At 34.5% G+C, this 71,573-nt stretch overlaps 7 protein-coding genes and 1 non-coding gene across 10 annotated transcripts in view; 4 read left to right on the top strand and 4 right to left on the bottom strand.

Annotated features, from left to right (window-relative positions):
* The window catches only part of LOC120272172 (transmembrane 9 superfamily member 2-like), a 3,960-nt gene extending 2,907 nt beyond the window's left edge, over window positions 1-1,053 (top strand). For both annotated transcript variants that reach the window (XM_039278936.1, XM_039278935.1), the window contains exons 7-8: window positions 66-550; window positions 636-1,053. In XM_039278936.1, coding sequence (XP_039134870.1) covers window positions 66-550; window positions 636-855 — 705 coding nt within the window. In that variant the 3' untranslated portion in view covers window positions 856-1,053. The remainder of the gene's footprint in view (window positions 1-65; window positions 551-635) is intronic.
* A 46-nt stretch (window positions 1,054-1,099) lies between these two features.
* On the bottom strand, window positions 1,100-2,994 carry LOC120272173. Its single transcript, XM_039278937.1, has 2 exons — window positions 2,458-2,994; window positions 1,100-2,385 (listed from the first exon to the last, which is right to left on the bottom strand). Exons 1-2 carry the CDS (start codon window positions 2,958-2,960, stop codon window positions 1,134-1,136), a joined length of 1,755 nt encoding a protein of 584 aa, XP_039134871.1. The 5' UTR covers window positions 2,961-2,994; the 3' UTR covers window positions 1,100-1,133.
* Window positions 2,995-3,033: 39 nt separating this feature from the next.
* On the bottom strand, window positions 3,034-7,775 carry LOC120272171 (ruBisCO large subunit-binding protein subunit beta, chloroplastic-like). Its single transcript, XM_039278934.1, has 15 exons — window positions 7,635-7,775; window positions 6,656-6,901; window positions 6,427-6,552; window positions 6,080-6,217; window positions 5,906-6,001; window positions 5,440-5,682; window positions 5,098-5,332; window positions 4,846-5,015; window positions 4,672-4,749; window positions 4,487-4,558; window positions 4,284-4,388; window positions 4,013-4,105; window positions 3,820-3,912; window positions 3,354-3,477; window positions 3,034-3,274 (listed from the first exon to the last, which is right to left on the bottom strand). The coding sequence occupies exons 2-15, from the start codon at window positions 6,896-6,898 to the stop codon at window positions 3,261-3,263; spliced, it is 1,830 nt and encodes a 609-aa protein (XP_039134868.1). The 5' UTR covers window positions 6,899-6,901; window positions 7,635-7,775; the 3' UTR covers window positions 3,034-3,260.
* A 39,623-nt stretch (window positions 7,776-47,398) lies between these two features.
* On the bottom strand, window positions 47,399-49,955 carry LOC120271825. The gene is made up of 4 exons (XM_039278503.1): window positions 49,733-49,955; window positions 49,466-49,563; window positions 49,265-49,349; window positions 47,399-47,692 (listed from the first exon to the last, which is right to left on the bottom strand). Exons 1-4 carry the CDS (start codon window positions 49,919-49,921, stop codon window positions 47,603-47,605), a joined length of 462 nt encoding a protein of 153 aa, XP_039134437.1. The 5' UTR covers window positions 49,922-49,955; the 3' UTR covers window positions 47,399-47,602.
* Window positions 49,956-50,052: 97 nt separating this feature from the next.
* Window positions 50,053-50,123, top strand: TRNAG-GCC. Its single transcript has one exon. It is a non-coding gene; the product is annotated as a tRNA-Gly (tRNA).
* Window positions 50,124-55,687: 5,564 nt separating this feature from the next.
* Window positions 55,688-65,184, top strand: LOC120272002 (protein TOPLESS-RELATED PROTEIN 2-like). 2 transcript variants are annotated; one of them, XM_039278702.1, is made up of 26 exons: window positions 55,688-55,796; window positions 56,238-56,503; window positions 56,616-56,795; window positions 56,884-56,997; window positions 57,065-57,223; window positions 57,664-57,841; window positions 57,925-58,051; window positions 58,146-58,255; window positions 58,377-58,515; window positions 58,651-58,760; window positions 58,871-58,940; window positions 59,074-59,147; window positions 59,210-59,305; window positions 59,388-59,483; window positions 59,715-59,842; window positions 60,000-60,234; window positions 60,324-60,482; window positions 61,251-61,349; window positions 61,444-61,593; window positions 62,055-62,165; window positions 62,254-62,436; window positions 62,890-63,018; window positions 63,421-63,516; window positions 64,181-64,366; window positions 64,454-64,623; window positions 64,722-65,184. In XM_039278702.1, the coding sequence occupies exons 2-26, from the start codon at window positions 56,424-56,426 to the stop codon at window positions 64,930-64,932; spliced, it is 3,390 nt and encodes a 1,129-aa protein (XP_039134636.1). In that variant the 5' UTR covers window positions 55,688-55,796; window positions 56,238-56,423; the 3' UTR covers window positions 64,933-65,184. The 2 variants fall into 2 exon arrangements, with proteins under 2 accessions (XP_039134636.1, XP_039134635.1); XM_039278701.1 differs by having other exon boundaries at window positions 58,146-58,291.
* Window positions 65,185-65,528: 344 nt separating this feature from the next.
* On the top strand, window positions 65,529-67,043 carry LOC120271539 (pentatricopeptide repeat-containing protein At1g08070, chloroplastic-like). The gene has a single exon (XM_039278230.1). The coding sequence runs from the start codon at window positions 65,529-65,531 to the stop codon at window positions 67,041-67,043; it is 1,515 nt and encodes a 504-aa protein (XP_039134164.1).
* Window positions 67,006-67,723, bottom strand: LOC120271910 (late embryogenesis abundant protein At5g17165-like). The gene is made up of 2 exons (XM_039278594.1): window positions 67,542-67,723; window positions 67,006-67,414 (listed from the first exon to the last, which is right to left on the bottom strand). Exons 1-2 carry the CDS (start codon window positions 67,619-67,621, stop codon window positions 67,165-67,167), a joined length of 330 nt encoding a protein of 109 aa, XP_039134528.1. The 5' UTR covers window positions 67,622-67,723; the 3' UTR covers window positions 67,006-67,164.
* Between the last annotated feature and the right edge of the window lie 3,850 nt (window positions 67,724-71,573).

Below are 71,573 nucleotides of genomic sequence, written 5' to 3'. Positions count from 1 at the left end.
GTTCCTTGTTCATTAGAAGTTTTTCCATTAAATGAATTCGCCCTCTACTTTGCATTATGTTTCAGGTGAGAAATTTGTTGTTGACCGGGTTCCTTTTCTGCGGACCTCTGTTCCTGACTTTTTGCTTTCTTAACACTGTCGCAATATCATACAGCGCCACTGCTGCCTTGCCTTTTGGTACTATTCTTGTGATCATTCTGATATGGGCTTTAGTGACTGCCCCTTTACTTGTATTGGGAGGTGTTGCTGGGAAAAACGGCAAGACTGAATTCCAAGCTCCATGCCGCACAACAAAATATCCCCGGGAAATCCCTCAGTTGCCATGGTATAGAGGCACAATTCCTCAAATGGCAATGGCCGGCTTCCTTCCCTTCAGTGCTATCTACATTGAGCTTTATTACATTTTTGCAAGTGTGTGGGGCCACAAGATTTACACCATATACAGCATCCTCTTCATTGTTTTCATCATCCTCATCATAGTCACTGCATTCATCACCGTCGCCCTGACATACTTCCAGCTTGCGGTAGAGGACCATGAATGGTGGTGGAGGTAAACTGGCATCCTCAATTGTGAAATATATTTACCAAATCTGTTTATTTTTCATTTCATTAATTCGAATATCACTACCATGCAGGTCGGTCCTTTGTGGAGGCTCCACCGGCATATTCATACTTTGTTACTGTGTGTATTACTATCATGCAAGATCAGATATGTCAGGTTTCATGCAGACATCATTCTTCTTTGGTTACATGGCTTGCATCTGTTATGGGTTCTTCCTCATGTTGGGCACTGTCGGTTTCCGGGCATCTCTGCTGTTTGTGAGGCACATATATCACTCCATAAAGTGCGAGTAACTTCCGTATGCTTAAACATGATATATACCTGTTGTAGTTATAGCTATAGCAGTGGCCAATTGCCTGAGTTTTCAATCCCGTATGCCATATATTTGCAATTGCGAATCCATTATGTCCTTTGTCATCAAAGCTTGTTGTTTTTGTCATGTTCGAACCATAAAATAACTGGTAGTAATCAAAGATCCATGTTGTGGAAAATGTTTGCTGTGTTATGGGGATTTCATTTATTCATTTTTCAAGCAGTGAACAATTCATGAAAACAAACAAGGTACACAAAATCAGGGAAAAATACTCGATCCATTTACTGGTGATTCTGTTTCTTGTATTTCTTTAACATGACCAGCAGATACAGCTCCTCGCCAATGGCTTGTGTTTCCAAAGACAAGCACAAGAGCTCCCAAGACGATGGACAAGAATGACAACCCGAACGTGGTTCCAACATTGCCTGGGAACGCCACAGCAACAGTGAATCCTATGCATGCTCCGGCAGCCCTCAGCCATGCGTACCAAGCAGAGAAAGCTCCTTCTTTTCCTCTAGGTGAGCAATCTGTGACTAAGACCTGCCCAAATGCATGCAAGAGTCCAACTGCACCACCCTGGAGAAGAGCCACCATTAAGATGTGTGCTTCATGCCAGTTATCATCTCTGAAGTAAAATCCTATCCCTGAAGACAGTGCAGACATGAAGAGTCCAAGCAGTTGCATTCTCACAGCATCAGTTTTGATCAATGACTGCAAAACAGGGTGGAACAATGGCAGAGTGAACGCAGGGATAGTGAAGTAAATAAGCCACATTGCTAGCACGATGAGTGGCTTGATGCAGAGGCTACCGACAACGAAGAGAACAGTGGCGGCGAAGATGCATGATGATGAGAAGGACGAGAAGAAAGTGCTTGCAAGACCTCCAATGGCGTGGGGGTACTTGGAGATAGATAGAGGACAAAGCCAAGGGGAAGAGGATTGCAATGAGACTCCCGGGCGTTTTGTGAGGAATGCGTGGCTGACACCGAGGACCCATAGCAAGCCGCTGAAGATGGAAACCACCCATAAACTTGTGAGAGCGTCGTCTCGCCGGAGCATATGGTATGTAAAGGCGGCAATGATCATTGCACCAATGCAGCCTAAGGCAGTCGAGGCTGATGATAGCCAGCTTGTCTTTGATTTTCTCCATCGAAAAGGTTGCTTGTTGATATAGCTGTGACTCACAAGGCCATGAACAATTAGGCTGAGGTTGCGGCCATGGACAGCGGCACCGATGGTGCTGGCTAGTACAACAAGTATAATGTAGATTGGAAATAGCCATGTTGTTTGGAAGAAACCAGTGAGGATGCAGGAGAGAGGGCCGACAATGGCAGTGCACGAGAGGATGATGGTGTGGCTCCAGCCTTCATTGCTGTCGAGTTGGTGTGCAGTATGGACAATGAGTGGAAAGGTGATGAGTATTGCCACGGACCATGAAACTGCAACCCAGCGTAACGGAGAGAACTTGGAGGCATGAACTCTGATTGTATCATCTACAAGCACTTGATACCTGCAAAACAATCACAAAGCGATCAGTCTCTGTATGCAGGCAAGAATACAAAGTTTTGCAATTCAAACTCACAGTAGCATCTCTTGTTTCGCACACTGAATGTGTCTTGATGTGTGAGTGATTGAAGGGGGGATGCCGTCGGTTGGTGATGCAACCTGTGCAACAATCAATGGGAAGAGGACAGGGACAAGGACTGTCTGAATAAAGTATGTGGAGAGACCATAGAGGTACCATCCAATGAGCTCTGCCATTGTAGGAGGATCCTCTACCTTTGCATGTTCTTTGTAAGCGTCTCTAACTTTCTCGAGTTGCTCCGGGTTTCCAAGTATTTCTGGTGTTGTCATCTCCTGTTCTTTGAAGACAACATCCTCAATCACCATCTCTTGTTCTTTGGAGACGGCATCCCCGGGCACCTTTTCTGGTGTTTGGCTGATGCTCTGAAGCTCTGTCATGACTTTGCGCAGATGAGCACAACGAGCAAGACCTTTGCTTTGTATGAAAATATTGATGAGGTTGGTGCATGGTGATGATCTGTCATGTGGAATTACCAAGGGATGTTGGAGGCATCGGAACATGGATATCTCCGCCTCATTTTAAGAATTAAACAAAGAATTGCCAAGAAAAGAGCCACCTATTGAAACAATGTGCTTTGTCTTCAATGCCTAAACATCATCATTCATAAAAAGCTAACTCCATCAAGGAAGTCAGTTCTAGTAACAATGTTCAGTAATAAATTAACCTGCGAAAATTGCGCATAAATTTCACTACCACTTTGTGGTTTTCCATCATATAAAATCAACTATACAAAAAGAGAGACTGGTTCCACCGTCTTTCACCATTGTCATGGAGGATCAGGTTGATGCCACAGCTTTTCTTCAGTACCCATACCCTGTTTATGAGAAGAATTAGACTGAAAGCAGAGATAGATAAAGAAAATATCGATCATTAGGATGGAATTGGAATTGAACCTGAATTATCCATAGGATTGCCAGCGGGTACCGGCTCGGGCTCCTTAATGTCAACTACCACAACATCAGAAGTGAGGAAGGTTTTCGCAACTGAAGCTGCATGTTCCAAGCAACATCTAACCACCTACAGAAGAAATTAGTAGACAAATCAATAAATGCAGAGTTTTATTTATTTATTTTAATAAACTTTCATATACAAAATAAAACAAGAGCCAATAACAAATATAGCAGACCTGATCATAGGATGAGAGATGAAAGCATACTTATTCATACTAAACCAATATAGGACTGTTAGTTAATCTCATACATACCACATACTAGTGTCAGGCATTACTCATTTCAACTAAAATAAGAATTGGAGGCCCTTTATGGAGGCAATTTTGTTCTCGAAGGGAATGAAATAGTAAAAAATCTTAGATTTATATCAGGGCTGATTCGCAAAATTAAAGAGTTAAAGTCAACACACCTTGGTAGGGTCAATTATTCCTGCAGCCATCAAATCCTCATATTTTCCAGTTGCAGCATTATAACCAAACTTCAAGTTATCATTGGACAATATCTGACAGAATTGACACAATTCATCACAAATATTTCTGACTGCCAAAATAGAAAATGTTCACACTTCAATACAAGAAATGCAAGGAGAAGAAAATAGCTACCTTCTCAGTAACCACACTTCCATTAACTCCAGCATTCTTAGCAATCAGTTTCAGTGGATAGGTTAATGCCCTTTTGACTATATCAGCCCCAACCTATCGGTCCAGCAAAACATCACATGGCGCATTGAGAAAACAATCTTAACTATCCATTCAAGCAAATTTTAATTCCCACTCCCTCATTAGAGTGGAATTAAGTTGGTAAAATAACAAAACTAGAATAAGTTTATAGTGTCAAAAACTCAAAGACGTCTTATTTGGTATTGTTACGAACCTTTTGCTCGTCATTCTCAAGTGTATCCTTGATGGCATCAACTTTTGAGGCCAACCTAAGAAGAGCACAACCGCCACCAACAACTATACCTTCCTCAACAGCTGCCTGGTACCAAGCACAAAAAGACGATTACCTCACCATCAATAAATGCATTCTGCGAAAAGTGACAGCTTGAATTCCCTGCTTGAACAGATGGTATTTACCTTTGTAGCATTCAGAGCATCTTCCACTCGCAATTTTTTCTCTTTCAGTTCTGTTTCTGTTTGTGCTCCAACCTGCCCAGGGTAGAGCACGTCACAACAATCACCAGACCACGCGTATCAAAACATACTAAATTAATGAATCTCCAATATCAAGCAAACAGTACAAAAAATGCCTTTTGGGCTACCTGTATAACTGCAACACCACCAGAGAGTTTCGCTATCCTCTCATTGAGCTTCTCCTTTTCATACTCTTGATCAGCAACCTGAAAGACGCAATATGCAGATTCAGTGAGCTATTCATATGATATGCATTCTAAATGAGAATACCAATGGAGAAATGTTAATAATAGAAATCAAACCTCGATCAGATTCTGAATTTGCGCAACTCTTTTAGTAACTTCTTCCTGAGTGCTTCCATCACCAACAATGGTGGTTGCATCCTTGGTCAGCACAACCTTAGCTGCCAGGCCCAAGACATCCTTGTCGGCCTTATCAAGAGTAATTCCAACTTCATCTCTAACTACAGTTGCTGGAAACAGTAACAATCTCTAGTTAATATCTCAGAAGAAAGAAAGAATATGCATCAAATTATATAAGAAAAAAATGTCAACCTCCGGTCAATATTGCAATGTCATCCAAGTATTGGCTCTTACGCTCTCCAAATCCAGGGGCTTTGAGTGCAGCTATCTTCAAAGCTCCCCTGAGCCTGTTAACAACAAGAGTAGCAAGAGCCTCTTGTTCAATGTCTTCAGCAATTATCAATATGGGATATCCCCCTCTAATTGCATCTTCCAAAACATTGATTAAATCTCTTGCATTTGTAATCTTTTTATCAACAAGCAGCAGCTGGGAAAAAAGGTATAATAACTCATAATAATCAGTATAAACACATCAGCATAAGGAAACCTAAAGCAATAAAGCAAACTAAAGCGTCATGTGTCTACAATACAAACCTTGCAGTTCTCATATTCAACTGACATTTTCTCACTGTCAGTAACAAAATAGGGTGATATATAGCCACGGTCAAATTGCATTCCCTCCACGACATATAGGCTGTTCTCAGCACTTTTTCCTTCCTCAAGAGTCACAACCCCTTTCCTACCAACCTTGCTCATGGCCTCAGCAATCATGTTTCCTATTTCATCATTGTTTCCAGCACTGACTGCAGCCACATCTGCAAGTTCACTGTCCTCCACCTGCATGATCAGATTATCCACATTAGCTAAACCAACAAAAAGTAAATTTCCATGTTTCGGAGACAGATAGTCAAATGCACATATGCACGTATAAGTGACACAAAACTACCACCGCATGATAAAATTGGGAGGTTAGGTGAAACTAAAACAACCAAAATGTGAATGATATCAACTCCAATCAGCATAATTGGCTCCCACATTCATGTAGAAGCACCTAGCTTACCTCTTTGGATATTGACTTGAGCTCAGCCACCAGAGCTTTGGCAGTTCTTTCGATGCCCCTGGTAATCTGCACAGGGTTAGCACCTGCTGCAACCACCTGTGAAATCAGAAGAAAATGAAAATCAATAAAACATCCCAGACACTGAGTAAAGACTTTAAGAAGAAGTGCACATACCTTCACCCCTTCAGCAATTAAACCTTGAGCAAGAACAACAGATGTAGTAGTCCCATCCCCAGCCAAATCATTGGTTTTTGAAGCAGCTTGTCTTACCAGCTTAGCTCCAATATTCTCAACAGGGTCCTCTAACTCAACCTGAAAATAACAAAAGATTGACAAGCATCTGATCAAACAAAAAGCAGGAACAACAATGAAGCTTAGCACAAAAACACAAGCTATCATCTAAAAAATACTTAAGCCAACAGCAGACAGATGGCTTTTCACTCATGTGGTCTGAGTTTCTCAAAATTAAACAAGAAGATAAAAAGAAGAGATCATATAAAGTGCAAGGACTATTAATGTACCTCTCTGGCTACAGTAACCCCATCATTAACAATTTTAGGAGATCCATACTTGCTCTCCAAGACAACATTTCTTCCTTTTGGACCAAGTGTTACACCAACAAGGTCTGCAAGCTTGTTGACACCAGTCTGTTATCATGAGAGGAAAAAAAAACAGAAACACACATCAGAACTATATTATGAAGAATTCTGCAGCACGGTCCGTTAAAATTCAATCATCCAAGGCGCTTACTTGCAGCTTCTTAATTGCTGACCCATCCTTGTTAAAATACAACTCCTTGGCCATGGACCTAATCTTTGAGTTGTATGTTTTCTGTAGACACAAGCTCCGCCTCCTACCACTCAATGGCCCAGATGATAATGAAGCAAAAGAAGAGAGCTGAGAGGCTGAAAGAGATGACTTCTTATGCATTCCAGAACCACTGGAAGCAGCCAACATACCAGTTGCAGACATTATGCTCAAAGTTGAAGCCATTTCCTGCACCAGAAAATCACACCTTAAAGACTAATTTGAACCATCAAAAGGACAAGTTTACAAGCACTACATTAAGTTACCAATACACAAGGACCAATTTTTTTGGAGGACAACTTGATGCTTTAAACAAGTTGACAGCAATAATATGAAAATGAAAAATGAAAGACATTGAGATCAAGCATTTTTCAGTAAAACTGTAAAGACCAAAAATCTGCAGCAAAAACATGCCAATAACTTCAAGTTGATTAAAATTGATAATAATCAAGATAAAATAAAAAAAAAGGAAGCCGAAATAGTATTCTAAAAACATGTCTTCAATACTACAGTCCTGATAAAAAATCATTACAACAAACAGTAACAAAAAGTGAATTCAACCACTCATTTTTACACTATAAACATTAAAGACAATCAAATATAGCATCAACAACCTCAGCATGCTTTCTCTCTAATAAATCACACCAAAGATGCAATCTTTATTTAGTGTTCATTAAAAAAAAAAGCTATTACCAGGTTAATCCATTAAAAAAACCAACTTCACCACATTAATCCATTTCTAACAGTATAAAAAAATAAAATCCAAACAAATACATGAAAAAAAAAGTAAACTTTCCAGCAATTAAAACAAATTAAACTAAAACCCTAAAACCGAAATCCACAGTAACGCTCAGTTAAAAACTAAATTACCAACATTGAGCTAAAATTTGAAGAAATGGATCAAATAGGAGCGGGATAATACCTGGAGAGCTAGGGTTTGGGGAGGGATTAGCGTCCGGGACTCGATGGATTTTGAGGTCGACGAAGATGGGAAATGGAGGCGGATGAGGTTTTGAAGGCTAAAATATGGGTTTGATCTGAGCCGTTGGATTCGATGGAACAATCTAGAACCTTCCAGTCTTTTGAGATCTCCTTGCCTTAAAATAAGCATCATTTTTACGTCTATACCCTTCTAAAATACTAAAATTACACATACTGTTGTGTTTGTGGATTAAAAAAATTAGTTAAAATTAACTAGTAATCTAAAATTTATAAAAATTTATATTTATTTTTTAAAATTATTTTTATTTAAAATACGATTTAAAAAACTATATAATTAAATATAATTTTTTAAAAATTATAAAAAATAAATGATAAATTTAGAAAAATATACTTAACGCTTCATAAATTTTTAAATAAATAAATAAAAATGACTCAAACAAACTAAAATGAAATAAATAAATAAAAATACAGGATGAAATAATTTACTATAGTTATTGTAAATTATTAATAGATTAAGAAATAAATATTTATAATTATTTTTAAATAAATGTTATTTTTAATTTCTTAAGTATATATAAATAATTATTTTTGTTTCCGAACATAACGAATCACTTTCTGAGCAAGCTCCCAGTTTATTATTTTTTTATTTTATTATTATTTTTTAGTTGAGATGTAATCACCTTTCGGAACAACTAACATTTGTAAAAATTTAAAATTAAAAAAATTAAAATAATAATTTTGCCACATTAAATTTTTTTTTTATTATTATGAAAACTACAAACACTATATAGATTAGGGGAATGCACACGAATTGAAAATTAATCGTTCACTCGGTACACTCTCAGTCAGAGATGAGAGGTACTAAACGCTTACACCCACAACCGTTGACCCGTTATTATTATTGTTTTTAATAAATCTTGAACTCAAGACCTTGTGATTGTCTCACTCTCGCAATAAGACTAAATACCGCTAACTATTATTACCAACGACCAAGTGATCTATTGGTAGTCAGATTCCTATAAAACCCTTCACAAGTGGTAAGAGTTCGAATTTTGGGTGAGGGCACATTTATGGGAGTGTAAGTAATGGTTGTGTGCGGGTGATCCCAGCGCCCATGTGTATGCGAGCCCCACCCCCACTTCCTCCATCGAGGCTTGTGCAAAGTCTGTCTTTCTTAGCGGCTTAGCCGCTCATCTTGGGAAAAAAAAATACCACTAAGCTATTAGCTCTTTGGTTACATTAGAATTTTAAAACATGAGATAAATGTACATAACTCAGTATTGTTTAATTCACAAAATTGTCAAAATAAAAATAAAAGACTTAAAATTGAGCTTTCACATCTTTTTAAAATATTTTAAAAATTATATAAAAACGAATTAGGGTTTTTTTAGCCCACCGTTTTTCTAAAACTTATTTGTGTTTTAATTGGCTGAAATCCCTATTTATTTTTTAAAATTATTATAATATTTGACAAAGAATAGATTAGGTCATTATATATATATACATAGATATACATATATACATACTATAAAGTTTATCCCTTAAGAGCCTTAACATGCCATTTGGAGTTATTTGATTGGGTTTGGGAATTTTTTTTTTATTAAATATATTTGGAAGGGATGTTAAAGTTTAGAAAATTTTAACGATTGGAGTTATTTGATTGGGTTTGGGAAAAAAATTTTAAAAAGATATTTGGAAAGGATGTTAAAGTATAGAAAATTTTAAAAATTTAAATTATTGATGAATCCATGGAAGTTTAAATTATTGATGAATCTATGGATATGCACCGTGATTATCCCTTAAAAGCCTTGCCATGCCATGTGGAAGCATTTGAGTGGGTTTGGAAATAATTTGTTTCGCAATAAGGAATTTTAAAGAAAATAATAATAATAATAATAAACAAATGTTGTAATAGGGATAAAAAGCTTCTCGAAGCCCTTCAATGGCATTTGGAAAATGTCCATTGCTGTTTTTTCCTTTTTTTTTTTTCTTTTTTTTTAAAAAAATTATTGTGATGATGTGCAAAGTAGATTGATGAGCCAACATTATTGTTTAGCAATAAGGAATTGACAAAAACAACAATTTATATCATAATAATTCACAGCTCTTCTTATTCCCTTAAAATAATCATTATTGTCACTAGCATGGGCCAACAATAGGGAATTGACAAAAACAACAATTTATATCATAATAATATATCCCCCTTCACAACTCTTCTTCTTCCCTTAAAATAATCATTATTGTCACCAGCCTGGGCCATGGTCCGTAGCCCACGACACGTCTCGAAGGCAAATATCCCAATTAGCCCATGCCGGACTATTAGACAATGGTGGAGGAGGTGGTCTACTTCTCCAGAGAATGACCGCTACTCCTACATCGAAACCCGAGAAAACCTTATCTCATCCCTCATTCTTCTCCATCAATGCCAATGGTCTCCGATCCCAACAGGCCCGATCTCCCCTCCAATGTGTCGAAAACGATCCAGAACCTTAGCATGACTAAGATGCAACGTCCCCCTTTGATTTTTTTCGATTTTTTATTGTTTTAATTTTTTTTTTTTGTTCTAAGTAGTTGTTTGTTAGGTTTTTGGCTAAACGGTGAACAAAAGTAACTAAGCTTACCTTTTTAGAGAGATTTGAGGCAAGCTTTAGGTAATTCCACCCTTTTTTTCGTTAGACAATACTTGCACCTTACTTTTCTCAAAGATACGCTGCCGGGGGTTTTGGAGTTCTTTGAATCTAGGTTTTTTCAAATTAAATGATTGCTATATAGTTTGGATTTTTCTACAATAACTCCATTGTTATGCAATGCTATTTCATAATAGGCTCAAACAACAACATGATAAAGAGATTATTGTTATTTCTAGAAGGTTTTTTAGAAAATTTTTGCAATGATAATTAACTCCTATAGGCCACATATACCTAGAAGCTAATGACTATCTACGATAATGAATGAAAAAAAAAACACAAGCATATCTATTCATAAGGCCTTATTCGTAACAATCAATTATTGGTCAGTCATGAAGCTAATCAATAATTCACTAAAAAAAAATATATTAAAAAACTTGGAAATATTCTTCTACAAATAGTCACTCTCATGATGTTAGAAGTGGTTATCATCGAATGCTCCTAATTACAAGTTTGGTCTTAGTATTGCTTTCAGGTTTGCAGTTATTTATTTTCGACCTTTAGCTTTAATCGTTTGATGTCCGCTGATGTTTTCATAAAGTTTCAATTGTTGTATGTATACACAAATATGAATGGAAATCATCTCTCTGACTTTTGTTTCAATTATATAATATAAAATAACTAAAAAATATTATACCTCACCATAGTACGAATTAGATTTTCCAATTTCTTTTTTTAACAAATCAAGTATGCTACTTTTATATGATTTGATACAACAACAGACAGAGAAAAGAATCCATGATTTCTTAACAAATAGAGTATGCTACTTTTATATAATTTAATACAAAAACAATACGGCAGTATGTGTATATATATAACAAAGAACATTAGGTAGATAAAACAACCCATGAACATCATTACACAGATTATAGCCATGAAAATTACTGTCGGATGTGAAATTTCCTATTACTTGGCCCAGCAAAAAATTTTTTTTAACAAAGAACATTATGTAGATAAAACAAACCATGAACATCATTATATAGATTATAGCCATGAAAATCACTGTTGGATGTGAAACTTCCTATTACTTTGCCCAATCGAAAAAAAATTTCCCCTAAAAATATTCAGAAAAAAAACAAGTATATACACATAATGAAATATTGAAAGGAAAGAAATACTTATGATGGATAACATAGATTATGATGAGTGTTATATAATGGTCGGGCATGATTAATGCTTAATATTTGTAAAGCTTAATAAAGCGATATCACAAGACATGTCTTTGTTGTGGAAACAATAATATGCAACTGATCATCTATATTTAAATCCACATATATATAATAATATTTAAACATAATAACATACATTAATAATGGCCTATAGACCAATAAGAAAACTCTATCAAATTGTCACTCATTGTGATATTTGTTTCTTTTAATCATAGTGTCATTCAAGTAGCCATAACTGTGACTTGAATCTCTGTATATTAAAACTTTGGATGCTTGCATGTGAATAGTAATCACAAAAAAAACTGTTATGTCCAAATATGGGCAAATTAATGAATAATTGAAGTGGACACTACAAAGACCAATAGGAGAAGATTAAGGACAATGTTCTTCTTAGAATTATAAAATCATTTATGTACAAAGACATGGTATGTTCTCATGTCATTATAAAGAAAAATCTTTCATGCAATGACATTGTGCCTCATCTAAGATGTTTGTTCTTTGTGGTTATTTAAATGCAATTACTAAATTAATTGTAGAGGGGAAAATTTTTACATCCTATCCCGAAAACTTTTCTTTCTTCACTAATTCATAAAATGATATTTTGCATACATAATATATCAATTAATCATGTTTTTTTTTTTACTTTACACAAATCCCGTAATGAGCTTCAAATATATTTTCCAACTTAAAACCCCTGGCCAAAACTAGTTAGTCAAGATCAGAGTAACAAGGATATGGGATTGTTATGTCCCAACTTCAAACAAATTTCTTGGTATTGCATTCTTGGCAACTGATAATCAGGTACTTAGAGATAATTTTACAGATATACATATTTAATAGCTTTAATTGATATAACACAAATCATTGTGCATTTACACTATACACTATAATTTACAATGGACACATCATTTCTAGAGAGATGCAATTCATTTCCAAATTTGAGATTTTGATTGCCCAAACTTTCAAGAAAAACGTATTGAAGGTTCAATCTACAAAATTGCTAAATTCCAAGTAGTTCGACTGAATGTTCAATATTTATCAACCACAAGAGAATTTGCTATCCTTTTTAGCTCCATTACCCAACTGGCATTAATATCTGATGATCCTACTCCCTATGCTCAATATCACTTTCAATTTCTAGATCGAGAAAAAAATGGCACCGCAAGAAAATTCAGACAAATATTTGATAGGTAAAATTATTCCTACAAAGTTTAAATATATTATTTTTTACCTAGAAACTAATGTATGAATTTATTATGCAGATGCAATTGGAACTCTAATATCCATTGGCCCAATACTGAGTGTTCAATTGACCAAATATGAAAAAATTGTGGAGAAAAGAGATGTTTTACTAAAAGAAGCAGGGTAAGAAAAAGAAAAAAAACCGCATTAATTGTACCATCTCATCAAATTTATGCTTATTTACATGTTCTAATAAATATTCAAAATAAGTTTGCACTAATTTAGCAAGTTTGTTTTGTCATATATGGACATTAAAAAAAAAACCATCGAGTAGTGGTGCTAAATTAAAGATAACAGTATGGGAATCAACTTTTCCTCAATAAAATGCTAACAAACTCCTTTAGATCTAACCAAATCCTGTGCTTCTGTTTGTTGGAACAATTATAAAGACATTCCAAGGTAAGCCAAAGAATAATAATTAAATAAATTGATATAAATATTGAAAAATAGTAACATCCTCTAATTGTTGATTAGGAATAATCTATCTAGCTTCAACTTCAGCCACAAAGATCTATATCATTTGGATATTCCTGAGACAAAAGCAATACAACAACAATAAGTAAATCATTTACAATAGAAACTATTCGAAATTAATATTATTATTACTGTAACATGTTAAATAATATTTATCTTTTAATGATAATGCAGACAAAAGCATGGAGAACAACCAGTGCAATTACTAGCTTTACCAAATCAAATTCCAAATATGCAACAAAGAATTCAAGAAGCTAAATATGCTACAGTTGCTTAACTATTGCAATTTTCACCTGCTACAATTGGTGTAAGTAAACCAAATTCTATCAAATTAAAAAAACCACAAAACATAAGACATTATAGGAAATTAATACAATTGAACTAAAACTATCAATACGCCTATTCCACACATAGCGCACTATTTACATGTGATGCTTAGGTAGAGGAAATCGATACTTCAAATGATTGGTTCTTTTATTCTTGCAATATATGCAAAAAAGTTATGATTGAAACAAATAATGGTGAGTTTGCTTGCTACGACCATGGGCAAGGAATTCCAAAGTTGACGTAAGTGTTGCAAACACTAATATATATAATTCTTATGTTATTAATTAACATAGATATATATTTCCTTATCCTTTTATAGGTTAAGATTGCGAATGATAATTAAAGATGATACTGCTGATATGAAAATTACAGCTTTTGACAAACAAGCTGAATTAATAACAAATCTTAATGTGGATTTTTTGCAAGCTATTGAAGAAATATCACAGACAATAATTCCAGAGAAAATAACTGCTATAGTGAAGAAAAGATTTACTTTTACTATTGGACTACCACCAAAAGCGATTAAAGATGATATCTTGACAGCAGATTTACAGAACAAAGGCAATTCAACTACAAGGCCAAAGTTCTACCCAAACACGAAAACTACAACTAGCATTTAGAGAATCCCCCATGGAAAATAAATTGGAGAATACAAAAAAAACCCCCAAAATGACAAAATGACACACTTGAATCTTTTATACAAATTGGCCTTCCACGAGATCTAGCTTTAGTAGAATCTCCAGCTAAAAAACAAAGAAGGTAAGAGCCTAAGAACCCAAAAAAAAAACTAACTAAACTTTGTCATAAATGATGGCAAAACTAATGCAAATTATGACAGGGGAAAGGAGAAGATTGAATGAAAAAACTTTGAAGCCATGAACAACAAGAAACTCCGTTGGAAAATTTCCAAAGCACAAGAAGCATATGCATCTTCTATGAAAAGAAGTTGTTAATTACTTTGACTACTTACTTTGAAGTTTGCAAATTATATGAGTGTTTAAATAATGTGCATGTTGATGTAGCCCCTAATGTTTAATTGTTCTTTAATGTTCATGTTGTTGTAAAGCTTTACTACGTTCTTATAATTACAAAGATTGTATTAATGGTTAAATAATGTATTCTATTGATCATGCTATTTTGTTATAATATGTAGTTTTAGTAAATTAGATTTAAATATTCAATTAGTGATAAACCTTTTGTACCTCTTTTCAGTTGTGTGTTCTTTGGTTTTTACTCCTCTTTCCCAACCTAATGACCGATGATCATCTTCCTTTAATCCTGTTTCTGTTTTTTTTTACTTTGTTTTGTCATTATTTATTCATGTGTTTTTTCATTCTAATGTTAATTACAGGACTTTGTTCTAAGAGTGCTTCTTGATTAATTGGTTAATAGTATGCTCATTGGGATTTTTTGTGGGGAAAAAAGGAAACATATCTTCTTGATAAGGAGAAGTTAGTGGTGATAAAGGCATATTTTTTAGTGATGATCTAATATATCTTCTACCAAATGGTAAAGAACTGTGCGTTAGTAAATATTTTCGATAGCTATGCTCTCTTATTCCTCTTTTGCTTTTTCATAGTTCTATTTTTAAAATTATTATGTTTGAAATATTTTAAATTCTGAATATGTTCCTATTTTTTGGCGGACTATGGTACTAGAGACATTGTATATGGTAGAAAGTATTGCCTTTCTCCTTAGAATGTTTGGGTTGTTTTTTTTTTATGTTCTCATTACTAGTTTGCAATAGAATTTATTAGCAGTTATTTAGAATCAAACTTATCTTTTCTTTTCTGCACTATGGACTAAGGATCTGGCTAGATTTGTTGTGTTTTAATATTTTTAAAGATTATATGGAAGAAAAATATGTAGCCAATTTTTTTTTTAAATATGTTCTCCCAACTTTGTGATCATAACGATCTGCAAAATGAAGGTAATTTTATATGGCATTCGTAAATTGAACCATGATTTATTGGTCATGAGCAACTCCGATAATATGGAAGATGCATTCAAATGCAATCAAGTATTTTTAGTTCCATTTCTCATTTTATTACTGTTTTTCTTAGTTTTGCCAAATTCCCGAATCAGATCTATTTATCACCATATTTTTTTTTCAATACCTTGACCAAAACATTCATATGTTATCTATTCTGCTATTTGATAAATTAGAGTAGTGTTGTTTAGTATTCAAATATCTATCATATTAGGATCTGCTGATCGTGGTTGTTATATTATCATCGCTCTATAATTTTGACTTCCATTATTGTCATTAGTTTAGCTATTTTGGTGTCAGACTCTACTATTTGATTACTAAGCCATGTCAGTCTGCTTTGCTTTCCGGTTCTTCAGCTATGAAAAGTTTATGGCGTTTTGTATTGAAGCATAACGACTATATTGAATTTTAGCTATGAACAGTTGGTAAGATCATTTGAATAATTTAACTGGATTTCTTTTCTTCAAACATGCTCGGTGCTTCATGCTATGGTATGAAAATAGTTGAGAGGAAATTTTGGTAGTCTTGAAGATCGAAAATTCTTCTTATAGACTAGGAAGATTTAAATATAGTTATGCTTATTAACTCATTTCAACGAGTATTCAGAGAAGTGTTATGCTGATGTATCTGTTGATCTCTTTAAAAATACAAGGTTTTTGAAGTCCATGAAGTCAGACCTCGATCACATCTTTATGAAGCTGAGGTAAATAACACAACTCCTTTGCTGCTATTCCTCAATATCTCTGTATCAGCTTGATCTCATCACTTGCGACACCTAACACATGAAACCAATTCTTATTCAACTGTTTTCACTCTTTTTGCCTTTCCAAGTAGCTGCTTTTCAAATAACTAATGCATATTTTTGTTTTAGTCTCTTACTTTTATTTATTTTGAGTTTTAGAAGCATGAAGGCGAAACTTATGGCAACATATCCAAATGCATTTCCGAATGATTCAGCATCAAAGATTCTCGATGAAAGGCATGATCTTGAAAGCCCTCTGCAATAGCTTTTGATAGTCGAACTCCATGGAAATCTGGTGGACATGTATAGCTACACTATGCTTTGTATTTATCTTGCAACTGTTTGTCATGGTTCTTTTCTACCATTTGTTTTCTTTGGTATTTATTTAAAATACTGCCATAAGATCAATATCTGCCACTTCCTAGATTTTTTAAAAAACTCATTTAATGGCATTGCTCCTTTGAGAGAAAATTGAACCATTTTTCCTATAATTATATGATTTTTTTTTATGCTTTCATGACAATAACCTTATAAATTGTGAAGAAGAAACTTACCTCAGCAATACTTGCATATGAGCAGGTACAAGGGCTAAGTACAGTAGCTAATGTAATATGGACTTCTTGCAAATGTTCGCAGCGAGGTTGTTGAATTGATTGTCTCATGATGGATTTACAATGGAAGAGATGAAGGTTTTTAAGGTTCTTCTTCCTTAGAAATCTCAGAGGCTTCTTTCTGCTTCTGTTTGGCTTCTTCCGTTGGATGGAGATAGGGTGTTTTGATAATGAAATATTAATTGTCTGTTATGTTTTGTTTTTACTATATATGATTTTTTTTTGTGATGTTATTATAGTTGTTGTTCTCTTCTATTTGTTGTTTTATTGTCATTCTTTTGTAATATATAGAAAGAAAGAATTACGCCTGCCTATTATCATGCACATATTTGTTCTGACCGGGTTAATTTCACTGGTGGCCACAAAAGTTTCGACTTTATAACGCTATGGCCACATCTTTTTTTTTTTTATCACTAAACCCACAAAACTTTGTTCCGATCGCATCTAAAGCCACAACGGCTAGTTTTGGCCTACTTTCCGGCGAACCAGCTGATGTGGAGCCCAGTTATCATTTTAAAACTTTTAAATCGCCATGTGGAAGTCCATTGTGGCATCCCTTGTCTGAAATAATGACTTCCCTTGCGAGAATGCCCTAATCCCTTTTCTGGAAATTCCCAAACCCTTTGCCTGAGAATGCCCTAATCACCGAGCTCACCCACGCCTCCACCTCTTCACTTTGATAATCCCCGGCCGATAACCGACCGTCCCTTAACTCTAACCTTCATTTCTCTTGTATGCAGGTAGTTCTCACTTCTAACCTTCAATTTTCTAATCTTATCATCCCGTAAAACCCTCCAGTGTTCTGAGCTCTATTTCTTTCTTGTAGCTCGACTGAGCTCTGTTTGTTTATTGCATCTCAAGGGTGAATCTTTTTACAGGTAATATTAACTTTGTTTTTGTTCAAGCTAATCTGTATGGTTGAATGAGTTTATATGATTGTGTTTCTTTGTGAACTGGAGAAGTGCAAATTTCTTCGGTTATAATGTTAATTGTGTATGTTAATGTTTATGGCTGATTGAGTTTGTGTGATTGAGATTGTTTGTGACCTGGAGAAGTACAAATTTCTTTAGTTATAGTGTTAATTGTGTTTGTTTTTATAAAACTAATTTTACTTGTTTGGATGTAGATGTGTTTGTTTGGACTTTAGCGTTAATTAAGTTTAATTGGATTTTAGTTGTATGGATTGAGTTTTTTTTGTTGCTTGTGTTAGGTTTGTTATGTGTTTGATTTTTTTTTCCATGTTTTTCACTTCATGTTCTTTCCTTCATTGACTGAGTTTTAGTTGTATGGACTGAGTGGTTTTTCCATGTTTGAGTTTTTTCCCCATGTTATCAATTGAATTCCTTTCCTTATAGATTGTATCATTTTTTCCTTCACTGAATCATTACAATTATGTTTGAGTTTCTACTACTTTCTGTAATCATGCTGTGAGAGTTATTTTCACAAGCAAGATTTTCTTATAGAACAACCTACTGCTTTCTGTTATCAATGTTTAATCTGTGAGGGGGCTATGTTATCCAGATGATTGTGTTTGATTGTGTTTGCTTTTTAATCCTATTGATAATTTGTAATGCAAAATATTTAATCTTATTGATCATTAATCATAAGAAAAATCAACATTACTATGCATGACTTTGTTTGATGTATAATGATCAACATGTGAATATTTAATCATGTGAATGTTTCAATAGTTATCAATATCCTTATTTGCTTTTTTTTTCAATCCATCAAGGATCATATGGAAGATTTGTTAGACAATAGTGTGGCTGGTGGAGAGGTTTTAGACAACATGGTTGGCAACATTGATGACACCCCATTTGAAGATGATTTGATTGATCCTGATTATGACCTCCCTTCCGGGGATGAGGATTTCCAGCAGGTTATAAATGACCAAATAACTAAAAACAAAGGAGGTAGACCAACTAGCAATCCACTATTTCATCATATTTCTAGTGCAACACAAGGATCTGATGTTGGGGATGACAGTGAATCAAAGCATGAAATTTCTGATGATGAATTGACAGAACAAGAATCTGATGGAGAGGGTCAATCTAGGCTTGTAGAGTTCAACGAAGAGAGGGAATTGTATAACTCAAGATTAAGGGTTGGTTTGGTATTTAGGGATTTTGATCAATTAAAGAAGGCATGTAGAAATTGGGGCATTAAGAATAGGCTCCAACTATGGTTCCCTCAAAATGACAAAAAGAGAGTGATTTGTGCATGCCACAACAAAAAATGCTTATTTAGAATTTATGTTGCTCATATGAGCAAGGATAACCCATCGGTGCAAATTAAAAGTGCCAATTTGGACCACACATGTGGTAAGGTCTTTACCAATTTTCATGCAACTTCAAGATGGCTTGCCATTAAATACTTTGACAAGTTTAGGGTTGATCCTTATTGGAGTTGCAGTGGGATAATCAAGCAAGTTAAGGATGATCATGGTTTCACAATTACAACCATGAAAGCATGGAGAACAAAAAATTTGGCAATGAAGTGGGTCAATGGAGATGAAGCTGAGCAATATACAAAACTTGCTAGATATGGGTTGAGCTTATGCAAGGTAGTCCAGGGACCAAAGTATGGTTGTGGAGGGATGAAGGTGTGTTCAAAGGGTTTTATGTTGGTTTGAAGCCTTTGAAAGATGCATTCTGGTCAGGTTGTAGGCCATTCATTGGCTTCGATGGCTGTTTTTTGAAAGGCCTTTATGGTGGCCAATTATTGTCAGCAGTAGGGATTGACCCCAATGATTGCAAATTTCCCTTGGCATATGCAGTTGTTTTAGTTGAGAACAAAGAAGCTTGGACCTGGTTTATGGAGTTGTTGAGAGATGATCTCGAGATTTTTAACAGCAGATACATCATCGTAATGAGTTATCGACAAAAGGTAATGTATACATGGTTAAATTAATATTTGGTATTGCTGAGTTTCTAATAATATCTTGTTGGTATATACAGGGTTTGAAAGGTGCTGTCAGAGAAATATTTCCAGATTTTGAACATAGAAATTGTGTTCGCCATATTTATGCAAATTTCAGGCAAAAATTCAAAGGGAAAGCACTAAAGGATTTTCTCTGGAATGCTGCAAGGGCAACATATGTGCAAAGGTTTAACTTTTGGCTTCAAGAGTAGAGAAAGAGAACCCAGAAGCAAGGAAATGGCTTGATCATGAGGACAGACCTCATGGAAGTTGGACAAGGGCACTATTCACAACCTTAAGCAAATGTGATATTTTACTTAACAATGTTTGTGAGTGCTTTAACAGGTACATACTTGATGCAAGGGATAAGGGAATAATACCAATGTTTGAGATGATCAAGATCAAACTAATGAGGAGGATGAAAAAGAAAAAGGATCAAATGATGAAGTACAAGGGGAATATATGCCCAAAGATCCAGAAGAAGCTTGATAAGATGAAGGAAGAGGGGCAGTACTACACACCAGATTTTTCGGGTGGGCCTAAGGTCCTAATCATAGGTGGTGGTGGGCCATTTGTTGTGGATATGGTTGAGCAAACATGCACCTGCAAAAGATGACAGCTAACAGGGATACCTTGCCCTCATGCTATATGTGCTATATGGGGGAATAACCAACAACCAGAAGAATATGTACATGCATGCTATTTTGAGTCAACATACATGAAAGTCTATGATCACTACATAAACCCCACCAACAATGAAGACCTATGGCCAGAAGTCACTAATGGCTCCAAAGTGATCCCACCCCCAATTGGGAAAAGGCAGAGGGGAAGAAAGAAGGAACCTGAGGAGATTGAAGCTGCAATAAAGGCAACGCAGTCCAATTCATCAACTTCTGGAAAAGACATGCAGAAATTAAGTAAGAAGGGGTTGACAATAGTAAGATGCTCTATTTGCCATGCGACATGACACAACAAAAGGCATCATGAGAAAGTAAGTTTGTTGTGTTCAATGTTATTTAATTAAAATTAAAATAGCTGAAGTTTAATGAAATGGAAAACACTTGCGATTTGATTGTCTTTGGTCTAATAAGCTCTCTTATTTAGTCTGTGATGCATGTGTTGGGAAAAAGAAAAAAAGAAAATTCCACATGTAATGTCTACCTTTTTTTATTATGTTGAATAGCAATGATTTATCCAATGTTTTTATCTTTATAGAGGAGAAGGAACAATGAAGACAATGTTGCAGAAAGTGCTTCAATGGGTAGTACTGCAGCAGCCAATGAACCAAACAAAGCAGCCAATGATATAAGTTGTCCTGATATCATGGGTACCCAACAGTCCTAGACAAAGCAAGCAAGTGATCTTACTAACCAGGGGCCAGTACTAAATGTTAACATTAACATGTGTTCTAGCGTTAGTGTTGCTAGCTTGGGGAATTTAATATACAACACAAGAGAAACTGATGGTCTACCTAAGAATGGCACTTCTTCCTTAGCCAGAGATGGTGGAGAGATGCAATGTTTTGATGACAATTGAATACTTGTAGACTTTATTGGTTTTTGTTTATGGTATGCTTGTAGACTTTGATTTTTATGTTTATGGACTTAATGTAAACATTATTATTTATCTTTATGTTAATGTACTGAAGGTGTGTTAATCAGGAATGGTTGTTGATTATTGAATTGTGTCCAATTCTATAAATTTTTATTCCCTGTTGTGCAGGTTATTGAATTGTACAACTTTTTAAATTGTGTTAGTCAGAATTGGTTGTTGATTATTGAATTGTGTCCAATTCTAATTTTTTTTTTCCTGTTATGCAGGTTTTCAAATTGTGCAGCTTTTTTAATTGTGTTAATCAGAATTGGTTGTTGATTATCGTATTGTGTCTAATTCTGCAGTTTTTCACAATTATGCCGATTTTTAAATTGTATACTAGTTTGTTAAGCTTATTGAATTGTGTCCAATTGTACATTTTTTCACAATTGTCTAGTTGCTAGCATTTTAGTTCCATTTGAAGAATGTGAGTGGTTGTTGGTTACTCTGTAAAAATGTCTTGTGATGCTACTTTGCAAATTGGAAAATCTCAAATTAGAAAATCTGCAGGCTATTTTGCAACTGGAAAATCTGTAGCCTACTTTGCATTTGGAAATTCTACAACCCACTTTGCATTTGGAAAATATGCAAGATATTTTGCATCTGGAAAATCTGGAAAATCTGGAAAATCTAGAAAACTCATTAAAAACTAAATAATCTGGAAATTAGAAAATTTGGAAAACTTATTACTTTGTTATTTTGCAGGTCTGAAAGTCTGCAGGTTTTCTCTGGTTCAACTTTAATATAAATATATTCCATTCATTACAAACTGGAAAATCTTGGAAATAAGAGATGAATGTCTCGAAAATATGGAAGGTTGCTGCCAAAATACATAAACCCTAGTTTTCATAGAACTGTCAGCCACTGATGCCGGTGTGAGGAAACGGTAGCTTGGACCGGGGAGCTGGCTATTGTGCTTTGGGGAAGCTGGTGTTGAAGGAATGGCATTGTGAGTGAAGAGCAAACTCCATTGTCGGGGAGGTTTCATTCATGAAGGAGAAGACAAGAAGAATGCTGATGTGTAGGTTGACGAGGCAACCTACGTGGTGGCTAGTGATGTGGTAGTTGTCTAAAATTACCACAGTGGACTTCTGATAAGTGCTTGAGTGAACATGTTTTTATGCATGTTTTACATACATTGAGCATCATATTTTATACGGTTTATGTCTCATTTCGTGTATTGGGTGTTCTTTTATGCATATAGGTTGTGAAGGCATTGGGAATTAAAAAGGGAGCGAAGATAGGCTATCATGGCATAATATTGGGAGTTCTTGTACAAATCAAGTTGGAAGACACAAGAGGAGTTCGTGTATGAGGAGATGTGTGCCAACTTCCATAGTTTTGCAAGCCAAGTTATTAATGGAAGGGCACAAAGGCAGCCATGTCTCCACATTCCTCCTCTTTGTAAAGATTTCAAGACCTTTCAAGACGCATTGATGAAGGAAAAGCCGTATAGCCTACCATATGATCGTGTGCCCGATCGTATGGCCTTAAGAGGAGAATGTTTATCATCGCGTTGTGCAAATCACTGTAGCAAAAGTACTATATCAAGTACTGTAGCAAAATTACTGTTCACGCGCCCGCGCGGAAATTCCACGCGGGCGCATGGAAAATCCACACGGGCGCGTGGGGGCACGTGACAGACGCGATGTGAGGCTATAAATACACCTTTTGGCCAATTCTAAAGGGACTTTTTGCGGAGCTTTGAGATAGACATTGAGAGAGAGGCGGCTAGGGTTTGAGGAGAAGGTCTTCGCCGATTGAGAGGGAGTTCTTCACCAACTTTGATAGGTTCCTTCGACGTCATAGCATTTTGGGGAGCCATTGGCGACCTAGCTTCGGAGAGGAACCCTTCAAGACGTAGAACTACCACTCAAGGCCAATCCGCGCGAATTCGAGGGGTTTTCTCTATGGGTTTTATTGCTTTTCATTGTATCCATTATTGTTTTGTAACTAGGCCCATGGAGGGCTAAACCCTAGTGGGTATTTGGGCATGTGAACCCTAAGATCTATATTTTGGATTGATTCTCTTAATGCTTCTAGTTAATCCGAGTTGTCTTGAGTTTTAATCTTGTGATTTAATTGCTTGCTAGTGTTGTTAATCCTCGTGGTTGATTTACATTGCATGATTTAATACTTTGATGTGAGAGGTCTCCATTAGAGTTAGATTTCCAAGATTAAAGAGGGTTGAGAGGGTGAGCCTTGAGATGGAGGAGTGTCCCCTTTCCCCTTCGATTGAGTGTTTCCTATCTCCGTATTCCATATTCTCTTTGCAACCATATTTGGTGTGAGGCGTGAGATTGCTCGATTTCTCCGCCGGGACCTTGTAGGGGGTTAGGATCCTTCGCCGGGAATTAGGGTTGGATCTACATTTAGGAATCGGTTTCACTCTTAGGTTTCCTTATAGCATATTGCGGTCATATAGGGTGTGAAGTGTTGAGATTGGTCGATTTCTCCACCGGGACCTTGTAGGGGACTAGTGCCTTTTGCTTGGAGACAAGGATTGGTTATCGTTGGACTACCTCGACTCATTAGACCCGATTCTAGAGCATTTAGTGAATCTTGAACTTAAAGGAAGATCTTAGGGGGATCATTGCCCGAATACCTCATCCTTAGTGATTGAGACTCTTCTACTTTATTTCTTTCATACTTGTTTGCTTTGCTTGCAATTAGTTCACTTCATCATATTCATTGATTCCGACTAGATAATTGAGAAGTGGTTATTACTAATACTTCCGTTCCCTGTGGATTCGACTACCCGACTCACCGGGTAATTATTACTTCGACACCCGTGCACTTGCGGTTTATACGCATATTCGGACGTGTCAACTTCCACGTAGCGATTTAAAAGTTTTAAAATGATGGCTAGGCTCCACGTCAGCTGGTCGCCGGAAAGTAGGCCAAAACTAGCCGTTGTGGCTTTAGATGCGATCGGAACAAAGTTTTGTGGGTTTAGTGATAAAAAAAAAAGATATGTGGCCATAGCGTTATAAAGTCGAAACTTCTGTGGCCACTAGTGAAATTAACCCTGTTTTGACTAGAGGTGGGCCCAGGCTGGTTAACCGGGCCCGACCCGCCGGGTCCGGTTCACCGCCCACCACTCGGACCCGCCCACTGGGTGTAGAACCCGCCGGGCCTGGTTGGCCCGTTGGACCCGGTGGGTCGGGGTCACAGGAAGTCGGGCCCGGAACCGGCCCGGCTTCCACGTTGACCCGGCAGGCCAATCCGGCGGGCTGGCCCGCGGGTTGGGCCCGATGGGCCGGTAGGTTGGCCAACCTCAAAAAAAATTCAAAAAATTGAAAAAAAAATTCAGAAAATTCAGAAAAATAGCAAAAAAATCATAAAATTTCTAAAAATTCAGGAAAAAATTCAGAAAATTTTCTAGAAAAAAATAAATCAATTAAGACCCTAAAAATTAAGACCACAAGTTTCCAAATAATAAGAGATGTCCCACGTATTACACTAAATTTCACTAAAATTTTAAATTACACTAAATTTGAAAATAAATGGCTTGCACTTAATCCGTTTACTTGTCGAATCAAGTTGCCTACGTATCCTCCTGGGTGTGAGAGGAATCAAAACCCACGTAGTTCTTTTACATTGTGTAACCGGTCACCTATTATTCAAAAATATTCTTTTTTTACTAATATATTTTTTTATAAATTGATATACATAATTTAAAAACTATTTTTTGTAATTTTATTTTTTATTTTATAAATTGAATCAAAATAATCTAATATATATGTGACAAATAAGAGTGCCCCTATTTAAGAGAATTTAACAATGTGCATGTATAGGAACTTAGTGTTTATGAGCCAAAAGACGATTAATAAAATAATTATTTTTTTAAAAAATATTTATGAAAATTTATTGTTTGATATTTTTATATTTTATAGATTGATTTATATAATTTTTTAATTTATTATATGGTCTCTTAATTTTTTATAAATTAAATAATATTTTGATCCATATCCTACATCTATCTATATATAAGTTTTGCCAAAAATATTAAAAACAAATTGTAGCTCAAGTGGTTTGGTTTTTGCTATTCAAGTTTAAGGTCATGGGTTCAAATCCCATGACCAACATGGCACAAAAAAAAAAATAACATTAATTAGTATTTGGAGTCGGGTTTGATCCGGCCCGCCGGGTCAAACTCGGTTCCAAATCGGGTTTTAACCCGGCAGGTCAATCCGCCGGGTCACGGGTTGGGAAAGCCCCAACCCGTAACCGGCTCGTCTACAGTACGGGCCGGTTACGGGTCAATGAACCGGTCCGCCGGGTCAATGACCTGACGGGCCGGGTTGCCGGACGGTCCATGCCCATCTCTAGTTCTGACCAGCCTGATTGTTCACAAAAAGAAATTCACAAGCAAAATAATGAATCAGGCCAATGTTTTAACTGTATCTTCTAGAAGCCAAAATTTATATTTGATAAATTACCTATGGGTTTGTGCAGGTGGTATGTGGACAATCAAGTGAGATATACTCTACCAAAATGAAATGTTTTTACTCTACTAATGATTATTATAATTGTAAAGTCATGCACAGATTGATCAAATGATTGCTTCTATGATAATGACATGTAAACTCATACACAGATTGATAAAATAATTGCTTCTATGATAAAGACATGTGATGGAATATGTCTTTATTAAGCTTTTAAACTATTAGGAAGTGAAGTTTGAATCACCTAATCACATTAATTATTCTAAAACCAAAAATTTCAAACCTCACCGACCGGTTATCAGAAACACATCCCAGCACTATACAACGCTCACCATAAGTTATCCAACATAAGGCTTTCTTTCCTTTTGGTATTTAATTATTTCAAACAAAGCTTGCAACAAAGGTATTCACTTTTGTGCTTAAATTTCTCATCCTCATGAAGTTCTTCTACATATAAATTCTTTTTCTTTTTTTGAATAAATGATATGGAAAACTATGCCTATCAAGTTTTTTTGATGTTGCATCAACATAATGAACATATAAATCAATGTATTCTCCATGGAAAATTAGCTATATGGTTGTACAGTTTTAGTCTTCGCCACCCCCAAACTTTCATATTCCCCTCCATATTTTTTATTTGATTACATATTCCAAACGTTTCAGAATTTTTCCACCACTATATAACCCTAGCCAAAATCTAAGTTGTCCATCATAAGGTTTCCTTTCCTTTTAGTATTTTATTATTTCAAACAAAACTTCCAACAAAGATATGGCCTTTTGTGTGTAAATTTCTCATCCTCATTAAGTTTTTCTACATATGTTTTTTTTATTGGATAAATGATATGGAAAATATTTCCATCAAGTTTTTTTTTATGTTGCATCAACATGATAAACATATAAATCAATGTATTGTCCATGAAAAAATTAGCTATATGGTTGTACGAAGTTAGTCTTCCCCACACCCCAAACTCTCATACTACCCGCCATATTTTTAATTTGATTACATTTTTCAAACATTTTATAATTTTCCTGTTTCATATTTAAGAATGATGAAACTTTTTTATGCTTTTATTAAATTCATATATGTAAAAGTTGTGCCATATCTTGGTTATTAAGATATATATATTATCTTAATAGAAATGATAAAGCTAAAGATATGAAGTCATTAAGAAATTTTTTTTTGTCTCTAATATTTTGTTTTTAAGCGAACTTACTACAATTTTATGCCAATACATTTGCATAGCATTTGGGATGCCAAGGGTACATCAACATTCAAGAAAAGTATATTTATTACCTACAATCAACAAAGTTGGAGCTAAAGTCAATCGAAAGAAACGTATGAAAATCCTTAAAACTATGAGATCACAATCCAGCACTTATACAAAGCATAACAGTCCTACTACAACTACTGATAGAGTAAAATCAAGGTATATTGAAACAAACATACTCCATGACAACGATGAGGTTGAAACTATCAGCACACCACGATTAATTTGAGATGAACTTCATAAAGCTTCGACAAGCAAAACTTATGCCAATATTCAAAAGATTATAATGGCTACTCAACACAAAAGTAAATATTATTCTACTTTTGCATACTTATATTTTACGTTCAATATTCAAAGGTTTACAATTACTGATAATTCTTAGAGTTTTTTTTTTTGGCATCAAAGCCAGAAACATACACTTTGAAAAATAACCAAAGCTAATAATATTCATATAGCATAATCATTTTTTAAATAACTTTCTCATTCATGTGAATCACTTGCAATTTCCTATCACTGTTACAGAATTTGTTTTTCTAATTTAATACCTAATTTTTGTGTTAGCATTATTAATGTTACTACTATTGAAATAAATAAAAAAATCAATCCACAATTTGTATTTTCCAAAATTCCGCATATATAAATTTAAACTATCTAAAAAACTTATATAAAATGCTCTCTCTCTCTCTCTCTCTCTCTCTCTCTCTCTCTCTCTCTTGCTATATATATATGTATATATGTATAAATAATATCACACCTTAAGAAAAAACCCATTATTAGATAAATATCATCACTCTAAACTTCTTTTTAGCAAACTAAATAATCTTAGACCAATATATATTATTGTGGAAAAAAATATAAGGTCTAATTTTATAATTCTCTTGCACAACTGCAGGAACATATTTTGAACCTTCATATTTCAGTGGCTCTCAATTTATATGTGAATTATGTAATGCAGCAATGTGGTATGATGAAAGAATTGATGTTTTAAAACAAACTTCCAACCCTAAATTTAACATGTGTTGTGAACAAGGTCTTATTTCTCTGCCAAAACTCAAAATAACACCCCCATTTTTGAAAGAATTACTTGATGCAAATGTTGAAACAAGAAGTTTGAAATTTAAATAACAAATCAAAATTTACAACTCACTCTTTCAATTAAAATCAATTGGTGGAGTTGTTGACAATAGTCTAAATCAAATAGCTGCAACATACGTTTTTAAATTATCAGGACAAAACTATCATAGATTAGGATCATTATTGCCAATAATTGGAGAAAAACCAAAATTTGCTCAACTTTATATGGTCGAATTAGATGCATAACTAGATTATAGATTGTCATGTTTCGGGACAACAGAAGATAACCAAGGATTAGATAAAGAAATAGTATGTGGATTAACAAATGTGTTAAACAAATGCAATGAAATAGTAAAAGTTTTCAAATCTGCTAAAGAGTTACTTGAACAATTTAAGGAATTACCGGTCAAAATTAGGTTTCTTGAGACTCGAGGGGAAAAAACCATAATTATACATTGCCAACAAACCCAGAAATAGCTGCTTTAATAATTGGTGACTTTGGAATTGGAGAGCATGGAAAAGGTATTATTGTTGAACATTGCCAACAAGGATTGAAAAGAATTAGTGACTTACATCCTCTTTTTATGCCACTTCAATATCCATTATTATTTCCATATGGTGAGGATTGTTTTCATTTGAACATACCATATAAAGAATCTCCAGCCCATAGCAAATTAGGAAGATTGTATCTAACAATGTGAGAATACTATGCTTACTTGATTCAACCAATACTTTACTAAGAGGAGGAAGGCTCTTTCAACAATTTATAGTAGATTGTTATGCAATAATTAAAGAAGCAAGATTAAGATACATAAGAGATCACCAAACAACACTAATAACAGATATGTACAAAACTGTTAGATATGCAATGAGTCAAGAAAATGTCAATGCAAATTCCATTGGCAAGCGAGTTATATTACCTGCAAGTTTTATTCCATGATCAAGATATATGTTTGAGAAATATCAAGATGCAATGGCAATTTGCAGATATTATGGCTACCCAAATCTCTTTATTACATTCACATGCAATCCTCGATGGCCAGAAATAACTGATGCATTAGGAAGTGTTAAAAGACAACGTCTAGAAGAAAGACCTAATATGTTATCCAAAGTCTTCCACATAAAATTAAGACATCTCATGGATGATTTAATGAAAAAAGGACATTTTGGCAATGCAAAAGCAGGTAAGAATTTTTTTTGTTAACACAATTTTTTCATGCTTTAAATTCCTTTTGATTAATACCTTCTATTAGAAGGGATTTAACAAGTGTGATAATAACATTTTTAGATAAAATAAATAAAAAAAACTGCAATTCTTTTGTATTAAAAAAATAATATAATTGTACTATAACATTATTCATAATCAAATGCTAAAAATTTACTTAATCAAACAAACTCAGTTTTTATAGGTTTTTAAACCCAAAGAAATACACTTTTATTCTAAACAATGTGTTTTTTTTTTTTTAAGTTGTCTATATAGTGGAATTCCAAAAATGAGGGTTACCACATGTCCATGTTTTGCTATGGCTGCAAAGAGAAAATTCATTCATGACTCTGGCTGAGATTGACAGTATAGTGTCAACTGAACTTCCTAATAAAGAAATTGACACTATAGGTTATGAAGCTGTTAGTTCATTTATGATGCATGGCCTTGTGGCACAACAAATTTACAAGCACCATGCATGGTAGATGGAAAATGAAAAAAAAAATTATCCTAAGTAATTCAAAATTTCAACAACAGTATATGAAGATGGATTTCCTCAGTATCGGAGAAGAGATACATCAATAACAGCAATACAAAAAAACATTGAACTAGATAATCGGTTTGTCATATCACATAATGTTGACCTAATAGTTTGATATCAATCTCATATCAATGTAGAGATCTGTAACAGAACAAGAGCAGTGAAATACCTTTTCAAATACATAAGTAAAGGTCCTGATAGAGTAAAAGCTATGTTTGAAACTTCAACATCAAACAAAATAAATGAGATCCAAAACTATCTAGATTGTAGATATCTATCTGCTTATGAAAGTTGTCGGAGACTTTTTTGAGTTCCCAATCCACCATAAAGAACCTTCTGTCCAACGACTTCTTATACACTTACCTGAAGAGCACAATATTTCTTTTAGTGATAAACAAACAATTCATGGTACTGCAACTACGCCGGATATTGAAAAAACTATGTTTACAGAATGGATGCTTACTAATCAAATTGGCTATAGAGGAAAGATGCTTTTATATGCTGATTTCCCAACCAAATTTACTTGGGACAAGAAACAAAAAAAATGGCATTTTAGAATGAGTGGTAAAACAATTGGTAGATGCTTTTATATGCTGATTTCCCAACCAAATTTACTTGGGACAAGAAACAAAAAAAATGGCATTTTAGAATGAGTGGTAAAACAATTGGTAGAATAATTCATGTGCATCCAGCATTAGGAGAATTATATTTTCTAAGATTATTATTAAATAAAATTAAAGGACCAAAAACATATGATGATCTACGAATAATCAATGGTATTACGTATTAGACTTATAGAGAGGCTTGCTTTACTTTGGGTCTATTAGGTGTTGACAATGAATGGTCAAATGCTTTAATGCAAGCTGCTCAATGGGCAATTGGAGCTGAATTGCAACAACTTTTTGTAACAATAATCTTATTTTGTGAAGTAGGAGACAAGAAAACCCTTTTTAAATAATTGGCATCTCTTAGCAGATGACATACAATACAGACTTCGGAGAGCCTTTCATAAACCTAATTATAAAATTCTAAATGAATATTTGAAAAATTATTTATTAGTAGTTCTTGAAGACATCCTTCACAAACACTCGTCATCACTTCAAGAGAATGATTTGCCTCTGCCCCAATCTCTTAACATAAGCAACATATCTAATCGCTTATTCTAAGAAGAAATGAGTTATAACATCAACCAACTTCAAAAGGATCATTTATCTATGTTAGGTAAATTAAATCAAGAACAGTTAATAATTTACCAAAAATCCTAGAAGCGGTCAATACTGGTGAAGGAGGTATGTTTTTTGTATATGGACATGGTAGAACTAGGAAAACTTTCTTATGGAATACTATCATACACAAAATACCTTCCGAAGGTAAAATTGTTCTTGTTGTAGCATCATCAGGTATTGCATCACTATTACTACCTGGAGGAAGAACAACCCATTCTCGATTTAAGATTCTAGTCAATATTGACGAATGTTCGACATGTCAAATTAATAAACAAACTCAATTAGCACAATTAATAAAGCAAACTATCTTTATTGTATGGGTTGAAGCACCCATGATTCATAGACACTGTCTTCAAGCTTTAAGCAAAACTTTGCAAGATCTTCTTTCAAATACAAATCTAGAAGGAATTGCAAAACCTTTTGGAGGCAAAACAGTTATTCTTGGTGGAGATTTTCAATAACTTTACTAGTCATTCAACACGAAATTAGATCAAATATTATTAATGCAGCTATTACGCATTCTCATCTATGGAAACAATGCAAAGTATTTAAACTTCAAACAAATATGAGACTTTAACAAAACAACCTTAATGAAGCAGGCAAATACCAACTACAATGCTTTGCAGATTGGTTATTAAAAATTGGTGACGGTAAAGTTCCATCTGTTGACACTAATTATGATGAAGAAGGTGATTGTATAGAAATTCCACAAGAATTCTTAATACAAAATCCAAGAGATCCAATCGAATCAATTATTGATGCTATCTATCGATAATTTCATATTAATTATACAGATGCAAACTATCTTAGATAAAGAGCTATTATCATAACATACAATGAAACTGTTGACATATTAAATGAAGCAATGATCCAAAGAATAAAACTCCTGAAAAAACTTATTTAAGCTCATATTATATCTCAAAATCTTCGATAGGTCCTGAAGCTCAAAAATCATTATACTCAATTGAATTCCTCAATACACTAAAGATCACAGGTATACCTAACCATGAACTAACTTTAAAAGTAGGTTGTGTCATTATGTTAATAAGAAATATAAGCCAAGCAAATGGAATTTGTAATGGAACTAGATTAATAGTTATACAACTTTGTCCTAATATTATAGAAGCAAGAATAAATTCAGGTTCTAATATAGGTGAAAATGTTTATATACCTAGAATCATTATGTCTATGCAAAATGCTAAATGTCCTTTCATAATGTGTAGGAAACAATTCCCTATTAGACTTTCATATACAATGACTATAAACAAAAGTCAAGGATAAACACTAGACTTAGTCGGCCTATATGTACCAAGACCTATCTTCTCACATGGACAACTTTATGTTGCTTTGTCAAGAGTTACATTATCTGTAGGATTAAAGATTTTGATTTTTGAAAATAATGGCAAATATACAAATAAGACTAGGAATATTGTATATAGAGAAATTTTTGATAACATTTAAAATGTATTATTTGTAATGGATTATATATAGCCTGTTGTCTTTTAGGAGGATTGCAATACAAGTTTTCAAGGTGAAAAGATATGGAAAATTAAAGAAATAATTGCAGATAACCAGGTTACAGTTTCAGAGTCCATTATGGATATGTTTTAAAATTGTTATTCATTTCAAAACTATTATATTATATTTTGTTTCGTTTTTCACCCTTTTTTATTATCATGTATACTTCTGAAAATCCAAATTTTATTATTATAATATATATACACTCCTCACCATACATTAACCATTAAAAAAATATTATTAAATTTCACACCGGCTAACTCAGCCGCTGACTTCGATTGTACTATAGTGGGCTTTCATCGCCTTTTCCTTTTTTTATTACCCTATCTCATGTTCTTTCATTCATCAAGTAGGCGAACCTAGGGGTCCTTAGTAGCGTTGACAAAGAAGAACAGCCGGTTAAAAGACAACTATAATATTGAAGATATAGGCTAGCTTAACAAGCTACCTTTCCTCTTGATCTGAGGTTCGAAGAGAAAGATCTCTTTTTTATGACTTCCACTTCTCGATCCCGACCCGAAAAAAGTGACCGACCAGGGCCCTCTTGATGAAAGAAAGGGTTTATGAGCCCTAGCCCCGTAAGCCCACACCTATGTAGAGTAGATCGTTCAACACCTGCGGCACAAACCTTTTTTGACCAATTGGTCCGTCTATCATAGGTGACCGAACGGCCGCCCCCCTAATTACTAGACCAACCCCAAAAAAAAAACACCTGTGCATGGAAGCCCTAAAAAATATTTTCTAATCATTACTAATTTTGTACCTAATAAATTTTATGTTCATTTTTGTATATTAAGGATAGGAATTTTGTCAATTTTGAAGAATTATCTAAATAATTTCAAATATGAAGAAACTGTTAATACTCAACTTTGACTCATCATAAAATTAAACTTAAAGTCAAATACTAATCTTTTATCCTCATGGAAGTATTCTCACAAACACCAAATCACATATATTTTTTAAAAAATTGTATCTCATTATATTATATTATAATATGTGAAAAAATTAAAGGAAAATACACACTCCCTATAATAGCGTCATATTATTGCAAATGACATAACTATGCAATTATTAAAGTGAACAAAAAACCAAATATGATGGAAAAATTGGACAGATCGTTTTGTAATCTTATATGGATCTTCTATAAAATATTTATCTGAAAAACAATTGTGAAAATCAAAACCAAATATCATCTTCTTCTTAAACAAAGAATCGATGACAAAATCCTTAATATAAAAATAAATAAATTACTGAACAAATAAAGAAATCATAACAATAACATTTTAGCCATTGTTTCAAAATTCCATTACATATGGAATTCATTCAAGAAAACACCCATATAAGACTACATTATATGCACAAACAACTTTTAAAAAAACACAAACAATGAAACAAACATTACAAAAGTTTTGAAAACAAATTAAATTCATATTTCCACCTACAAAGTTGACTGCAAAACTTTCTCACTAAGTCATCTTCACCTAACCATTCATTAGAAATTATATCATTGGTTTTTCAACGGCACAAAGGGTCCTCACATTTCCATCCCTCTGTTTCAATCCATTTACTATCAATAATCCATACTATATCTCTAAACAATTTTGCTGCAGCATGTCTACATTTATTTATTGTATGATTACCAGATTTTTTTACTTGCTAATGCTCTTGAAACAGTATCAACTCTTCCATTAGCGACCATGTTAAGCATTTTCTTGCCAGAATGACGTGTTTCTTAATTTTTGTACAAAAGAATCCCTCCTACATAGCCAGCAAGTAAATGACCTTTAAACACTGCATTTGTGAGATGTTGGATGTCTGAATCCATTTTCAACTGAATACATTCAATCTTAAAAAAAAATCCAACAAATTTTCAGTATCACAACTATAACTTATCTAACATGAAAAAAAAAATGAATGATAAGTTTTTACTAATCCAAGCACCAAAGGAGCTTCCAAATTGTCTCTCTGGGCACAATTTTGAAGAAAAATAATGTACTCCTTCATGTCAAGACGCCATAAATTATCAACTCGCATAAACTGGCCAACTTCGTGGCTTTTAGATGCTGCATAAAAACTCTTACAACTGCATATATATATATATATATTGTATTCATAATTCAAAGAAACAACAATGGCCTTAATGCTATGAATAATCAATGACATTACCAGCCACGTAACATTTTCAGATCATGAAGAGATCTAAAAGATGTTGAAGCGATGGATGCAACGACTTCTTTGATAATATTTTGAGAGATTAATTCAAGAAAATAGTTACAAGACTTCTCTCCCATACTAACATAATAAAAATAATGATCGTTAGGAATTTGAGAAAACAAATAGAAGACAAAGAAAAAGAAAAACTAACATTGGAGAAAAATACATAGAGAAAACAAAAATGTAGACCTAAATAATGAAAGAAAAACGTTCTAACAAACTAGAGAATAAAGATTGCCACAAATCCAAACTCCCAACCTAAGTTGTTATAAATGGATGTATATATATATATATATAAATAAAAAATAACACATAATAAATTTATATATGTATATATTGATGGAAAATGACATGACTATGAAATGAATAACTCCAACACAAAACAATAATATTTGCCAGCTAATGGTTTGGCAAAATAATAGATAAAAAAACATTTAGATATATTTCTTTAGAGAATCAAAAATCAAAATCAAATCTTATCTTCTTTGACAAGAAACAACAAAATCCTTGATATCATGATTAAAGTGATGTGACCCTAACTCGATTCAGCAATAGTAAATGTCACCAAAAAATTCAATAAACCAAATGAGTTTGTTTAAAAAAAAATATATAAAAATGAAGCATGTGAAAAAAGAGGATATATAATATGTTAAACAAGGAGATCAAATATGCCATAGAGAGAGTTCAAGTGTGACAGATGGAATTATACTATATAACTTATGTTTATTACATACTTTATTTATTGAATGAAAATAGGAAGCCAAAATCTCATAAAACTAAAAAACACCAATTGCCTTATGCCATTAATAATCAACAATGAATTTTGAAACTGCTGTTAAACCTAAGGAAGTCAAGATTCTGCTAAAGAAGACCTATATGAATAATAATGTAATTCTATCAATAATAGCTAACTCAATTCAAGTATTAGATTATATAAATGATGATTGCCATGTTTGTGTATTTTAATTCAGGCTTTTTATTGTTTGTTACTTACTCATTTCTCTTTTTTGTTTTAATAATTTTTATTATTGGTCGTACATATAAAAACAAAAGAAAAAAATTATTGTTGGCCATACATATACAAAAACAAAAAAAAAAACCAAAATTGGCTAATATTTGTCACAACTCCCAGTCTTCATTTGATCTCAATATACATTAAAAAAAATTACAAAATACTAAATTGCTGACTACCAGCATAAATAAATTGTGGAAAAAACTAAAATTGAAGAGATATATACAGATATATAGAGTTATTTGAATGAGTAGACGATAAGACCCCTTGCACCTTGACTATAGCAAACAATTGCAAACCAATCAATACAATAAAAAACAAAAGAATTTATATTGTTTAACAATTTTATAAAATATTTTCCAAAGAAAAAAAAAATATAACTCTACCAAATAAGAAAGCAGATAGAATAAAATACATATATAATATAAAAAACACTACTCTTCTACACAGAAAACGTTCATCAAACCTAACAATACTAAGTTACAAAATTAACTATTTTATTACATTTCCCTTCCTAACATAAAATTATGCACATCAAATCATATCTAATATCCCTCTAACTAATTTGCATACATCTAAATATCTAATATTTGTCAAAACTCCCTGTCTTCACTTGATCTCAATGGACATTAAAAAAAACTTACAAAATACTAAATGTATGACCACCATCATAATGCAATAAGGCCAAAAAAAACTACAATTGATGATATATATATATATATATAGGACTATTTGAACAATTAGACAACAAGACCCTGTGCACCTTAACTATAGCAAACAATTGCAGAGCAATCAATACAATAAGAAGCAGAACAATTTATATTGTGGAACAAATCAATAAAATTTTGTCAAGGAAAAAAATATATACATCTACCAAATAAAAAACAAATAATATATATATATATATATATATATATATATATATATATATATAGAAAAGCTACTCTGCTTTTAAGAAAATCTACTCTTCTTTTGGATTTTATCATAATATAAACATTGTATATGTCATGTTTCAAAAAAAAATGTACAAATGTAAATCGACTCTTCTTTTAAGGAAATCTGACAAAACATGATGAATACCTTTGACTAAACACACACAACACAAGGCAACCATATCTATCTATCTATCTATCTATCTATCTATATATATGTGCATTTCTAAAGTAGTAGTGCCTATCCCAAAACAAATAAATAGATATATATATAGATAACACCATATAGAAATAGAGTAATCTTCCCACACAATCATCAATCTCCTAGATCAAACGTGGTTACACTTCAACAAAAAATACATATCATCAGCATAATTTCCTTGTGGTTTCAAGATCCTCTTTTGCTCATCCTTACTTATTATTATTGTTCAATTGTCAACCAATTTGGTTTTTGGATAGCAATATAAAAGCATATCATACTTACAGCTTTAATGCATCTATAATTATGATGATTTATTGCAATTTTCAGTGTTATCAAAGCAAAAGAAAATAAAGAGAATGAGTGCATCCAAATTCAAGATAATTTGTGTTTTTTGTGGTAGTAACCTAGGAAAGAAAAAGAGTTACCAAGATGCTGCCATTAATCTTGGCAAATAACTTGGTTTGGCTTCTTCCTTTTACTAAATTTTAATTGTTGTGTTTAACCACTCTCTCTTCATTTCCAGTGTTTGTTCTCTATTATTGTTCTTATAACCATATAGCCTACTCATTGATATATACTCACCTACGAATAAGTGCAATAACCTAGCAAATCCCTACAGGTGATAGAAAACATTAATTTAGTATATGGAGGAGGCAATATAGGATTAATGGGCTTGATATCGCAAATTATCTTTGATGGTGGAAGACACGTTCTTGGGTATGATTTATGTTTGTTTTGAAAAAAAAATATATTGAAACCCCAGTTTTTTGAAAAAAAAACACTGAAGATATTAAAAGTTTTTCCCCCAATTACTCAGGATCATTCCCAAAGCTCTAATGGCAAAAGAGGTATGAAAAGAAATTATTGAATATAATGACAAACTATTAAAAAACAAAAACTCAAAACACAAATACCAATGCCTATTTACTAATATATTGTAGTATGAATTTGACATATAACTGGTGTCACTATAGGAGAAATAAAACTAGTTACCGATATGCACAAAAGAAAAACGGAAATGGCTCACAATTTTTTATGCCTTTATTGCTATGCCTGGTTAGTACATAACCTACATGTATGATTTATTATATGCCCTCTAACATTGTTTGATTTTGTTATCATTCTTTTATCACACATTATGCCAAAAACACACAAACTCTCTCACAAGTCATTATATCTTAATGTTCTTGACATAAATAACAAAAATAACAAAAAAAAGGCTAAGTAACCTCAATCGGAATTGTTATGAAGGAGGTTATGCACTCTTGAAGAATTTTTTTGAAGTGATTACTTGGGCACAACTAGGTATACATAATAAGCCGGTAATTCAATGGCAATTGTACACATACACAATGGAAATGCTGAACAAATCATCACTAACATATTCTTTGGCTTAGGTCGGGTTATTGAATATTGATGGCTACTACAACTCATTGTTTTCTTTCATTGAACATGTTGTAGAAGAAAGTTTCATCAACCCAAGTGCACGCCATATAATTGTGTCCGCTTCAAATATAAAAGAGCTGATTATAAAACTCGAAGTAATGTTAAAATGCTTAAAAATAATATATATGTACTAAACAGTATTCTGTTACACAACAACTAAGAAAAATTTCACTAATACATCATTCTTTTGCATATTAAAAAAACTGTGAACCATAACAAGGAAAATAAAGGATCAACCCCCAACCATTATCAAATCTATGAAGTTAACTCATCGAAGAACAATGCCAGACAACCTCTCATATCCAGTTCACCTCTCAAAATCTCATTTTTAGTAACTCTGATCGACCTCAGCCTTCATGTTGCCATAGATGACAATGTTGAGCACTCCATTGTCTCTGATGCAAATCCATAATGACAACCATGAATATAGTGGAGTTTTTCACTTTTTCCCTCTTTTTTGTCCATTGCTTGAAGTGGAAGATCAAAAATTGAACAACTTTTGCCTATGTTTAATTCAAGTGGTGTTGTTTAGTAATATTATCATAAGAATCTTTGAGGTAAATATGAAATTGAGTAAATGTGAATGACATGTCAGAAAAATTGAGTTACTCTTCCAAACTCACTTGACAATCTAAATCAAATAAGAGAATCCATCACAACTCAACTTTCCTATCATTAATGGCAAAAAAAAATGTCAAAAGTTATGCATGTATGAATAAATCCTTCCAAAATGTATGCATACAAAATGAAAGAAAAAAACAAACCCGCAGTATAAGAGCGGGCGTCCACACTAGTAAATATAAATTTTATCATTTTAAAAAATAATTTTTTTTAAATTATAAATATTTTTTTTAAAAAAATAAACCCAATAAGTTTTTTAAAAAATAATTCTCTTTTTAAAAAACTAGTCTAAAAATAGCCCAAAATCTAACATAGTGTTTGGATTCAAAAGTATAAGGGAAAGTAAGGGGAGGGGGGAAGAGAGGGAATATAAATGAAAGAAATGAAGGGTTCAACTCTTGTTTGGATAGACAAATTTTATGGAGGAAGAGAAAATGAGTGTTTTTTTATAAACCTTGTTTGATTAACGAAGGGAAAGAAAAGGAAATGACATATAAAAATATGATTTATCAATTATACCCTTATCATCAAATAAAAAATTACTTATTTCTATTTAAACACATGCATTATAAATATCTCAAATAAACTCACACTTTAAGCATTTTTTAACAAATACTAAAATTATTATAATTATCATTATTATTATTATTATTATTATCCTTTAATTTTTCTCTTCTCAAATATTGCCAATTCCTTTTTCCTTTGGAAGTATATCACACATTATTTAAAGACTAGTTCCTCCTACAACTCTACTGGATCATCACAAGATCACTTTATCATATTGTTAGTAAACCTATTCTAATATTTTAATTCATAGCATAATAATCATGTTGAATTAGATAATTATTAGTTTTTTCTCACTCAAAGAAAATTTTAATTTTATTTGTACTTAGAATAAATTTTGGATATCAAAGAATTTTATTGAGATAAATTCTTCTAAGAATGAATTAACAAATAAAAAATACAACATAAACAAACAAATAAACAAATAAGCAAACAAAAAAGAAATACATAAAAACAAGGATCTTCGATGGGTGTCATGTGAATACTTGATTAAAATAAAATTAGATTGAAAAAAGTGAAAAAAGAAACTTATGAAGTGGCGTTATGTAATTAATTTTAAAAATTAAGGGTATTAAGGTCTTTTAAAAAAATTTAAAATTTTTAGGAGGTTCTCTCTCCCCCAGCACCCAAGGCCAGAAAAAAGCTAGGTTTTGAAGGATAAGAGTTAATCATTCCTTTCCTTTTGTGAAATTAAAATAATCTATCCAAACGAGAGAAGGGCTCACTCTGATCCTCCAAATCCCTCGTTTTACTTTACTTTCTCTCGTCGGCCCTCAATCCGAACATAACATAGTTTTGTGCGTGCGTGCGTGCGTGCGCGTGCGTGCGTGCGTGCGTGTGTGTGTGTGTGTTTCACTGCATAATTGGCAAGATGTTTTGAAAAATAAAATGATCCAAGGTTAAAAAACAAACAAACTAAATAAATAACCTATATATATAATTACTCACTTGGATTGAGTTGAGGAAAAATTTCATTTTTCTGAGGTTTATATAGAGCTGTGCCTTCTTTTTACAATCTAACAACATGTGATTTATTTAGATTAAATTTTGACTCGATTTACAAGCGTTTTGGTTCCAATCACAAATAAATTATTATTTTTTTTTCAAAACACATTCCATAATCAATATCCTTGCAACATATTCCACAAACAAACAAGCACCAATAAATCATGGCTCATTACATTAAGGGGTTGTTTGGATTGCAAAATATGAATGAGAAAAGGGGGAATGAAAAAAAGAGGAATGGAATGAGAATAGGGTGAAAGATGATGATAATGATGAAAGTGTTTGATTGGATAGAATGAGAGTTAAGAATAAGAAAAAGTAAGAGAGAGATATGATGAAAATGACATTTATACCTTTTTTGTGTAAATAAGATAATCTTGTATAAAATAATGAATTATGGTTAATAATAAATATTTAACATTATTTATTATTAAATATTTAGAATATAATTATTTACTTTAATTTATCATAATTAAATATTAAAACTTAATATAATTAATTCACATATTTAATTAATAAATTTAATTATAATAATTATAATAATAATAGTTAAAAAAAAATAATGATATTTAAATTATTTTATTATCTTAACCAATATATAAATATGTTATTATAATTTAAATTATTATTTTAATTATTATAATTAATTATTTAAAGTAATAATTTTTTATTAACATATAACTAATTAACAATAACAAAAAAAATTCATTTATAAAATAATTTAAATATCATTATTTTTATTATTATTTATTTTAATTATTATAATTAAAAAATTTATATTAATTTAAATATTAATTAAATGTAAAGAGAAGGGTAATATGGGCATTACACCCTGTTACCCCAATGGGAATCTCCTTGATGGATGGTCCAACCATCCCATCAAAGCGATATGATTCCCATTCAATGTTTTTAGAACCGGACCAGAAAGTGAACCGGCTAAACAACCGAGTCATGGGTCAATCGGTTGGACCGGATGACTCCGTTTGGTCGAACCAAATGACGTAATATATATATATATATATATATATATATATATATATACAAGTATCAAGTACTATTGTCATGTCTTGGAACAAAGAAGAGGCTGAGAAAGCAAAGGCCAAGGCAGAGGACAAGTGCAAGGCCAAAGACAGAAGGATTATGAAGGTGCTAAGATAATGGCCCTCAAGGCTTAGAGTATGGATGCGTCTCTCCCATGTCTTCGGCAAATACTGGCAGCTTATGATGTTCACATTGCAGCAACTTCCAAGAAGAAGAATGGCCATATTGACTGGCATGTTGTTCTCGGTGTTGAACCTTGTGCAAACTTTGAAACCACTCAGAATCAATATAAGAAGCTAAGGTTCCTTACACACCTTGACAAGAAGCTAAAGGAGATAAGTAACGAGTTGAAGAAAATAAGATGATGTTTAATGAAGAAGTAGTGGGTTTAAATACAAAGTGAAGTAAAGCTAAGATCTCCTTTAATTAAGGAGAATTATTCAAAGTGGAAACTAACTTAGTTAAACATTCAAACTAAGAACAAACATTTAAACTAGGAGGGAACCATTCAAACATAGCTAAGGATAAGTGTACTAATACTGCCCCCTCAAGTTGAGCAATGTGCAGCAATGCCCAACTTGAATAGTTGATGATGGAATGCTGGGGAGGAAAGTGCTTTGGTGAGAGTGTCAACAAGCTGGTCAGCAGCATGGACATGAAGCACTTGAACTAGCTTTATGTTGAACCTGATTACGAACATAGTGAAAGTCAACAGCAAGGTGTTTCACTCGGCTATGAAACACATGATTCTTATATAGATATGTAACTCCAATGTTGTCACAATAGATAGTTGGTACCTTCTGGAGAGAAATGCTCAGCTCTAACAATAGGTTCTTGACCCAGGTTGTTCTAGCAAGAGCACTAGCTACAGCTCGGTATTCAACTTCCGTAGACGAACAAGCAATAGTGCTTTGCTTTTTGGATGACTAACTGATTGGATTTAGACCAAGAAAGAGCAAATAGCCAAAATGGGACTCGCGATCATTGACGTCACCTGGCCAATCTGCATCCAAAATGCATAGTAAGATGAAAAGCAGTGCTTGGACGCAAGTGTAAGCCATAATGGGCCATTCTTTGAGATACCGGAGAACACGTTTAAGAGCCTTCCAATGAAGTGCAAATGGGGCATGCATGAACTGCGAGAGATTATTAACATAATAACCTCTATCAGGCCTTGTAAATGATAAGTATTGAAGCTTGCCAACTATTTGACGATAATAAGTAGCATCAATTGGAGATGCAAAATCTTTGAGTCATAAAGCTGTAAAGGAGCTCATTGGTGTTTTAACAACATTACATTCAAGCATCTTCTCAGCATGTAGGTTATCAAGGATATAGTTTGTTTGAGATAAGATAAGGTAGTCATTTTTCCTCAATCAACACCAAGAAAGTAAGGTCGCTAAGATCTTTAATAGAAAACCGATGAGTAGGTGATGATATAACCTGAGTTATCACTATATTGTTGCTCCCGGTAATAATGATATCATCCACGTAGATGAGGATATAAATTGTGGCAGCTGTACCGTGATGAATGAAGAGAGAATTGTCGACTTTGACTTGTGAAACCCCACAGAAAGCAAATAAGACTTGAGATCATCATACCAAGCTCTGGGAGCTTGCTTTAAACCATAGATAGCTTTGCGTAGGCGACATATATGTGTTGGTTTGTGTGATGTTCAAAATTGGGTGGTTGACACATATACACCTCTTTGTCAGGATGCCTTGGAGGAAAGCATTGTTGACTTCGAGTTGCCGAAGGGGATAGTTATATTGAAGAGCAATAGATAGGACAATATGAATGGTGGTTGGCTTTATCACCGGATTGAATGTGGAATGGAAATCAATGCTAGGACTTTGAGTGAAGCCCTTGGCGACTAGACGCGCCTTGTATCGATCAACAGTGCCATCGGCTTTGCACTTAATTCTGAACAACCACTTACAAGGAACAACATTTTTGTTAGAATCACGGGGCACCAAATCCCAAGTTTGGTTTTCAGAAGAGTATCAAATTCAGCTTTCATAGCTTCTCCCCACTCAGGGTTTTTGTTGGCTAGGTTAAAGGTTTGGGAATAATAGTGGGTGCAAGGTGGTCCATGTAGTCAAAGACTTTCTTGGGCTTATGAATGTTGTTTTGAGATCTTGTAATCACATGATGGGAAGGTTCTAAGAATTGAGAGTGTTGGATAGAGTTTATTGTGATTTGTGAGGGTAATGGTGGTGGGATTGAGATTGGGATTGGGATCAGAGTATGAATTTATCAAAGATGGAGATGGCGTACCTGTTGTTGATGAACTGTCGGAGCGATGGACTTGTAGAGGAGCTGAATTTGGAAGGTGGATTGTTATGGGGAAGGGTAATTAATTCTGGAGCTAGGGGATTCGAAGATGAGGGAGAAGGTGATGGTGATAGTGGTATGTCCCACTGAAGTGAGTTTCTTGTAGTTGAAGCTTTAGTAAATAAATTTTGAAAGGGAAAAATATTTTCAGAAAATTATACATCACGGGATAAATATATTTTAGAAGAGATAGGGTCAAAACATTGGTGCAATGATGGGATGTGGAGAAACCCAATTAAACACAAGGGGTGGATCGCGGTTTGAGTTTATGTTGGGAATATGGCTTAAGCCATGGGTAGCATAAACGCACAAAAATTTTGAGAGTATGATAATTTGGCTTTTCATGAAATAACATTTGGAATGGGGAACTATTATTTAAAAACGAGGCTGGAGGCGATTGATTAAATAAATAGTATGATGACAAGCAAAGGACCAAGATATGGTGGAAGGGATGCATCATGTACAAGAGTTCTTGTAGTTTCAATGATGTGGCGGTGTCGACGTTTAGCAAGAGCTACTCATGGGGGTGTGTATGGGGGAGTCAAAAGATGTTCTATGCCATTGGATTGTAGATAGGGATTAAGGCTTTTGTACTCACCACCACCACCATCAGTATAAAGGGATAAAATTTTGACATTGAATTGTTTTTCCATTGAAGGATGGAATTTTTGAAAAAAATTCTTTAATCTCACTTTTTATTTTTTTAAAGTGTATAGCTAGGTATATTTTGTGTAATGATCAACAAAAATGTAGTAGTATAATTATTTATCGATTGGGAGAACTAGTGAGGTCCCCATAAATCACTACATATAGTTTAAAGAGGCTTGGAGCTTTGTTAGTTTTTGAAAAGTTGCCGATGAGCTTTATTAGAAGAACATGAATTGCAAAAGGTAAATTTGGTTTGTGCGGAGAAAGGAAGAGAAAAGTTGTTTAAAAGAAATTGCAACACTTGAGCATGTGGGTGACCTAACGTACGATGCCAGGTCACAACAAGGACATTTGAGGAAGCCATATGAACTCTTGGAGATGTTTGTGAGGAGATAGGAGGCCACTCATATAGTCCATCTTTACTCCGGCCGTGCACCAACGACATCCGTGTTTGCAAATTCTTCACATAAAAATCATAAGGAAAAAATTCAACAGAAGTTAAGTTATCTTGGCAAAATTTGGAAACTGAGATTAAGTTTCGTTTTATGTCAACGGCACATAGAGTATTAGAGAGTTTAAAAGCAATGTTTGATGCATGCAACTGAGTGGAACCAGTGTGAGTTATTGGAATTTTGTTACCATCACCCATTGTGGCTTCTTCTAGGCCGTTGTATGTTGCCATGTTATGTGGCTTTGTAGTTGGTTTTAGCGTCAAGGTGATTGTGAGACCGAGAGCGACAAACATAGGCAACATGACCTGGCTTGTTACATAGTTGGCATTGAATAACATCATTGCTGATGGTATTTTGGGAGCACCATTGAGGTTGTGCACTGAGGTGGTTGTTAGACCTCCATTGTTGATTGTTCCCATTGGTGGTGGATGGCGGCAATTATTGCGGCTGTTGCGAGATGAGTAGGTTTTGTGGGTTGATCTTGTTAGCGATAGCAGCAGTAATTGGAGAGGATACACGTTGTCCTTCATGTTGTAGGAAAAGTTCATGGTCAATGAGCTTTTCAAATAGCTCTTCATATTCAATTTGAGTGCTTCGATTACGAATGGTGGCGGACACTTCGCGATAATCTGGACCAAGACCACTAAGGATTTTAATGACTAATTCAGTAGCAGCCATGGGTGCTCCTGCAGTAGCAAGCTCATCTGAGATTGTCTTTATGTGATGTAGATACTCTGCAACCGTCTTATCATCATTGGTGACTCGATTGAGTTGATCCCGTAAACTGTAGATGCAAGTTTGATTTTTGTTGGCATATGACATGTGTAGAAGTGTCCAGGCCTTTTGGGCATTGGAGGCACCTGCGACAGTTGATGCAATTGTGCTGGGTTCTCTTCTTCTCTGTTGTTACTGGTAATGGTCGTTGTTGGAGTAGGTTTGGTGCCATCCAAGTGGCTATAGAGATCATGGCCTTCGAGCAGCATGATGAGTTGAGCCTTTCACAGTTGGCAGTAAGTCGAATGGGCAACTGCTATGCTGAATTAAATTGCACTATTTGAGTTGATGTAGTAGAGTCAACATTGAGCACCGTAGTTGGATTCATACTTGTGACCATTGTGATTGGGTGGAGAAGTAGAAAAAGAAAGTATCTGACTCGTTAGAGCTAATGGTTCTCTGATACCATAAAGGAGATAAGTAATGAGTTGAAGAAAATGAGGTGATGTTTATTGAAGAAGTAGTGGGTTTAAATACATAGTGAAGTAAAGCTAAGGTCTCCTTTAATTAAGGAGAATTATTCAAAGTGGAAACTAACTTAATTAAACATTGAAACTAGGAGGGAACCATTCAAACATGTATAGCTAAGGATAAGTGTACTAATAGAATCCCTCTGTTGCTGCTGATGATGTCTTTAAGCTGGTTGTCAGGGCTTGGAGTTGGGAATTTATCAATAAGTTCAATGAGGAATGGAACTATGGAAGTGATGAAGGTCCAGGCAACTCTTCTGCATCTTCTTCTTCATTTAATAAACCAAACTCCAAAGCTAGTTCTAGACGTTTAGACAACTTTTCTGCCAATTATGCATCTTCTTCTTCATATAATCAACCAAACTCCAAAGCTAGTTCTGGAGGTTAAGCTTTATGTCCTCGTTGTGACCGGAGATGTAAATACTTAGACTCTGATCCCATGGTGATAATGTGTAGCAACTGTGATTTGTTTGCATTCCGTGGCCATGAACAAGATAGCTTTTCCTTTGGGGTGATTATTGAAGGTGGAGATACAATTATAATGCATGGAGCCAGTGGCTTGAGCATCTTTGTGGAGGCCGCAGAGAATGTCAACGTCATCGGAGATGGTGGCAGAATTTACATTGAATGGTGGGACTACGTGCATGTACGAGGTTGTGAGAGCATCTTCATCAACAAGTGAAGATTGAAGTGATGCATAGCCGACATTAATACTAACAAATTAAAACCAGGGTCAACTTGGTTCTGATCAAACCGGCCAGGTCGGCAGATTTGACAGAATTTGACCTGGTAACACTTAGTCAATGATTTATATAGAACCGTACCTAACTGACTGTTTGTCGGTTCCCGATTTTACCGGTCCAACCGGCCGGTCCAATCCGGATTTCAAAACATTGCTCCCATTATCGTAATCCAAACAAGGGTTAATATGGATGGGTTCCTTGGGGATCATTTCCCCCATCCAAATAGCCCCCAAGTAAAAAAGCAATCTTGAGTGATAATTTAACTTCCATTATTTGATCTCTCACTGGATAAAAGAAAAATCTGAGTAACACTTGGTTGCTTTCATGGTATTTCTTCAGAATAAAATCTCAATTTTCTTGCACATAATGCACCATAAAAACATCTGAAACTACCAACATCTTCCCATTCAGAAACAAAACTTGCTCGTAGTTATGACGGTAGGATTCCAACTTTCCCTACCCGCAAAAGTTCAGCTTCTTCATCACCTTGGCGTAAGCTGCGTGAACAATCTCCGGCCTTCTCAATCTCCGCTTTGCTTTCTTTGACTGCATGAATCCATTCACCACAACAATTTTCAGTGTAATGCACTTAAAAGATCGATAACTCAACGCAGGTAATCATGCGGATATGAATTATGTCGGTATGATTTAATCAAGATATTGCCTCCTCTAATGGATATATATGATTCTAATTTTTTATAACCACACAACTGTGAGCTATGTAAAGCCAAGAGAAGTACAAGTGAACCATATCGTATTTTTTATAGATTCCCATTTAGATATTGAAAGAACATTTTAAACCGTCTACTCCGAGCTAATATAGCGTGAAGTGGTTGACATGAGAACAAATCAACATTTTTGAATTCATTTTAAGTGATATAAAATCCTACATCTTGAAAGACAACTCTCATTAAATTCTCATGCTAATAATTCACTGTGGATAAAAGTCAGCAAATATCCGGACAAATGCCATTTGTACATACTAAGTTTATTGAATAGACTTCCCCACTTGTCAAAAACCATACAAAAAAACGAACAGAAAAAGTCCTTGACCATCAATGAATTGGGAAGCCTATTTGGTAAAACTAGTTTACATGAATAACATTGCATAAGACCCCCATTGTTTTCCATGTTTTCTCATACAAAAAAACAATGATAATGCTTTTTGTTGTTGAGTTATTGTAGATCTGCTTCTACCTAATGCACTTGCAACACCAACAACTTTGTGACAGAAGGAAATAAAGAAAGAATTTGTTATTGCAAGATCAAATACAAAGTTCAAATCAAGCAATTACTTAAAGTTCACACAAACTAAATTTAATAACTACATTTTCACTCTTAACCATGGCTTCACTTTCATAAATTCATAAACAAGCATACTGTATCAACACCAACATCTTTTTCATGAAAGGAGAAAATTACTGAGATCTATAGCCTCATTCTACTTTCACAGAACGAAAAGTTATACAGAACACTAAAACATGACTATTATTCACTAGAGAGAAATACATGCATAGTGATTGATCTGTCATGGAAATCACAAGAAATAGTTTCCAAAAACCGATCCTTTAAATGCTTCAAGATCTAGGACCGCATATGCCCACTTTTACCAAGATATAATGAATGCGAACAAGACACCTCTCATGGTTGTCCCAATCAATCTGCATCGCTTAATGAATATCACCTTGGGAATGAACTAATAAAAAGGATGGGTCATGACAGGACAAGTATAGTAAATCACAGCATGAAAAGGAACAAAGGACATGGGGCTTTCAGATTGATAAATAAATTGAAGACCACAATGTAATTATCAAGATGCAAAAACTCATGCACTATACTTCCAGTGTACCCAAAAAGGAGATCTATAAAGACAACTTTGCAATAACTAGGTTCATTACCATATGTCATACAGCTCATTGCAATGTTTGCAGAAAAAAATACAGTGCTTTAAATTTTTATGGCAATTTTGGGGAAGACATGCACATGGTAGCATGTAGCATGAGATAAATAATGCAATCAAATAATCTCTTTCTTAGAACAAAATCAATGAATGTGCATAAAAGAAACAAGAGTTTAAGAAAAGATTGAAGCTTTCCACAGAGAATTAGCCCAAATTACCTTCAAGTGTGCATTGTGCCGCTTTCCGGCCCTCCATCGCCGGATATTCCCATCATTCATTGTTCTAAACCTAAATTTGAAGGATCTAAGCATGGGAAAAGAGGGCCAAAAGAGATAAATTAGAGAATGCAACATCATAAACACCAAAAGGAAACAAAATTCCAACTTTAAGTGAAAAATAAACAAAGAAAGCAAACCTACGAGTAGGACTTCAGTTTGTATTTCTTCACTTTGGAAGTGATCGGAGTCGCCGGAGCTCTCGACCGATCTTTCACTGCGAAATGCCGTGCTTGCACCATCTGAATAATTAAAAAAAAAAATTCACAATAAAAATCAAAACTTTGCTGAACAAACAGAAAGATAAACAATCCCAACAATCGAAGCAACAACAAATGATTAAAATTCACAAGATCTGAACTCAAACAACAAAAAGTCTAGAAAGAAGTGTCAGAAATTTTAGGAGAATACCGGGAGAAGAGGAGAGAGAGATTGGAAACGAAACCCTAAATGAAGGGGATTTCGAGAAATAGGGGTGAGGGTGGGGCTAGTTCCAGGGAATTGCACGGGGACGCGGGGAAGGGGTGAGAGGATCCGGCGAGCGGCGACGGAGGAGGAGGAGAGGAGGCGGCGGCCGAGAACCGGCAACCATCTCTGCATTTTGGGGGGGGATATTTTGGGAAGAGAATGAAAACTTTGGAGGACTAGAACTAAAAACCTGAGAATTTTTTGGTAATGGTTTTGAAAATAATATTATATTAATTCAAATATGATTTTAAATCAGTATAAAAGCACCAGTTGTCTAGTGGTAGAATAGTACCCTGCCACGGTACAGACCCGGGTTCGATTCCCGGCTGGTGCAATAATTGATTTTTTACTTTTTTTAATAATTTATTTAGTGTGACCAAAAATAAATCAGAAGATGATTTAAACATAGTTTTCAAATGCGTTATTTTTCAATATATCAAAAAAATATATTTGATGTTTTGAATTGGGCTTAAACAACTATTTTTATTTTTAGTTTTTATATTGTAATGTATATAATTAGAGAAAAATTATAAAAGTAACTGCTATTTTTAATTTAAAAATCTATTCTTTTAGTTGAAGCCAAATATTTATATATTAATTTAATTAAAAAAAATTATGATTTACTTATTAATGTCAGTTATATATCTAAAATAATCATTAATCATATGTGTCACATATAAGAGATTTAACGGAAAAATAAAATCAATTCACATCAATTAGGACATGAGAACTTTTTCTTCTTGTGAAAAATAATAAATAACATTTGAAAAAATAGAGTTTAATAATTATGTCATTTTTCAGTGGTGTCATCTAAACTTTCTTGTGGCTTAAATTAAAATTATTTTTTAATTGGAAAAAAATTGTAATAGTTATCATTGTCAAACCCTTTAACAAACAATATTATATATAATTAAATAATTAATTATTTATCTATTTATCCGCACGTGAGAAGCACATGCACCACAACAAAACAAAATCTAGTTGTCAAGTAGTGAAAGCTACGAAAAATCAGCGAGGAATCCAAAAAGAAGTGTCACTATCACACACACCCTACACGATACGAGATATACCCATCTCGCGATATTTCACACGATAAATTCATAACCCCGATATATCGTCGCATCTTCTCACATCTCGTGACGCCATGAGACGTTTGACTGGGATTTTTACACTGCCATCCTTTTCATAGTTTCTCTGAAAGCATTTCTTTCTTACAGTCGAGAATGCCCTCCATTTTTCTTATATTTACCATAATAACACTGTCGTTTAGTCCTAATGAAGGTATTCCAACAAGGGCAAGATGGGAAATAGAAATCAGGAAAAGTTAGAGATATGTCCTTCATTTTCTTCTGAATTGTTTAAATTTTAGTAACTTTGTATATTTGGAAAAGGACAGAGACATTAATACATTGAACCGGATCTTTTTGTTTGACAATGCCCTTCACTTTCATGATTTTTACAACAACCACTGACTGACACTTGTTAGAAAAAATTTTTGCCAACAAAGGAAACCACCAACAACTTTTTTATTTTAATTATATTAAATAAATATATTTAATAATCATTCGTCAAAAAATTAATATTAATATTGATATTAACACATACCTACCATTGATTATAAAATAAAATTTGAAAAATTTATATGTTTTTTAAATTAAATTTTAATTCAGCTTTAAAGAGATTCTCTTAAATAAATAAATAAATAATCCGAAATAAAATCACACTACATGTGAGCATACATGTGGGTATTGGTCGGGTCAAAAACTATTGATAATTGTCCTAGTTGTATTATTGAAAAATAAAATAAATAAATAAATAAATCATTTACTTTATCTTTCAATAGTATGTAATACAGTCAATGGTTTTTTCAATAATTTAAGAAAATATTATAATCTATTTGTAAGTCAACAGGTACAATCTTAGTCATTATATGTAAAAAAAACATATTTAAAATACCTTAAAATTTAGGATTTATTTTGTTTTTTTTTTTTAAATAAATAAGTCACTTGTATCAACTAATGCTAGGGGAAAAAGTTGATCTGATTTAATAAGAGAAAGAGTTAAAGTGGTTTATTTATTTGAAATAAACAATGCATTTATCATTCCAGCCAATCAATTGGACATGAATTAATGGCGTCACAATCGCAGAAACTATGCAATAATTAATGGATGAATTTATTTTAAAAAATCATGATAAGGACATTTATAATTTTAGGTTTAAAAATTATGATTATTAATATTTAAAGTTGAAAATGATTATTTTGTCTCTGCCCCACTGTCGCAAATTTTAAGAATATTTAAATAAATTTAAATATCTAATGATAATATTAGATTATATATATATATATATATATCACAAAGAGGTTGTTAAGATATAGATAGGTAGATAGATAAGATGGTATACTAATTACGGTGCCTTATCTATCCTCAAGGGATTTATTAACTAGATCATATATGGGTGATTAAAGTTCTATCACATGTACAACCATAGAAGATTTTCAGAAAAACTAATAAACCTTTCTATCGTGTAACCGAAGAGAGAAAAACAATGTTCTCTCACAAAAAGACCTAGTGCCACAAAAGTATTTCTATAATATTCTCTATAATACTCCTCTGTTACTTTTTATCTGTTAACAACAGGAAGCATTTATTATTTATTTTTTTTCCAAAATTACCCTTAACATTTTATTCAATTCTCTTGTTGGAATTAAATATGAGAGAAAAATATGAAGATAAAAATTAGGGGTAATTATGGAAAGATAAATAATTTTTTTTATAAAATTTTGAGAAATAACTAAGTATGGGAGATTCAGTTAATATGACAGATAAAAAAAATGGAGAGAGTATATTTAAGGCATGTTTGGATAACCAAAAATATGCCATAATCCATACAATATGGCATATTTTAACATTTTCACATAATTATAGAATTATGGTACAATGGTTGTTTGGGTGCTTATTTTATACTTATGCTATCATGTGGGTGTTATGGCATAAAAAATATTTCATTAGGAGTGAAATATTTTCTTATTGTAAAAAATCTCTCTCTTTCGCGATCCAAACATTGGCGGTAAGCCACCGTTTGGCCAGCATCCGTTGATCCATCGGCGGTCTGGTCACAGTCCGGTCGGCCTTTAATGACTCACCAGCGGTCCGGCTGACCTTCGACAATCGGCTATCGGTTACCGGTCCACTAACGGTCAAGCAAGCCTCTGGTGACCGGGTGCAAATCCATCAGTGGTTCGCCCGTTGATTAATTAATTTCCGTAATTTTTTTTATTTTGTTAACCAAGCATTTAATTTATGATAATAAAATATTTCATAATCTATGTAATAAACACTTGCAATTCTTATATAATAAAATTAGACTATATTTTTTATTTTACAATAGTATTACTGATACATGGATTTGTACTTAGGTATGCTTCTCACCATTAACTGCACTAGCGAGTAATAAAAATTGTATATTTAATTAATTCTTTTATAAACATATTTATTCAATTATTTTAAAAACAATTTGTCTAATATTAATGTAAACGTTTGATTGTTTTAGGTTTTGTCTTTTGAAAAACTTGATATTCCAGACAGTGAAAGCAAATAGGCACTACGCACGTGAGGTCCCATTCGTTCGATCCCCAAAATCCAGTACCACGAATCACGAGGCCATCCTCACCGTTCATTATAACACTTTCTCACCCTGGCCCACGTGGCGAGATATCAGCCGGAGATTATGAACTCACGGTTTTATCGCGAGAATTTAGGATTGAGATCTCGAGATCAGAGTTATCCAATCACGTGCAAATTTTTTATTATTTAAATCTCAAAGACTAGTTTTTTTTCCTTATTATTTATTGCTTTCTTTTTCATACAAGGGTATTTTCGTCAATAGACTTAAAAGCCCCTGTCCTTTTTATTTCATAATTTTTTAATGCTGTCTTTGCCTTGAAGTTTGTACTTGTTTATTATTATTATTTCTTTTTCAAATGAACCAACGAATGAAGACCTATTTTTTTTTTTTTAAAGAAAGGAAATTTATTTACATGACATATCTAGTGCTGTACAAGTTACTACTTTATTTTATTTATATTAAAAATCATTTAATTTGATAATTCCCTCTTGACCCTTGAGTCTTCACATTGATTTCTTCAATTCTTTTTTTAAAATTAATATATATAGTATTATGCAACGTCATTTTCATTATCCTTATTTTAAAAAACCCATTTTTAGAAGGCCACTAAAAATAAACTAATTTTTGTAATTATTATTAATAAAAATAATATAAAATTAAAAACATCTTTATAAAAATAATATAAAATTAAAAACATCTTAGTCTATTAATACTGAATCTCTCACATTTGGACAGAGACTAAATATAAAATTTTTTACTGTACAAAATGAGAATTGTACTATATTTAAAAATTCATTTTTTCACATATTACTTTTTCACAGTGGCATAAATACTGATGCAAGTAAATAAAGTTTAATATCTAATAATTAATTATTTATATAAAAAATATAATAAAAAAAAAATATAATTTATTGCCTTTTGGTTTATGGTTTCATTCGGATTGAGCTGTCGGTCGAATATTACATAAACGACTGTTAGACCTTTATCTGTCAGAATAAGTGGGTCCCATCTTTTTGGACGAATAGGAGAAAGCCACGTCATGAGTGTTGCTGTTTCGTGTTTACTAAGAGACAGCGGATCATCAGTGGGAGTTCTACAATCACAACCCATGTGACGCGCACCTCTCTATTATATGAACGGTCATGATTAAACTAAAATTTTTTTAAAAAAAAGCCAATTATTGGTTAAAAATATAATGTCCATATTACCCTTGCTAAATATTTAAAACTATCCTTTAAACAACCCATCATTACCGTAAAAGGTTGAGGGTAAGAAAGGTATTTCGTATAGAAAGGGAAAACGCAATGAGAACCGGGCGCAGAGGGAATCTACACAACCCCAGGCGGTGTGACGCACGTGAGTACTGTAAAGTCACGTGATGACTAGACACGTGTCTATCTCATAGTGGTTGACAACGGGCACCTGCCAGTTCTTGTCCCCCAGGCCCAGGTCGTACGCCTTTATTCCGGGCTAATTTAAAAGCGATTTGAGATGATCTCTAAATCTCATATAAGTCATGGTGCTTATCACACAGTGATAAGTAATAAGTTGTCCGGCTTATCAATCACTGACAGCTATGGTGCGCCCAAAGATTGGAAAGCGACATGATAAGAGAGAGATGAATATATATATCGGTGACGATATATACACCCCCGACTTTTCCAAGATTCACTCCCTTGCCCAAACAGGGAAGGGATCAAGCAAAGAATTGAAGGCGTATCTTTTGCAAATAAGAGACGTGTATTTATTAGTCAGCCAAAAGGTTTCTGATAAATTCACCTTTTTTTTAGATAATTTCACGCTTGCCAGAGAGACAGAGAGGGACAACACAGCTTATGTAACAGTGTGAGTGTAATATTATTAGATGGGGGTGAAATTATCACTAGTTTTGATATTGAACGTTAAAATTAGCAAGAAGAATGGGGGGCTTTTGGACAAGTAAATGGTACGAGGAAAAGATGACGTGGAATAAGGTAAAAAGACATAAATGCCCCTGAGGGTGATTTTAAATGACGATTTTACCCATAATTGTGGATTTCCGAAAATGCCCTTGGTGACATGACAAGTGATCGTACTGACTTTACAGTAATGCCCCTGTCCCGTCCTTACTAAAAGTGGCGGTGGGTGAAGAGACAGGAGTGGTATGATTGTTATTTTTGGAAAAGGGGTAGTGTCTTAATTGTAAATTCAAGTCTCCCTAATTGCAAGGGTTAGGTGCTAGAAAAAGGCAAAGGAGAGAGAGAGATGGATATAAAAGGGAAGGGAGAGAGGAGAGGAGCAGAGAAGCAAGCGAGCACGGCGGCAGGGAAGAGAGAGAGAGAGCGAGAGAGAGAAAGGGAGGAGAAGGGGGTTCTCGAAACCCTAGAAATTTGCGACGAGGTGCGATTTCTCTTTCCTTTTATGGTGAATCGGCCATTTTTGGAGATGTTTTTGGCTTTGTTTTCTTCGATTTTCATGAACTCGAGAACCAGATCGAGGGTTTTCTTGTGAAATTTCACTGTGGGTAGATCGACCAGGGATCTTTCTTTCTTTTTCTTTGTTTTTCTCTGGTTTTGTGCTTTTCGTTGGTTTCAATTCGTCTCTGGTTGATTCGTGCTACCTTTTGTCTTTGGGGTGTGACGGATTTTCTTTTTCTTTTTCTTTTTCTTTTTTTTTTGAGAGATTTTTGAAGTAAATATGCTTGAGTCGCTTTTTTGGGAATTATAAAGCTGGTTTTTATATTTAGGGTAAAGTTTCATTTTAAGGAATTTAGATCTTGGAGCTTATTTGTGAAATTTAGTGATTTCTTTGCCTTGAGATGCTGGTGATCTGTGTTTTTAGGTAAAAAGGAAGGTCGGTTCCTTTCTCTGGGCATTAACGATCACTAAGAATCTGTTTTCTGGGCATGGATTGGTGGGCATAACTTGTTCCATTGTGATTTAGAGATTGTTTTATTGCGTACCTCAGTATTTTCTCCCGTCGGTACAACCAACATTTGAACTGGAGCGTTTAGGGAATCCCGGTACCATGTCTTCCTTGAGCAGGGAGCTTGTTTTCCTTATTCTGCAATTCTTGGATGAAGAGAAGTTCAAAGATACTGTTCACAAGTAAGTGAATTTTTTGCAAAGCCTAAAAATATGGGGGCTTAACTGGTAGGTGTTCATTTGCCTATTTTTTTTTTCTTCTAATTATGTTGGTGTCTAAATGAATGAAATTTAGGTTGGAACAAGAATCAGGCTTCTACTTCAATATGAAGCATTTTGAGGATCAGGTTCTTGCGGGGGAGTGGGAGGAGGTTGAAAAGTATCTCTGTGGGTTCACAAAGGTTGAAGACAATCGATATTCCATGAAGATTTTCTTTGAGATAAGGAAGCAGAAATATCTAGAAGCATTGGATAGGTGGGTTGTTAGGTTTGTGGTGGACTATCTAATGATTGACTTGTGGGTTGTTTAAGGTGTATGATTAATTTATCATGTTACCTTGCAGGCATGATCGAGCTAAGGCTGTTGAGATACTTGTCAAGGATCTCAAAGTCTTTGCTTCTTTTAATGAAGAACTCTTCAAAGAGATAACTCAGTTGCTCACCCTGGATAACTTCAGGTAACTATTATATTTTGCTAATATCTTTCATTGCATGCTTGCTTAATTTATTTTTGGACTTGTGCAGACAGAATGAGCAACTATCCAAGTACGGGGATACAAAGTCAGCCAGGAATATAATGCTTATGGAGCTTAAGAAGCTCATTGAGGCCAATCCACTGTTTCGAGAGAAACTGACGTTCCCAGCATTTAAAAATTCTAGACTTCGAACTTTGATCAACCAAAGGTTTGCTGTTTCCTTATTCTTGCTCGAAGTGGTTTGCCGATTCTTTTTATTTGATAAATTCCTAATTTCATCTGAAAGATAAATCATTTCGCTGGAATATAATGCCAATTCTTCCAGTAATTTCTTCAATAACCAAGAGCTTTCTTACAGCTTACCTGTGGTTGTTAATTGCGATGGATTCATGCCATGTTTCAATATTTTGCATTGGGTTCTCGGGAATGATCAGCTTGTTCAATTTCTATTTATAATCTCAACTGATGGATACTGAATCCAACTTTGTCTGATGGACAGTGCTAGGAATTCTGTAGCCCATGATCAAGCAATGGCTTGCCTTTTGTGATTATTTATTTAGTTCCAATTTGATGCGCTAGTTTCATCTCTAGTTCCATTCAATGTTTTACTCATTCTGTTATCTTATTTATTTTACTTTGTGATTGTAGTCTTAACTGGCAGCATCAGCTATGCAAGAATCCACGCCCGAATCCTGATATTAAAACACTTTTCACTGATCACTCATGTGCTCCTACTAACGGGACGCGCCCTCCTCCCCCAACCAATGCCCCCCTTGTTGGTCCTATTCCTAAAACTGCAGCATTTCCTCCACTTGGAGTTCATAGTGTAAGTGGATGAAAACCATAGTCTCCAAATTTATTTCTATGCATGTCATTGACTAACTAAAATCAAATGTCCTCTTGATACAGCCATTCCAACCAGTTGTTTCTCCATCTCCTAGTGCTATTGCTGGGTGGATGTCTGGTTCTAATCCTTCCATACCACATGCTGCTGTGGCTCAGGGACCACCAGGTCTTGTGCCACCTCCAAATGCTGGTAATTTTTTTTTCCATGTCAAGTTCTTGTTTACTTTTGGTGACTAGTTTTGATATTATTCTGATTCCTCTTCACGGAACGCGATTATTTGTAGCTGCATTTTTGAAGCATCCCAGAACTCCAACAAGCGCTCCTGGAATGGACTATCAGACAGCTGATTCTGAACACCTAATGAAGAGAATGCGCACTGGACAATCTGATGAGGTATTGGAGTACAAAAGACGTCTTCCAGAATCTACAGTAACTTCTGTTTACGCGCTGGTTTTTATGTTGAATTTCCATACACACTTTTCCCAGAAGACTAAGTAATCAGGTTGATTTCCAGGTTTCTTTCTCTGGTCCATCTCATCCAGCTAATATTTATTCACAAGATGATCTTCCTAGAATTGTTGTACGGACCCTTAATCAGGGCTCTAGTGTTATGAGCTTGGACTTTCATCCCACTCAACAGACAATACTTCTAGGTAGCTATTTGGCACTGGGTATCATGAAAATACTGGAGTTTCAATTTTGAGTTAACCATTCTCTAATGTGCTAATGTGCTATCTGGTTACTGATTTTCTTGTTCTTTTGGCATTTTGTATTTTGATAACGACTAGTTGGAACAAATGTTGGTGACATCGGAATATGGGAAGTTGGATCTCGTGAGAGGATAACACACAGGACATTCAAGGTTTGGGACATAACAGCTTGTTCAACAACCTTACAGGTGTGTTTATCAAACTGAACTTGATTATTTTTATAATGGAATATCATGTTCAAGATTATGTCTGTATTTCTTATAATTCTTAATACCCATTGGGTTTGATAAATTTCCAGGCAGTGCTAGTGAAGGATGCCACAATATCTGTCAATCGATGTTTGTGGAGTCCTGATGGATCTATCCTTGGTAAAGCTAATAGCACAACATATCTATTTGATGTAGTTATCCTTGCAGGCTTCTCATCATCGCAATTGATTGTTGTTTGAGGTACTGTGATTTCTTTTGCCTATGCTAAGATCTGCTATTTGGATTTTGCTAGGTGTTGCATTTTCAAAACATATTGTCCAGATATATGCTTTTCTATCTAATGGAGAATTGAGGCAGCAAATGGAGGTCAGATGCATATTAATTTTTGAAATCATAAATCTCCTTGGTTCTGATATTTCTGTGTACAGATTGATGCTCATACAGGTGGAGTTAATGACATTGCCTTTTCACATCCCAACAAGGTTTTATGTATAATCACCTGTGGTGATGATAAAACTATTAAGGTTAGTTTTGCTGATACTCATCTTTATGCCAAGGATTTTATTGAATGGGTTTGTTATCTTTGGTACCAATTACATGTGATAGGTGTGGGATGCCACAACAAGACAGCAGCTGCATATATTTGAAGGTCATGAAGCTCCTGTATATTCTGTATGCCCTCACTACAAGGAGAATATCCAGGTTGTCTTTAGATTCTGAAGATGTTTTCATTAGCTTTATGCTATATAAATGTTTTAGAAATTTAACTGTTTTTGATTTTAGTGCATGTTTGTCTAATTTGTTAATGTGTTTTGAACACTTCTCCATTGGTTATAGTCAGTTGTTTCCCATTAGATTAAGGAGGGCTGTAGAGTTTTAGACCAAACAATTGCAATCTTTTCTTGATGTCACTCACTTTGGTTTTGTATGCAGTTCATTTTCTCCACGGCTATTGATGGAAAAATCAAAGCATGGCTCTATGATTGTATGGGGTCTAGAGTTGACTATGATGCTCCTGGGCACTGGTGTACTACCATGGCATATAGTGCAGATGGATCAAGGTGAGGTTCTGTGTGATTTTTTATGGCACTTGTTTATAAACTTGGAACCCAGTTCTTAAGAATGCAATTGTTTTTGTTGATGTTTGAGTTACAAATTTGCAAGAGTTGACTATTTGTTCTCATGTTTGTTTTTCCATTTTGTTATCCCTTCATGCAGGCTTTTTTCTTGCGGAACTAGTAAGGATGGCGAGTCGCATTTAGTTGAGTGGAATGAGACTGAAGGATCCGTTAAAAGGACTTATTCTGGCTTCAAGAGACGTTCTTTGGGTGTTGTCCAGTTTGATACAACCAGGAATCGCTTCTTAGCTGCTGGAGATGAATTCATGATCAAGTTTTGGGATATGGACAATAACAGTATATTGATGACTACAGATGCAGATGGCGGTTTGCCTGTTAGTAAAGCCATGCCATTTTAGCTTGTCTTTCTTCATGTTATTCAAAGTCCTTAAACAATGAAATCTCCTTGTCTTTTCTTTTGTAGGCAAGCCCTCGACTAAGATTTAATAAAGAGGGTTCATTGCTTGCTGTCACAGCAAATGAAAATGGCATCAAGATCTTGGCAAATGCTGATGGACAACACTTAATAAGGATGTTGGAGACTAGGCCATTTGATGGTTCTCGGGGCCCTTCCAACATTAAGGTACTCCTATCAGTTGTCTTATTTCTCAATCAACTATTTTTTTTCTAGTAGTGTAACTCTTATGAGTGATTTATGGCCTCTAGTTAGACATGTTTACATCTTGATCCTAGCTGCTGGTTGTGCGCACGATAACTAGAATAATTATTGCGAACTTCTCTATCATTTTTTTCATAGGTACATTCTGATATGTGGATTTTTTGTTCTTTTATCTTTTCCAACTGCATAGGGCAGCAGATGCAGAAAATTATATATTAACTTTAAGTGAAATTTGTTGTTTTGTTAACATTCCAAGAAAGAAATTTTCTTTCTTGATGCATGAATGTGAAGGACACCTTCACTTTTGTTAGGCTAGAGCAGCTCCTTTTCGTAGTAAATGTCAGCAGCACTTTCATGATGGTTGTGAACCAACTTTTTATTTATCTAATAAGGCATTTAGTTGACTATTTTTAAGACCTCCTGCAATTATAAATAATATCAATTGGATCTGTGGACTTTATCTGACTGATGTATCTTTTTGTTGTAAAAAAAAAAAAAAAAGGTTAGATTGACTGATTTTTGCTTGAGGTCCATGTTAGTTAACTTGCTATTCATTGAAGTGAGTATCTACACATTTGATTTTGGATAATATGTGAATTACATTGCTGCATATTTTAATCATTTGCTTTTGCTCTAGCTCTAGTTCACTATATTAGTATCCAAAATTTGTTGCTCAGAATCAAGATTGTTGAAATCCATAACTAATTTATTTTACTTATTCATTTCATGCAGCCTTCGGTTGGAAACGTGATTAATGCTGTTCCTGGTCCCCAAGCATCAAACCTTGAGCTTGCCGACAGAATTTCACCTGCAGTGCCGATGACTAGCCTGGTGAGTTAGCAATGGGCTATTGTGGCATGCTTATTTGAATGCATGCTTTATTTTTTAAAAGCTGAACAACTATATGCACATGAGATTCTTGCAGGTTACTATTGATAACAGCAGAACAGTAGATGTTAAACCAAGAATCTCTGAAGATGCAGAAAAAATGAAGAGCTGGAAATTGGCAGATATTGTTGATTCGGCCCACCTGAAGGCCTTGCGATTGCCTGACACCATGACAACATCAGCCAAAGTATGTTAGCAATATGCTTGACTTCTTTAAACCTATTTAATTCATTTGGAAGCATACTTATAAGAACAAGAGCAATATAGTAGTGCACTGAAGAAGTTTCATCGTTCATGCAAGTTTCAATTGGTGATGGATCTTTTTGCTAGAAATGTTACAACAGTCTAATGTCTAACATGGATACAGTCCTAAATTCCTTTTCAATTGCTAGTTTTTCTTGTGCACCATGAAAATCAAGACAGTTCTACTTTTATTTTCAGTATTTTTATTTGAGACTAAATTTTATCCTTTTTTTTCTTTGATAAAAATTTTACTTTGTCCTTATTTATTTTGTGCTGAGTTTAGAACTTAAGATGGATTCACCAACTAATTATTTCCAACATGATATGCTTCCCTTAGGTGGAATCTGCAATCTCTTCGGTAGGACCTTCTTAGAGTTCATAACATATCTCTTAATGGTTTTGCAGGTTGTCCGACTGTTGTATACAAATTCTGGGCTAGCTGTGTTGGCTCTCACTCTCAATGGGATCCACAAGCTGTGGAAATGGAACCGCACTGAAAGAAACCCATCAGCAAAGGTTGGACTTAATATGTTATGTGCAAGCTAGGGAAAGAATTACTGAATTCAATTTGTTATCTGATACTTTATTTGTCTTTCTTGTTCAGTCGTCAGCGTCTGTTGTACCTCAGATGTGGCATCCTTCTAATGGTATTGTGATGTCTAATGATACAAGTGACAATAATACAGCTGAGGAGTCAACTGGCTGTATAGCTTTATCTAAGAATGACTCCTATGTCATGTCTGCATCTGGTGGAAAGGTCTCATTGTTCAACATGATGACATTCAAGGTATGCGTCTTCTTTGATAGATCTGCTGCTATTCTGATGCTTTAGTGAATACTGGGATTGCTTGCACTGGATGAAACAAATTTGATTGAGTTCACATGGAATATCAAGAACTGAATAATCATGAGAAAACTCCAAACATCAGATGTAGGTATTTGAACGAGCATTTGTGTGCCTGTTTTGGTGTTATAGACTCTTATTTCCTAGATGCTATATGAATGTTTAACTAGGACCTAGATCCTGTCTGTTAATATTTCCTGGTCTTAATGTGTTATAGTGAAATTTAAACTACTTGAAATTTACTGTTGTGCCACAATTCATTTAGTTTTCATTTATTAATATGTTTTTAAGATAAACATGGCTTACATTTCTACATTACATTTAGTTTGAAATTATGTCATGTCAGGGTGTCTTTTCTGGATTCTTCTGTATTAACTCTTCTAAATCATTTTTCAGGTCATGACAACTTTCATGCCGCCACCACCTGCTGCCACCTATTTGGCATTTCATCCACAAGATAATAACATTATTGCAATAGGAATGGATGACTCTACCATTCAGATTTACAACGTCCGAATTGATGAGGTAATTGCAGAAAGATTATTCCTTCTCCATTCTATGATTACCAAGTCATTAGTTTCTGGTAGATTTTTAATTCAAGTTCTGGTTATGAAAAAAGTGGAAGATTGATATGGCCTCTATTTATTACTAAGCCAGTTATTTAAGTAGTTGTCAGTAATTATGCTGTATGAAAAATGAGAATCTCAAAATCATTGTGAGATCTTCTGTTTAGCCTGTAGTTTATGCATTTTGAGAGACTAAGTGGCTTCAAAATTGACATTTGGGTCTATACCTTCTGGAAGATTTCACAGCTGCTTTTCTTTGAAGACGAATATTGTTCACAGCTCTGCAATATGATTAATTTGACCTGTTTTCTTAGGTGCTTTACCTTTATATTTAAGGGTTTTTCTTTGTTGTGCCCCACAGGTTAAAACAAAACTCAAGGGCCATCAGAAGAAGATTACAGGACTCGCCTTTTCTCAGTCAATGAATATGCTAGTCTCTTCAGGGGCAGATGCACAGGTATTGGTGACATGTCATTTTATATTCATATTGTTCCATGCTTCTGGAGCATTCAGCAAAACTAAAAACTTGGTTTGCTGAGAGGATGTTTTCTTTTTTTGTCTTTTCTGCTATGTTCTCTCTCTTTTTGATAAACTGAAAGGATGATTTTTCCATAATTAGCTGTTTACACCAATGTTAATATTTGTTCAAAGGTTGTGTGAACGTGTCTAATTTTTTCAATTATGTTGAGTTCAATTTCCTGGGTTAAAATCACGCTTATGCTCTATTAGAATTTGCATCACTATGCCTGCTGATTGATTGGAGACAATGTATCCATTGATTTTTGCAACTTTATTCTTTTGAACTGTACTCAGATGATTGTCCTGTGCATGTGCAGTATGCTGATCTATGAATGTTTAAATACCTTAAATGTTGGAAAGCATGATTCTCAACAATTTTGTCATTTTTTCTTAGTCATTTTTTCTGCATTGCATGATTATCCTTTCATAGTGAATCAATTTGTGAAGTGCACTGCCGAAAATCCCATTGCACAAGTAAATACTGCTGAATGAGTGAAATTAGTGGATAGCGACTAGATTTAGAATAAACTAAAATCTTTTGCCCATTTTACTTTTTATTTGCCTCGAATTTCCACTGATTTTCTCAATGAACTGAATGACAGCTATGCATGTGGAGCATTGATGGGTGGGAGAAGAGAAAGTCGAAATTTCTTCAAGTGCCTCCTGGTCGTGGTACTCCATTAGTGGGTGAAACAAAAGTGCAATTCCACAATGACCAGACTCATTTACTGGTTAGTCACGAGAGCCAACTGGCAATCTATGACGGCAAGCTTGAATGTGTTCGATCGGTTAGTTCTCCACTTCTGGGTTTTTGTCATTGTGTATCATGTTTTCGCAAGTTCGATCTACCTCTAACATCTTCCTTTTCGATCCAGTGGTATCCTAGAGAGACACTTGCAGCACCTATTTCAAGTGCGATATATTCTTGTGATGGGCAATTGGCATATGTCGGTTTCTGTGATGGTGCAGTTGGTGTCTTTGATGTCGACAACTTGAGGCTTCGTTGCCGGATTGCACCTTCTGCCTACATATCTCCTGTTGCTAGGTATGTCAATTCACATATGAATCACACCATCTTTATCTTTATTGAAAATCAATGATTTGATCTATGTGAAAAATCACTTGCATTTTCTCTTGTTGCAGTGCCGCGAATATCTATCCATGGGTAATTGCAGCCCACCCATCTGAGCCTAACCAAATAGCATTGGGAATGACCGACGGGGCGGTGCATGTTATTGAGCCATCAGACATGGAACCAAAATGGGGCGTGCCACCGCCTCCGGAGAATGGACCTCTCCCGACCATCTCCTCAAACAACAGTCTGACCGCACAGGCTTCAGAATCTCAGAGGTAGTAGTGCCGAGGCACCAATCCTGCTGAGAGTTTTAAGTAGGGGGCAATTCTAGTTTTATCTGTTATGTTTTTAATTTTTTGATCCAACATAATGTGTTACTGCTACCCTGGTTTTCTCCTTGTAAAGCTGCTGATAATTCTTTATAGGAGTAGTGATCTTGAAATGTAAAGAATGTTTATGTTTAGAAACATGTTCCTCTGGTACTGATTTTGTTGTTTTAAGTTACAAAATATGGTTGTATGTTCATTTGAATTAGTTGCACCTCTTTGCTATCATAATTGATAAAATGATCAAATTAGAAGGTTTTTTTTAAAGTGCTATCTGTCTTTTATTCTATTGGTATCAGGTTTCTTAAGCAAAGGTCTGATGAGGCAATAATGAATTCTTGCACTTTATGAGCATGATTCTTCTAGTGAGATTATGGTTGTATTTCCGAACTAATGTTAAGATAGAGAATACTCCATGTAAGGTGAGAATATGTGGAGTATTTAAAAAAAATGGCTGAGAATGTGTGGAATATTTAAAAAAAAATCTGTGAGCGGTTTTGACATTTTTAAGTATAGAAGGCTAGTATTTTGAGAAGTAGGTGGAGAAGAATGATCCCATGCACTATCACCCTCCCATCACTCTTCAACCCACCGGCCAAAACATTATCCCTGAGTGAAACCAAAGCCATTCATGCCCATGCCATCAAAACGAGCCTTTTGGATTCCCATGTTCACTCTGTCAACAACCTCCTCAAGCTATACACTATCTCTGGGGACATTTCGTCTGCGCGCAACCTGTTTGATAGAATTCCCCACAGAGATACCATCTCTTGGACCACTCTCATTCGTGCATACACCAAGTCCGGTACCCCGTCCGAGTCCATCCGCTTATTCTTCCAAATGCTCGATACATCCCCTGACACCAAACCCGACCAAATTACTCTCACCGTCGTCCTCTCTGCCTGCGCCGCCCTCGGCAATCTCCAACTTGCCCGGGATTTACACACCTACATCAACACCAACACTAGCATTGCCAATGACATTCATCTAGGCAATGCGCTCATCTCAATGTACTCTAAATGCGGCGACATAGACACAGCTTACAAGCTCTTCACCAGAACACGCCTGGCCGAGAGAAACATCGTCACTTGGAACTCAATCATCTCAGGCCTCACAAGCAATGCCAAGTTCAAAGAAGCCCTGTCTCTGTTCCGCAAAATGCAGCGCATCGGTGTGAAGCCAGACCAAGTTACTCTCGTCGCCATGCTCAATGCGTGCGCTAACCTCGGCACTCTTGACATTGGCCAGTGGCTCCACACTCTCATCACTCAATCCCAAACACTGATCAATAACCATTTCATGGCAAATGCACTGATTGACATGTACGGTAAATGCGGCAGCATAGACCGAGCTCACCGTGTCTTCACTTCGATCAAACCAAAGCACAGAGATGTTTACAGCTACACAAGCATGATCACAGCTCTCGCCATGCATGGCCGTGGAGAGAAAGCTTTACATCTCTTTGCAGACATGTTGAAAGCCGGCATTAAACCGAACAGAGTCACATTCATTGGGGTTCTATCAGCGTGTAACCATGCTGGCATTGTTGCCACTGGACTTAGTCATTTCCAATCCATGTCAAGCATCCACAGCATTGAACCTCAAATGGAACATTACAGCTGCATTGCAGATATGCTAGCAAGAGCAGGTCTTGTAGAAGAGGCTTTGAACTTAATCAAAAACATGCCTTTCAAACCAGATTCAGCAATGTGGAGTTCTTTACTTAGTGCTTGCAGGATTCATGGGAATGTTTCACTTGCTGAGAGTATCATGAGACAAGTTGATAGTGATAATGATAATGAAGATGAAGACTATTATGTGCTTATGTCCAACATATACAAGGAGGCCAAGAGAGGAAGAGATGCAAGTAGTCAACATATGGAGATGAGTAAGAAGAGAAAAGCTAAAAAGAAGAAGAAGAAGAAGAAGGAACCAGGGTGTAGTCTGATTGAGATCAATGGAGAGGTTCATGAGTTCAAGAAGGGCTCAATCTCACATCCTCAAACAAAAGATATACATCTCATGCTTCATAACATTCACACTCATCTCAAATATTATCATTGATCTCAAAGACACAAGTTACAAACCATACAGCAAATGGAAAACAAAAATCATATATATCACAACACATACACATAGTTATAAGTAGTACTAGTACTAGTAGTTGTAGTGGTAGTGGTGGTGGTTACTCGGTTGAAGGTTCATCATCAAGGATATCAAGAGGGCGGGAGAAGACAGGCTGGTCAGCAGTAGAGGAAGTGGTGGTGTTGTTGTCGGAGGGGCCAAAGACGCCGGTGTTTGGGTTGGGAGTCCATGGCTTGTCTGGTCTGGTTGTGCCTGCGCCGAGCTCAAGCACGTCGTCCGGCAACGTTGCTGGCACTCTGCTTTGTTCTTCCACCTCCTTCTCGTATGTCACTTTCTCTTGCATGCTTCTCCTGCAGCCATGTTTCATTCTTTGTCAGATATCAAAAAAGATATATATATATATATAATATGTGTGTGTGTGTATGTATGGATTGAAATTTGAAAGAGAGATAATTTGATGGAAAAGAGAATGAGAGCCTGAAAGAAGGGAAGAGAAGGAGCTTGATGGAAGATGAAGTTCTAGTAGAGATCCACTTTGATAGTTGGGTAGCTGCCATTTTGGATAACCAGAGAGGAATTAGGGATTTCAGTGATGGTGATAGTGGAAGGGCAGGAATATTTGTATATGTGTAGAGGAGATAAGAGAGAGAGAGAGTTAAAAAACAAAAAACAAAAAAGTTGCCATTGACAAGGTTAGTATTAATGATATTTTTATAAATGGAATTGTATCCATTACATTGATATTTTCAGACAGAAGGTTTTTATTATTTATTTATTTATTTATTATTTATTTTTTAAGGAGAATATACACATGCTATGTTTTAGTTGTTTGGTTATTGCAATAATTATTGGTCACTCTTCTCATTGGGCCAGGCCGGGCCTCCCGATTTAAAAATTTAGGTTTTAACTTAGCCCAAGCCCAAATCCGACGAGTTTCATAAATAGTTTGGGATGGGCCGGGCTAGCCCAAATTTTAAATATGAAGCCCATGATCCAAAAAGCCAGCTCATGTGCTTGATTTTTCAGATCAATTATTGGATCGGGCTAGGATCAACCCATTGGATTCGGCTCGAATCTGCCCGCTGTTATTTTTTTTTAATTTTACTTAATTAATCTTTGTAGTGATTTAAAAATAAAAAATAAATAAAAATAAATAATTTTATTAATCGATTAGTATTATTAAATTTTCACTTGAGAAAAATATTGCAAAACTAAGATATGGGTAAATCCCAACTAGGTTGAAACCTACTCATTCTATCATTGTATATTCTTTGTGATATTTTTTAAAAATTATATTATTAATATTTAGTAATAAATTCAATGGGTTAGCTCATCGGCCACCCGTCGGATCAGCCTAAAAAAAAGTCCAAAAGGGCCGGCCTATCATTTAAAAATGATATCCATATCCAATCCAAGGTTTGTTTGGGTTCGGCTTTAACTGAACCGTCAAACATTAACTTTGGATCGGATTTAGGCTGGCCTTAGGTCAGTCTGTGGGTCTTGGGCCAAATGATAAGAGTGAGTTACTGGTAAGATGAACATAGATTATTATTAGTATTATTATTATAAAAATATTTATAAGTCATACATTTATTAAATTGGAAAGGAGTTGAATTTCTGATATTCACATGGAAGGTGTTTTTTGTTTCTGTTTTTTTTAGGGAATGTGCACAAGCTGTGTTTTAATTGATTGGTTATTGCAATAGTTAACATTTATTATTATTATTATTATTATTTGTTATTATATAAAAATATTTATAAATCACAAGTTTATTAAATTGAAAAGGAGTGTGGACATAGATTTTCAATATTAATTAGTAACTACTAAGAATGGTTAATAATAATTAATTTAGAAGCATGAATGCTAAATTATGCCATGTACTCAGGAGAGAACAATGTTAATGATATTTTTTTTCTTAATTTTTGTGAAATTATAATTATAGGAAAACATAAATCTGACCTCAAATTAAGAATCCATTAGTAATAAATCAATAATAAGACAATTTTTAGAATAGACAGAACAAACAAAGTTATAAGAGTTTGCTATTTTCGATCTTAAAAATAAAGCTCTTTTTAATCTTAAAAATATAACTCTCTTTTTCCTCTTTCTTCCAACTTCTCTTCTTTTCGTTCTCCTTTGCTATTCTCCCATCCTTTATCATCTTTGTAACTCATGCTCAAATATAGATTATTTTCAACTCTTGGATCAAATTTAATTGAATGACAAAAAATCTATCTAATTGCTAATCCACCGACAGTATTGGAATTTGGCTTTACTAAAGTTTAGTCCAGATGGACCAAATGCACTCAATATCAACAATCTCTCACTTGAAGGAAAATCACTAAATGACGGGAACATTCATGCAAGCACATGCACAACCAACCGCAAAAACAAGAGAAAAGACACAAAAGACTCTTTACAAAGTTAAGCTCAACAGTAGCCTATTTTTGGGGAGCTAATTGCTCGGAGATAAATCCACTAAATGACGGGAACATTAATGGATACAAGTTTTTCGCTTATCCTCATCAAGGTTAACAAGCACGCTCTCTCTTGATTGCCCGATATTCACTCTCTCACCCACACTCTTGGGTCTTTCTTCTTGTGGTGTACCCTAAATCTTTAGAATAAGGTCTTATATAGACATCTCATTGTCCCAAAAATAGAACCTCTCACTTTTAGAATCTCTATGGCTACTAACTTGAATACTTTCTAAATTTAGAAGTTGCAACTCTAGTTACAACTGAGCTTGGAACGTAACCTTCCTATTTACCTTGATTGAATTCTAGCTTCCGTTGCAATGTGACCTCTAGACGCTTCCAACCTTCTTGGTTGGGTATGAGTCGAATGGCATCGACATTGAATCCTATAGATTTTGACCTGCTAGCAACTAACTGAACTCCTCAAACTCCAGTCAACAAAACCCTCTCAAGGGTCATAGCCCATCATAGAGCATCTTCATCATACTAATGATAGTCTTTAACTATCTTCAAATCTTCTACTAAATTTGGTCTTTCATTTATCCAAGTTTAGTCTTCACAATCTTCTTGTTAACAAACTTGATTTTGCATTCATCTAAGATTAGTTCTTCACAAATATGTCTTCAATCGTCATCATATTTAGTCATATCTCTAAATAACTCCAACCATATTTAGCTTCATCTTTAAATAACTCCCTCCAAGCTTTGTTGCCAAATATAGATCATGTCTATATTTAACCACTTACCAAACTATACTTCCAATATGAACCTGACTTCCAAGTAGTCAAACCATTGCCTAGTTTGGCTTTCTCTTACTTTCTCCTCAAGTAGAGATCATCCTTGCCTTTTAACAGTTTATAGCCCAAAATATCTTTTTCAAGCTGTTGTTTCTTCAATGATATGTCACCAAACCTTGTTATCTACGCCACATCATTACAAATGCTATGCTGCCGCATGACTCATCACCATGAATCTTTAGTTGGACAAGTTGCCAAAGAATTTCAACTTTGTGCTTTTGCACTAACAAAAAACATGGAGCATAGATTTCTCTATAAGAGCCTACAATATACAAAGGAGTGCATAACATGCATAAGTTAATGTTTACATTTGTAGCACTATACACCATTGAGATATGTACGTGTTGAAGTTGCCTTATATCCTCATCCATTGGAATTCTTCATCACTAAGGCATGTCTCGATTGATGTGCCAAATGTTATCTAGAAGATTTCTTCATTGTGAAGTAAACATCATGGTTAAGAAGAATTCTTTATTGTTAAGCAATCTTCATTATTAAGAATCCTCCAAGTCAATTCCTATAAATAAGCCTCCTTCATGGTATTTGTAATTACAATCATCCATTCTATTTCCACAAAATTTGTAGAAAGAGTGTTCTTCCTTCATATCTCTTTGAGAGGGTTTGTTGTACTCTTTCTTATTTTCTTAGTGGATTTTCTTGGCCTTTGCTATTGTGGGTTTTTCTCCCGGTACTTGGGTTTCCCACGTTAAATCTATCGGTTCTTTTCTTGAATTTGATTTCTCTTTTGTGTTATTCTAAGATAAACGCTTCCGCAATCACACTTGTACCATTCCTAACAGTACGCATGGGAATCAATGAGCAACTATAAATCCACACTTATATGTGGAAAAAATTCCATCAACAATAACTTTATAGTAAATAATTTATACTCTCCGCAAGTGCACGGATCATAACCAGTAGTAAAGTGGTACCCGTGAGGGGTAGGGTCATCAAACAACAGGGACTAGGACTCTTAGTACTAATTAATTCTCTAATCTCTAGGCGGCCAATAATGGGTTGGAAGAGATTAACCTAAAGAATAAGAAACATGCACAACCAACCAGAGCCGGCCCTAGGCATACGGCATAGGCCACAAAGGCCTATGCCTAGGGCCCCACAATTTTTGAGGGCCCTCATGTAGAAATTTTTTTTTAAAAAAAATTATATTTAAAATGTTTTATCTACTATTATCCTAACCTCATTTTCAAAAACACTATTACCTTAACCATAAAATT

The sequence above is a fragment of the Dioscorea cayenensis genome, chromosome 11 (genome assembly GCF_009730915.1).
Source record: "Dioscorea cayenensis subsp. rotundata cultivar TDr96_F1 chromosome 11, TDr96_F1_v2_PseudoChromosome.rev07_lg8_w22 25.fasta, whole genome shotgun sequence".
Lineage (NCBI taxonomy): Eukaryota > Viridiplantae > Streptophyta > Magnoliopsida > Dioscoreales > Dioscoreaceae > Dioscorea > Dioscorea cayenensis.
This window is presented reverse-complemented; position numbering and strand designations above follow the sequence as displayed.

Bases quoted from the DNA above. Each gene is read 5' to 3' on its own strand.
- LOC120272173 (XM_039278937.1), bottom strand. From the start codon at position 2,960: ATGTTCCGATGCCTCCAACATCCCTTGGTAATTCCACATGACAGATCA. The intron at 2,386-2,457 runs GTGAGTTTGAAT...ATTGTTTTGCAG, and splicing joins GCGAAACAAGAGATGCTACT to GTATCAAGTGCTTGTAGATG.
- LOC120272171 (XM_039278934.1), bottom strand. From the start codon at position 6,898: ATGGCTTCAACTTTGAGCATAATGTCTGCAACTGGTATGTTGGCTGCT. The intron at 5,683-5,905 runs GTAAGCTAGGTG...CTGATCATGCAG, and splicing joins TCAAGTCAATATCCAAAGAG to GTGGAGGACAGTGAACTTGC. The intron at 4,750-4,845 runs GTTTGATTTCTA...TGCGTCTTTCAG, and splicing joins AAATTCAGAATCTGATCGAG to GTTGCTGATCAAGAGTATGA.
- LOC120271825 (XM_039278503.1), bottom strand. From the start codon at position 49,921: ATGCAGAGATGGTTGCCGGTTCTCGGCCGCCGCCTCCTCTCCTCCTCC. The intron at 49,350-49,465 runs GTAGGTTTGCTT...TCCCATGCTTAG, and splicing joins TACAAACTGAAGTCCTACTC to ATCCTTCAAATTTAGGTTTA. The intron at 47,693-49,264 runs GTAATTTGGGCT...GGATTCATGCAG, and splicing joins GGCACAATGCACACTTGAAG to TCAAAGAAAGCAAAGCGGAG.
- LOC120272002 (XM_039278701.1), top strand. From the start codon at position 56,424: ATGTCTTCCTTGAGCAGGGAGCTTGTTTTCCTTATTCTGCAATTCTTG. The intron at 56,796-56,883 runs GTGGGTTGTTAG...GTTACCTTGCAG, and splicing joins TATCTAGAAGCATTGGATAG to GCATGATCGAGCTAAGGCTG. The intron at 64,367-64,453 runs GTTAGTTCTCCA...TTTTCGATCCAG, and splicing joins AGCTTGAATGTGTTCGATCG to TGGTATCCTAGAGAGACACT.
- LOC120271539 (XM_039278230.1), top strand. From the start codon at position 65,529: ATGATCCCATGCACTATCACCCTCCCATCACTCTTCAACCCACCGGCC.
- LOC120271910 (XM_039278594.1), bottom strand. From the start codon at position 67,621: ATGGCAGCTACCCAACTATCAAAGTGGATCTCTACTAGAACTTCATCT. The intron at 67,415-67,541 runs GCTCTCATTCTC...ACATGGCTGCAG, and splicing joins CTTCTCTTCCCTTCTTTCAG to GAGAAGCATGCAAGAGAAAG.